Raw genomic sequence first — 72,089 nt, forward strand, 5'->3', positions numbered from 1 at the left:
ATACCTGTTACATATAAGATATGCAGCTGTTTCCTGAAATAATGAAGTGCTATCTTGATTTTGTCGATCACCAAAACTTTTGGGTAATAATAATTTCTTAACATAAAGTGATCACTAAGAGTTTCAAAACAGGCAGTGTGATAAGTCATAATTGGAGTGGGTTGTTGCAAAGAAATTTGTAAAACCAAAGTCTTTTAGCAGAATCCTTTCTGCAGAAGAAGAAGGGGTGACGTAGAAGTGTTTTCTCTGAACATCCATAAAAAACTCTGTGCCTTTACTTTTCGCAAGCTCTTACATTTCTAACTATATATTGTTGATTAGAGTGTCAACCGGTTGAAACTATCAATAGAAATATTGAACCATTTTTTGCACTATTCAAGTGGTTTATATTTCTAACTGTTTGAGAAAACTTTCAACCGCCTAACAACGGTTGAAAACAAATTTAAAAAGTAAATAGTTTCAAAGAGTTTATTCACATCTCATCTAAACTCTTTCCCGATCCCAACACAGCTGAATTGATTCATCGACCAGCTTGACTCCTGATCAGTTAGCCATGTCATCCGTTAAAATATCAGCCGACAGACTGACAGTTCGCACCAAATAAGAACAAATGAAACAGAACAGAACTGTCAGATACTTCGTACTACTGTCAGATAAAGTAATCTGCATGGACTAAACAATGTTTCAACAGATATTAGTCATTAAATGCATTCATTGTGACCGTTGGAATCAGAGGCAATATATAGTTGTCGATTCAATTGAAGAGGGTTGGCGAAACATATTGAACGAACTACTTACGATCATCACTCAGTTGTGATACACTCTCAAACATTTATCAGATTATAAATCGCACACTCAAACTTTTATTTCATCGTATTTATTCGTAGCATTGAGGCTACTCTTTAGATAGATTTAGTAATTTACTATAAGGTGTTGAAAACTCAGAGTTTCAGATGAAAAAGAAAACAAGGAATTCACAACTTTATCCACTACCACAAAAATATTATATATGGGAAGTTACCAATGAGATTGACAAATGCACCTCAAATATTTTAAAAAATATGGATAATCTATTTAAAATTTATCTCGATTTTATTTTTGTATATATTGATTATATTTTAATATTATTTAAAAAAATGGATAAACATGCTAAATATTTAGCGATTTTCTCTAAAATTTGTTAAAAAAAAAAAAGAAGGATTTGTCTTATCTGAAAAAAGAAAATCATCGTAACAAGGAAAATTAAATTTCTTGGAGTAGAAATGGATGTGTCATGAATAGTTATGCAATAACACATTGTAAAAAATATTCAGAATCTTGTAAAATAATTTTATAGAAAATCTCGAAGATATGATACAACTCCAAAGTTTCTTAGAGTTGTTAACTTTGTTAAATTTTTTTAATAAAAAATATAGCAAAAAACAGAAAAGTGTACAGTTCGTTACTAAAAAAAGATTCAAAATTCATATGTACAGAAGAACACACTAATGGAATTAGCCAACTGAAAGAGATTTGCAAAATGTAAACATATGTCACTGATCATTGATAAGCAACATTTATTACGAATATCACACCACAAGGAGAACAACCATATAGATATTTTTGTTGACAATCCTCAGATGCAGAGACCATATGATGACACATAAACAAAAATGAATTTTATGTAGCAAGCAAGGATTTTGAAAAATGACCATTATTTTTACTTGCTAAGATATTTATCATGAAATTAGATAATACATAGTATAAATCTTTCTTGAAAAATAAAATTTAATCTAAACCTTAGAAAGCTAGATTATTAAGATAATACAGAAGTTGCAGATAAGGTATAACAAGTTGATAATAGCATTGTATCTAATCGTCTTACAGGATGTTTAGACAAGTTGCGGGTAGGCGAATAATGACTATTTGTCCAGATAAGATATTCTGGAGTTATATTACTTTACTTCAGCTATGTAATTAGCTGAAAAAAGCTCACACAAGGCTTAAGCTCAAAAGGCCAGACATGAATGCCCAAAAATTCATCAATGATCCTCCAAATAAATGAAACAACTCTTGTTGTTTTACTTACTGAAGAACTATTTGAAAAGAAAAAAAATCTTTTATGGAACAACAAGCTACTGGTTACAAAGAGACTCACTATAAATTATGTGATATGCTTCATATTTGAAGATGGTCAGAAGAGATCTACCCATAATTTCTAAACCAGAAGAGCAAGACTTCAAGAAGGGTTTTCAAACAATAACTAAGCGAAAGGATCTTGCAGAGCAAGTCCGTGTGATGAGGGACCACACAAAAAGCAATTTCCTCGGGACCTCAAAAGAAAAAGATTCCCAGACAGAATGTGACTCAATCACCATAAACAGACAAAAACACTAACTAGTGGAAGTCATTACCACTAAATACAAGATGTTGTCAGCAACAAATGTCAATAAATAATGCAAAAAGGTATCCACAAGTCTAAAATCCAAATTTCAAATACGAAAGATGCTTATACAAATACTAAGACAGAAAGAAGTTGAGAGCATCGATTATTCTCTTCAATATTATTTCAAATAAATATTTATTTGAGAGCATATATATCATCTTCAATAATAATAATAAATAAGTTATCTCTTCATCGAAATAAGATTACTAATGTAATAATATCTAGTATGTCTAAATAAAACCACCAGACATTTGACCCTATCATGTTATGCATATTTCAAATTAAATCTATTACCACATTCCTTGAGTTAGGAAATAAAACAAGGTTGTACTATGCACTGTTAAAGGAATCTGTGATAGGAAACATTGGCTGCAATTATGCATTTAGGCTGTGAGGAGTAGTCTGTAAAATTTGACAGACACGACCTTAAGACATTTTGGTCAAAAGATGTGAGGTTTGAAGAGGCAACACAATAGTGGGTAAACGATAAAAACGAGCCAAAGTAGACTATCTAACACTAGCACTTCCGCTCAATAATACTACCAATGGGAATACTATCAAATGAATAACCTTAGATACAAATGTTACAATTTTCACCGCCCAATAATCAATTTGGTCTCAAGGTGAGGAATAACCATTTACACCAAAAGATATGTCAGTATTTCCTTTACAACACTTGTAACAGAAGTTAATTCGCGATGTTTCTTAAATAAATCTGTGTCATACACACTAAAAACATTGAGAATCATCATTAGGACCATCATACTTGCTATTTATTTTACATAAGCATAATAATATTTTTTAAAAAATTAAATAAAAATACAAAACAAGGGTAAAATCAGAATTTTACTAAAAGAGGTCAAACACTGAAATTAGAAGGACTATTTCGGGACAATTAAAAGATAACGAAACTAAATAAAGAATTGAATGAAAAGTAGAAGACCAAATCAGGTATTATCCCCTTTTTATTTATAAATAAATTTAAAGCATTTAAGTCAAAATGTTTTGTTAAAGGCTTCATACATTATTAAATATAGTAACAAAATTAATTAATTATTAAAACATGACAATATTATAATTTATATTATTATTTATTCAATATTTCACATCTTATTTTATTCAATATTTCACATCTTATTTAAAAAATTTAATAATTATAATATTATTTATTTATATCATCCTCGTCCAGACTTAAATAAAAGTGACACTTGGATTGTATTTAGGCGCCACTACCTTCGTAGCTGTACTGTCATTTAAGTTGCATTAATTCATACATTTCCAAACGTAATAAAATATGTTTCATACATGTATATGTATGTATACATACCGTATAAATAATATTTACATCATGTAGCATAATCTACACAAGATATTTGTCATAAAAAAAATTGCAGTCATTAAGTTCAAAATTGAAGGCCAATTTAATACATTATGTAAAAAATATATAATAAATTAAAATAAATATTTGTCCTTATTTTTTTTAGTTGGCGAGTTTGCTAAAATTGTATTAATCCGAAACCTCGTCTCAAGTCTGTGAACATGGGTTTCAGATGAACTATAAAATAATTGTCCGCAAATTTACCCATAAACAAAATACATTTTGTTTTTATTTTCATGCAAAAAAATAAGGAAATTTTTTTGCTCTAAAAGTTTAGTTTATAATATTCCACGTTACGAGCAGGGAAGAGGGACGCCAAAACATGGGTGGTTAGACGCGACTCATTGTCATCCCTAATATATTATATTCACAAAGTTCATTTCTCTAAATGTTGGAAATAAATAATATAATTTAATATTTATTGAACAAAACAGTTATGAATGTGAATCAAATTACTAGATTATGTAAGTAAATACAAGTTTTTATGAATTTAAATTTAACTTCGTCTGAATTTTAAATTATTATGGTTATATACAGTCGAACTCATTTATTTTATTTTAATTTAATATATATGACTAAATTAATTGATTTTTACAGAAATTTATCCTGTAAAGATTTGTCATTTATGTATTTTCAAAAAATACATAATTTTTATTATATTTAGATTGTTTAAAATTAAGTTGGTCAAGAGCAGTTAGGATAAAAAAAATTCACTTTTGACACACTAGTGTTTTTTTTAACAAGAAAATGGCTTCCATTTGTTAAAGAGTGGGTCTCTTGTGAGACAATCTTACAAATTTTTATTTGTGAGACGGGTCAATCCTACCGATATTCACAATAAAAAATAATAATCTTAGCATAAAAAGAAATAATTTTTCATAGATGACCCAAATAAGAGATCTGTCTCACAAAATACAACTCGTGAGATCGTCTAACACAAGTTTTTATCTTTGCTAAAATAAGCATTGTTCTATTATTGTACTGTATTTAATCAAATCTACGGACAGGTGATAGGTTTTAGTCTCCATATATACATTAAATTATTTGACATAAAATAATTTTTATATAAAGAATCTAAAAGATTTATATTAACTTGAAATCTTTATAAATTATTTTATATAAATTTTCGATAATTAACTAGAATAATCATTTAAATATGATAACATTTTATTATTTTAAGTTTTTCATATTAGGAATGATATGATCATTTAAAAATTCAAGTGTACGTAAATATAATAAATATTTTATTGGGGTATGGTAAATATAAATAACATAAAAAAATCTATATAAAAAATATGTTCTTATCATAGGATTTATAAATGAAAATGGAGCAATTTTTCGGTATATAAAAAATTACTTCACGATCCCTGATGCTGGGTATTAACTATTTATTATTTAGGGTCTTAATTTCTCAATTTTTTATTTTGTTAAAATATAAATTACTTTAATAATAATAATAATAATAATAATAATAATAATATAATAATAATAATAATAATAATAATAATAATAATAATAAAGTTAGACATCGAAAAATACCAATATATTTTAAAAAATATATGAATTTATAAATTATTTAAATACATATATATGGATCTTGTAGGTTGTAGCTGTGGAATTAACCATACGTCATTATTCGGTAAAGTACCATTTTACTTGACCAATTGAATGGTTGGGGCTCCATGAATCATTTCGAATTAAACAGGTAAAATGTCTAATTTATTATATAAAATCATGATGTATTATTAAAAAAAAAATTAATTCATGGACAGATTCGATAGCTACAATAACGTCACGTACCGAAAAAGGATGAATTCAAGGATGATTTTGAAAAAAAATCAAGACTAAAGCTTGTGTGAGACGGTCTCATATGTCATATATTGTGAGAAAGATCTCTTATGTGGATCATTTATGAAAAAGTATCAGTTGTTATTGTGAATATCGGTACGGTTGACCCCTTTCACGGATAAAGATTCGTGAGACCGTCTCGTCAGAGACGGTATCATATAAATATATTAGAAACTTGAATTAAGTTTGATAGACGAGAGAGTAAACTCTAAATGAAACAGAGTTTAAAGATTTATTTGAAATTTGCAATCGATTAACCATAGGTCATATTCAGTAGACCAATTGAATGGTTGGGGTTCCACGAATTCATTTGTAATTTATGATACTTACATGCATGGCCCTCCCTCCACTTTATTAATTCTATGCCAACTTGTACGCAATTATCACGTGCTTAATGGAGCCATTAATACCAGAGCTAGAGGCTTCGATTCTTTAATAATGGTGCATTTCAATTTTCTTCTTCTTTGTGGAAACCCATGAATTCTGTATTTGCATCAAGTGAGCAATCTTAGTAGCGGGTTCTTTTGTGTAAGAATATAATGTTGAAGGCAAGGCAAGATTCTGATGGGCGTGGGCCGGAAAAGGCGCCTGAGCAGTCCAATTTTGTGCAGACGTGCAATCTTTTGAGTCAGTTTGTGAAGAGGAAAGGGAGTCTCAGAGATTTGAATCTTGAAATTGGTGGAAAGATTGAGAGCCTGGAAGCAATTGGTACACTTTTATCTTTTTCGTGTTTTTGATTCCTTGCTCTGGTTTGGCTATGATTTGATCTCTGTTCTGTCAAGAGAAGTTTAATCTTCACCATTCAGCTCTAAATTAGAGTGAGATAAATTTGTGTGATTTCAGTGAAATCCAGATCGTGTCACGCTGCTTCAGCTCCACCAGCATTGAATTCACCAACAAACAAGGAAAAATCAGCTCAGCCCCGAACAGAGCAACGGCCATCAAATGAACACTTTCGCCGATTGGCCTCGATGGAATCCTTCATTGATGCAGATTACACCTCGAAAAGCCCGAGGTAATTTTTTCAATCTCAATAACCCATTTCATGTTTACAACGTTGATTTAGAAACTTTTGAGGGGCGTTGGACTGAAGTCGCCGTAATCCGACTAATTTCAGCGAAGAAACAGCAACCGCGAAGCGCAAGATTGCTCAGCTGACCATGTTCTACGGGGGCAGAGTGTTCATATTCGATGATTATCCAGAAGACAGGGCCAAAGAGCTTGTGGCCCTGGCAAAAAAGGGAAGCTCACAAATGTCATATGGCATTTTCTCGAGCAATTTTCCACAAGAAAAAAGGGGTGCCGGCGCGAGAGTGGGGCTTCCGCCTCGGCCGCAAGCTACTGGTGCTCATAACCACATTGTCATTTCGTCGAACAGTTGTAAGGAGAAAACGGAGGCCGACGCGGATAAGGACGTGGAGTCGAGCTCCAAAGGCAAAGAACCTGGTTCACCACTGAATGAGGCCACTGATTCCGGTAATTCTTTTTTAAAATGCGTAATTTAATTTAATAGAACAAAACGACGGCTTCTATCATTTTCCAAAGTTACTGAAATTCAAAACTAATTATTTTTTCTTTCCTTTACGATATCATAGATATGCCAATCGCAAGAAGATCCTCACTCCATCGATTTCTTGAGAAGAGAAAAGACAGGTAATTGATGATTCCGGCTAAATTGAGTTATTAGGGTGGGCAATTTACCAGGTCAGATTGTGTTTCTTTCCTAAGATTGCTGAGAACTAGGCAGAAAGATTCCGAGCTGAGTATTCTGCACATTTGTAAGGTAAAGAAAGTTAGTGGGGGCATCAGAAGGTTTTTGATGTAGTTATTCCGACGCTCAAGTCAGTCGAATATCCGCACAAATGATAGAGAATATATAGTGGGTTGTGGAAATGTTAAGCGAATCTTTTAATGATCAATCAAAACCGAGTATTTATAGGGGAAAAAGTAATGATGACATTGTTTTCAATGCTCGGACACTCCTCATTATCAGACAATTGCCCACGCCCTGCTCTCTGACACTGTTACGACTGACAACTCATACTACTTCTAGTCTTATCATATCGGCTCCATATTCGAGGCATGTCGATCTGTACTTGTGGGCCCAGAGTCGATGCATGTCTCGAGAGGCTCGGGTAGTTGTCGTGATGTAAGGGCACAGACAGGGTCCATAATCCATTATAATAGGCTGGGAGCCCATGCTTGTATGAGTATGTGCTGGTCTAATCAGCTTATCTAGTTGTTGCATACCCAGAAATGGTTTATAGATCAATCTCTTTACCAAGGCTGGTTCTCCCTCAGTAGCTCCATGCTCTCGATCTCTTACTATGTCCGAGCCCGAGGACCACTCCCTTCTTAAATATTCGGGCTAGAGTCCTCCTCCATGTCCCGAAGGGTAAGTGATATGCTTGGTTGAAGTTTTTAGAAGGGATGGTTGAATAAACATTTCCTAAAATTTCTTTGTTAAAAAATAATTCAGTCTGATTAGAAACTGAACTTGGTATTTTCGATTGTTAATGTTAGTTAGTTAACAAAATATGTGCGGAAAAAATCCAAACTGAAAAATTAGAACAATACAAATAATGGTTTGACTGAGTAAACTGGATGGAAAATTGAATGTAAAATGTACGCAAGTTTGTTTCTGATTGTTCGGAGAACTCAAGCTCCTACGGTCACCCGTTTTCTTTTTGGGAATGTGGTCCAGACTAGGACCACATTTGAGAACCAAGTAAGGAACTGTACTTCTCGTATGTGTCTAGCCTTAAGAAATTCTTGCACTTGCTCAGCTATTACTCTGTCCTTCTCGGGTACAAAATGTCTTTTCTTCTGCATAATAGGTCGTAACCCAAGATAATGCTTAATTTGTCCTCAGCAACATAGACCGAGATCCCGACTAGCTCCGAGGGAGAACATGCAAAGATGTTTGCATTCCACTGTAAACAAGCCAACAACTTGGTCTGGGTAAAGGATTCAAGATATCGGGCCATTTTTGTAGTTTTCCTGGGATATAAGAAAACCAGATCCACTTCTTCCTGCTATTCCTCCATCACGACATGAACCTCGTCCTTACTTGTTCTCTTCTTCTCACCCAGACTATCTCAGCATAGCATATTCGAAAGGATGATTGATCTCCCCGAACTTCTCCCACTCGGTTCCCCACGAGAAATTTGATTTTTTGATGGTAAGTTGAGGTCGTGACCATGAGGGAATCCATGGTCTGCCTTACCAGAATTATGTTATATGAGGAGGAAGCACTTACCACTGTGAAAGCTGTCATGATTGACTTTCTTAGGTCCTCAGTTCCGACTATCATGTGAAGCACTCTCTCTCCTTGCGAGTATAGAGTAAGATCAACAAATAAAAAAAACAGTCACGACTTGTTCCAACTTGTAGCCCTTTAAAACCATCTGGTCACGAGCTTCTTGAAATATGACTTTAACTGAATTGCCTGAATCCACAAACACTCGCCTTACATCATAGTTGGGAATCTTAGCCTGAATGACCAAGGCATCATTAAGAGGTAAGTTGATGCCTTGCAAATCTTGGGGGCCAAAACAGATCATCGGCCCCAACTCCCCCGCTTCCATTAGCCACTCCCAAACTTTCTTGTCGGCTCCAGGCCTTCCGAGCTCGGTTAGAGACAACTTTTGTAAATCCTCCCGTAATCATTTTGATCACTCCCAAAGTAGAGGATTTTCCACAGTTTTGGTCAACTCAGACCCTATCTCCTTGAGAGGGCTTATCATGATTTCTCGGTCTTGATTGGAAACCTTCGGTGTTGGCAAGGATGACGAGACCTGGTTTTCTGGGTACCCATGGAACTCTCAAAGTTTTCTTCATTGACGGACCGACTTCGACAGAATGGACCTTTTTTAACTGCATGCACTCACTGGTATCATTGCTTCATCCTGGTGAAATGTGCAAAATTTCATTGTTACTCGCGAGTCTTAAGAGGACCGTAAGGGCTTTTAGACAGTCTTATCTTCATCACAGAGATTTACTACCCGATCTTTTCAAATCTTTAAGGGCGTCTATTAAGAAAAGTAGAGTGTTTCCTCTTTGTATCCGATCCTCTGATTTTCCTACTCGGTCCCTTATTTCTTTCTTCATGGCTTCCATCTTTCTGTGGCCATCTTCTATATTGATGTACTTTTCTACCCGAAATAGTAGATCTTCAAAATCTCGAGGCAGCTTCTTTACCATGGACCGGAAGAAATCTCCTTCTGGAGTCCCTGCGTAAAAGCTGTGATTTTTGTTTTAGGAGCACGTGATGGTACTTCCAAGGTTTTTTTGTTAAACTTGTGGATATACACCTACAATGACTTGTCCTCATTCCACTTCACCTCGAACAAGCTAAAAGCAGTCTCCTTATATTTCTTGTTGCTACTAAAGTAATGTAAGAAAATGCTCTGGAAATCCTCAAAAGAGTTGATACACTGTAAATCAAGTTTGTCAAACCATTGTTGGGCTGAGTTCACCAACATGTTCAAGAAAGCTTTACAGTTGATATTTTCATCGTAGCAATGCAGCATGAACATGTTCTCGAATCAGAATAAATGTTCCTCTAGATTAGTTTCTGTCATACGCCTGATTTTGCCTGACTTGTAGTGGACATGCAAAAGGGTTCATCCATTATTTGTATGGAGAATGGATAGCCTTTTCATTGGACCAAGGGAGCTCGAGAAGACCCGGTTTGTCCTTCTACCTTATTCACATTTTCCTTATATCTTTCAATTCTACGGGAATGTGTTAAGAGCTTTGGAACCTTCCCGAGAGCTTTCTTCCTTTATTGACTTGTCCCGAAGATTAGATTCATCCTCAGATCCTTCTTCCCGATGAATGTGGCAGCTGTTGGGGAGGCAACTTATCTGTTATGGCTTTTTGGACGCCGCTGCTATCCACTGGGTCAGCTGCTCTGGATTGATAGTTAAAGTTTGCTGAGGGGGATGATTTATTAGGAGAACCCTGAGTCCTTGGTCTCCCTTCCAGAATCATCCATCCGAACTCATTTTGGAGTAGAAATCACATCTTTGCCTATATATCTGACTTCCCACAGATGCACTAATGATGATACCCGACTAAATTGGGTGAGTTGGATGGGCAATTTACTTTGTCGGGTAATGTTTCTTTTTTGGGAGTGTAGGGAACCAACAGAAGGATCTCGGGTTGAGTGATTTGCAAAGTTGGAAAGGAAAGAATGTTAGTGGGACGCCGAGAGGATTTTCGACATAGTCGTTTCGATGCTCAAGTCAGTCGAGTATTCGTGCAAAGGAAAGTTCTATATAGAGAATATATAGTGGGTACTTGTGGAAAGACTAAGTGAATCTCCTTAATGATCGAGCAAACCGAAATAATTTAGAAGAAAAACTAATGATGACCTTGTTTTCAGTCTACGGCCGCTCCTCATGACCATATAGTTTCCATGCCCTGCCCTCTGACACTATTACGAATGACAACTCATATTGTTTCTAGTCTTATCAAATCGTCCCCATATGTGTTGATTGATATACTAATGATTCCGAGGGATGACAATCCATACTTGTGGACCCAGAGTCAATGTCTGTCCCGAGATGCTCGAGCAGTGGTCCTGAAGCGAGGGTATAGACAGGGTCCCTGATCTATTATCATAACCTTCTTACACAACCTGGAGTAGGCTGATAGCTCATACTTGTACGAGTATGTGCTGGTCTAATCAGCTTCTCTAGTTGTTGTATACATAATGATAGTTTATATAAGAGCACTCTCTTTAACCGGACTGGTTCTCCCCTCGGTAACCCTGATTCCCGATCTCTTGCTCTGCCCGATTTTGAGGATGATCTGGACTCTTTCTGGGGCATCACCAGTAATCATCAATTATCTTTCACTTTTTTCCTTTATTTAATTTTTATTTGAGAAATTGTACGTACGATTCAGATTATATATTATTTTTTAAGGATTTTCTTTGTCATTCTTTCATCAAACATTCAACTCTTTTTACAATAAATTATCCAGATATTTTAAGGGAAAATTGTAAATAAATCCCTAACACCCAACTCAAAATTATTCAAACTCCCTATACCTAAAAACCTTTGTTTAAACTCCCTATAAGTTTAAAAAAGACAAAAATACCCCTTATTCTCTATTGATTTTAATTGATCCTCCGCGCTTTAGAAAATGGCTATGGCAATATGCTATACTTTGTACATCAAAGGGTTGAGAAAATCCTTGAAACCCAGGAAGAAATTCTTGGGATATTAAAGGATATTCAAACAAGAATTCAAAAACTAGAACAACAACCAAGTTCTAGTAAAAGAACTTCAGGAGGATGGTTACCTACCATCATTTGGTACCGAACCTTTGTTACATCAACAAGGAAAGGCCAGAGTGGTGTCAAAACCTTAAACTGAAGAAGAAAAGATGATCAATCTAATTAAGTCTGTCTCATAAAAGAAATTAATCTGATGACAACCTTAGAAAGGATTGGTTTGGAAGATCTACAAGAGCTTGCGGAATCTTTCGCAAATCTCAAAGTAGTAGATCTAAATATGAGCACAGCAGTAGGTGAAACACCACGTGCTATAAGTTGGTCATCTTCTCAAGAACCACTAAGGGAAAGTATGGGATCTCATAATATAAATATAAGAGAATCTCAAACTGATTTCCATACTGGTGGAGGATCACACCCAGCGGGAACAAGGGCGAGGAGAAATCAAATTCCTTTACACCAAACACCCTATGAAAAAACTGTTTTGGATCCTATACATCCTTACGGAGTTATGCTTAACCTTGATGTATTAGACTTCAAAAACAGAGAAGATCTCATAGACGATTGACATCTGCTATGAGAATTGCAGGAGGAACACTTGATCTCAACAAAGAAGGATTCATTAAACTGTTAGAAATGTGTCTTATGAGATCAGTGAAAATTGCTTGGGACATGACTTCATTAGACATAAAGGAGTCGGTTCTAGCTGGTGAATCTCCTAGTGAGATCGCTGGAAAAATGGCCACCCTATTTAAAGCATACTTTATATGGGTAGACTATTTCAATAGTCAAGATACAGAGAAGAAGAAGAAATACACTCAAGCTCTGTATAGTCTTCAATTACATGACATATGTTTGGTGAATGAATACATTATGTTATTCACTAAATATAGATGGAATTCAGGAGTAGAAGAAGATATAGCTATGCAGCTTTTCTTCGCAAAAATGTCAAGCCCTTGGAGAGAAATGCTCATAAGGGAATACATACTTGGTAATCCAGATACGTTGGCAAGAAGAACCTCTTTCCTTAAAGGAAAATTGGCAGAATGGTGTCACATGACAGCATTACAAAAGAATTACAAACGATTAAGAGGTATCAACAAAAGAACTCCTTTGTGTTGTAAGGAAAATGATCTTCCAACAATTATTAGAAGTAAACCACAGAAGCATAAGAGGAAAAGTTTTAGGACTCATCCTTATGCACGAAGTGGAAGAAGTTCTTGGAAACTAAGAACTGTATGGTCTAGACAGAAAGCCAGATCTTATAAATCTGGACAAAGAAGCGGACCATCGAGGAGTAGGATATCATCCCAAGCATCGAGTACATCTCGAAGCACATGAAAAACACCTACGAAGAAAACTTTCAGAAGAGCTCATACTCGAGCCAATGAAAGTTTCAAGGATTGCAATTGCTGGACATGTGGATCAAGAGGTCATATCTCGACCAACTGTCCAGAAAATGAAAAAAGAGGTATTAAACGTTTCAATCCTACCCCATATATTGAAGAAGAAGTTTATTACCAAGATCTTATTCAAGTATACCGATTTGAGGACATTGCCTCAGATGATAGTATATATGAAGAAGAAGAAGTTCTAAGTCAAGGAGAATCTGATGGAACTCAAGCGGAATCTGACTGAGGACGAGGTGTTTCGACACGAAACACATGAAGATTTATCTGGGTTTTTTAGCCAGACAACAATCTCTAATAATATGGTCCAAAGGATCATGAGAGAAAATCCTAGCTTACAGAGATATCAAGGATTCTCTGTAGGATAGATAGAAAAGTTCTTAGGAAGTCTTGGCCTAAGAAACAGAAAGCTTCATCTCATCTATAAAGTTTCCAGAAGGAAAATGGCAATCCCAATGGAACTTACGGGAAATAGAATGGAGATGCAGTTAATTCCTTCTGAAGAAATTAAGGAGGAATTACAAAAACTCAAGATAGAAGTAGCAAGGACTATGTCTTGGATTCATATTGGAGCAATCCAAATTATGATAAAGGCTACTTTCAAAGAAGGAATAGATTCGCCTATTGATATTGCTATATGCGATAAAAGAATGGGGAATCTTCAAGATTCAGTACTGGGAACTATCTGAGGAAACATTTGTGCAGGAAAGATTGTAGGAGTAATATATCCAATGATAGCCTACAACCTGGCAGATCGAGATTTCAGCAGAGCCTTGACATTACATCAAAATTTCAAAGAAAAAAGGTTGATGAAAGAAGGGAATAGACCATACTCTATTACTTATCAGATTTCATATGCTCTATCTAATTCACATCATTCTGAGTTGTTTATTAGAAACGAGTTTATTGAAATACTGAAATATTCGAAAAAGTTGCTTAGGCAATTTATCCGAAAAGAGTTGAGTTTCCTTTAATACATGAAATAGATATCCAAATACAAGACAAACCGATTCTACAAAGGAATCAAAGTCTTAGATTGGAGTCAAGAAGACTATCTTTTCAAGGAGATAGAATTACGAGTTACAGGTGGGGAAAAACACCTGTTATAGAAACCCAACCGGAGCCGAAAAGTTTTTCTACAATGGGAAAACTTAGATGCCCAGAAGGGTGGAGAGAAGTTGAAATAGTATTTGATATTACAAAGCAAAGGAATCAATTTCCTTGTAATTCAATATACTATTTAGAACAACCAATGATAGGAACTTACCAAGGACTGATTAATATCGGAGAATTGGAAGTTCATATTCAAGGGATTTCAGGGAAAGAATCAGATCGACTGATTCTTGGACTAGAGTTTCTTGAGGAACATAAACCTTTGAAACGTCTAGAGTATGGAATGGAGTTTATGGCAGAGGATAAAATGTGGAAAATCCAATGACCACAAGTCCATTCTCCATATACATTCCAGTAGAGATGTTATATGAACAATATAAGGCAGAATATTTTGCTTCTTATATTGATTCAGGAGCTGGAATTTGCACAGCAAAACGAGGAGTTTTTCCAAATAATTTGGAAGAAGAACTACCAAAGATTGATGGGAGAGATTTTTCCAGAAGAATTTTAATTTTATGTAAAGGGATTAAGATAAATGAAATTATGATTGGAGGTGCTGGACTAACACCTTGGTATAAGGTAAAGACACCACCAATTTATTTTCATAATACAAGAGCTGACATATTGTTAGAAAATAATTTCCTACAAATGTTTAAGTCATATACTAAAAAAATGAGACTAGACGATTAGTGTTCACAACACCCTGTGATCACAAAATCATAGTCCAGAGACTACGAGAGGCATTTTACAGAAAATTGCCAATCCAGTTTCGCAGCAAGCGTGGTGATTCAGGAAAACTTCTGAACCCAAAAATGAAGGATTCAAGACGGTTTGGAGAAACAATGCTCCAGTTGAGAGCTGATAAAAAACTCCAACCAGAAGATATAGAATGTCCTTAAAATAACTCTACAAACAAATGAAGTAGAGTTTGAAGCTAAGGTATCATTGGAAGATGTCAAGAAGAGGATCAGAGAAAATTATAATGAAGATCCCTTGGCATGGTGGGACATAAATCAACTCAAGGCTTGCCTTAAGAACAAGGAAGGCAAAGAGTATGAATTTGTCCGTTGTAAACCAATCCCAATGAACATCATTGATCAAAGGGATATGCAGATTATAACCAAGGAACATTTGGACCTTGGTTTAATCAAAGCAGGTATGTCACCATATAGCAGTCCAGGTTTTCTCGTAAGAAATCATGGTGAAATTAAACGAGGAAAACCCAGATTGGTTATTAATTATCAAGAAATTAATAAAATTCTGGGGTTTGATGGGTATTTTATACCTAGCAGAGAACACTTGATTAGTTGCATTCGCAATGCCAAGATATTCTCTAAATTTGATTGCAAGTCCGAATTCTATCAGATTCAGATGCAGGAAGAAAGCAAGAAATTCACAGCTTTCTCTACACCTCAAGGACATTATATCTGGGAAGTATTACCAATGGGATTGGCTAATTCACCACAGATATTTCAAAGAAAGATGGATAATCTTTTTAAAGATTATTTTAAGTTTATGTTTGTTTATATTGATGATGTTTTAATAGCATCTAAAGATATGAATGAACATGTTAAACATTTGGAGATTTTCTCTAATGTTTGCAAGAAAGAAGGACTGATTTTATCTGAAAAGAAAGCAGTCATTGCTACAAGGAAGATTGAATTCCTTGGAATTGAAATCGATGAGTCAGGAATAATTCTGCAAGAACACATAGTGGAAAAGGTGCAGAATTTTCCAGAAAATCTCAAAGACAAGAAACAACTTCAAAGTTTTTTAGGAGTTGTTATTTTGCTGGGATGTTTATCAAAAACTAACAAAACACAGAAAAGTGTTCAGTCCATTATCGAAAAACGATGCAAGATTTATATAGACAAAAGAATACACAGAAGGACTTATCCATCTAAAGAAGGTTTGTAAAAATCTTCCAAAAATGGCTATTCCTCAAGACGAAGATGATCTGGTATTGTATACCGATGCCAGTGATCATTGGTGGGCAGCAGTTCTTACTAAGCTCACCCCAGATGGAGAACAACCATGCAGATACTACAGTGGATTATTCTCAGAGGCAGACCATTAGATGGCATATCGATGAAAAGGAATTTTATGCAGTAAAAACGGCTTTTGAAAAATGGTCATTATTTTTACTTGCAAAGAAATTTACTTTAAAAGTTGATAACACACAGGTAAAAGCTTTCTTAAGAAATAGGATTGAGTCTAAACCTGAGAAAGCCAGATTATTAAGATGGCAAGCACTATGTCAGAATTATATTTTTGATATTGTGATAATAAAATCTCATGAAAATATTCTTGCAGATTTTTTAACAAGAGATGGACAGCATTGACATTGATGCTATTATCAAGATGCAGAGGCATTTGAGGGAACACCTTGAAATCCTTCAAACCGAGTTCAACAAGTTGGCCGTTAACGCAGAAGTTGCGGAAAGGCTACAACAAGCTGATAAGAGAATTGTCTCTGATCGAATTACAGGTTGTTTACAGTCATATACTCAGTTATGGTCTGTAATGTAAAGGCCTATCCTCCAAGGCATTGAGAAGCCATTGGTTTCCCAGATGGAGAGTTTTCGAGTACATGACTCTATACCTATAGCGGGGGATTTAAATACCCATTGCACGAGTGTTAAGTCGGGATCATCACCAGATGAGTCGGCTGAAACAAAAATTGAGACTCCTGATCCTTATCTTGAGTCTTCAAGTCAACCCTTCACCTCGGGGATTGAAGAGGGAGAGATCAACCTTAGGCTTCGTACTGACAAAGGCAAATCTAAGGTTGGTACTAATGAATTTGCTATTTCTCCGTTTCAGGTTTACCAACAGAATTGGGAGAAATTTAAAACAAGAATTGACATTAACCCAGCTACCAATAGGGTTGATGTTTCAGGGAAATATCCAAGGGTATGGATGAAACCAAATTCATATCCAAAGGAGGTTAAAGCATGGTATTAATTCGGGGCTCTTGCCTCAGTTTATACTATATCACCAAGCTTTCCGGAAATCTCAGGGCTACCAAAGTAGATCCAGGAATCTGTTCACGAGACTTGGGCGAATAATGATTACTTGTCCAGAGGAGATGTTTTGGAGCTATACTTATTTAGTGCAGCAGCAGAACCAGCAGGAAAAGGCTCCCATGAAGCCTTTCATTTCATTAAGTTAAGGAGGCCGGATACAAATGTTCAAAGATTTATCAAGGACCCTCCAACAAAAGAAACACCCCTGGTTACTTCAATTTCTGAAGATGATATGTCTACCAGAAGAGCTTGGGGTCTATGGGTCTGTCTCACTGAGATGGACAAAGTCAAGTTCCCGCTCAAATTTTATAATCATTCAGTGAACGGATCGTTCCTGTTAAACACCATGATAGGAAAAACCACAAGTTTTGCAGAAGATTTATTCGAGAAAAAGAGAAATCTTTTGTGGAACAGCAAGCTGCCGACTAGTAAAGAGACTCGCCGAAAATTTTGTAATATGGCACATATAGGAAGATGGTCAGAAAACATCTGCCTTGAATGCCAAAACCAGAAGGAACCTGAATTGGGTAAAGGATTCAAACCTAGATCTGATCGAAAACACTTTACCGACACAAGCACAAGTGGGGATGGACCACAATCACGTTTTCCTCGAGGAAAACGAAAGACAAAGATTCCTCGACAAAATTAAAGGTGTACATGTGATCAGCCCACTAGCAAAAAAGAAAACCTACCATGTGAGTGGAAGGACAAGGACCACCAATAATAGGTGGTAGATGACACAGAAAACTACTAATAATGAGTGGTAAAAGCCGAAAGAAAATTGGATACTTTAAAAAGGAATCCAATAAAGAAAACAAGTAAACTGGACCCAAACTTTACACTATAAATAAGGGTAAATTGAACCAGTTAAACACACCGAAATCAAAACTTAAAAATGTACCGTGTATATCTGAAAGTTTTGAAAAGAAGAATTAATTACAAGAGAAAGCAGGCGGATGCTCTTGAATGGCTAGTCCAACATTTCCAGGAAAAAGGAGGCGAGATTACCGTATACATCTTATATACTCATCGTCAATGGTATCTCAGAGAAATAAAAGAAGACGAGAAGTTAATTTCTAGATTAATAATCTAGAAAAAGACAGGTCAAGAAGGGACCACTCAACCACTATATGGTCCCCAAGCAAGCTGTAAAGGCTTATGAAGATTTGAAGTCCGAGTTTCAAATCCGAAGGAGTCTTCTATAAATAAAGAAGCAGAAGGAAGATGAAGGCATCGATCAACCTCTTCAATTTTCTTCAAACTATTTGTAATAATTTTCTTTCAAATATGTGTGTAGTGAGTTCAGCTACTATTAGTAGCTAAGCAAGTTTCTCCTCCTCTACAGGAGGTTACTATGTAATAAATATATATTTGTGTTTAAATAAAGAGATCTTTGCTCTTAGCCCCTCTCATGTATTATTTTCAAAATTTTATCTTTTACTATACACTCTAAGGTAGGAAACGAATTAGAGTTGTGCCAAGTGCTGCTGAAGGAATCTGTGTATGTAACCATCGGTTGCGACCGCGTGGTTGGGCTATGAGGAGCAGTCTGTAAAATACGGTGGATATAATCCGGTGGTACTCCGGTCAAAGAGGTAAAAGATTTAATTTATTTTACGGAAGCATGATGGGTCATTAATTTAAAAAGAAAAATAAATTACTAAAACAATGGTATAAGGGTATTATTGGAAATTTTAAAATATTAGGGAGCTGAAACAAAGAATTGAAAGGATAGGGAGTAAAGATAAAGTTGAGAAGGGATGTAAGGAGTTATTGAAAGTTTACCCTAAATAATTTATAATATCCTCATACTAAATAGTTTTTATTATCTCATCTTATGTGCTCCCTTTCAAGTAATAACCCGACTCATTAATATAACATTCGATTTTAAATTGGTCACATCCACCACGATGTTTAGCTCTTCGACATCTCTATCGCGATTATTTTTATATAAATATAAACAAATTTAAATTTACTAAAATTTGTATTCGTTATTGTTGTAGGGCTGCTGGAAGAGGGCCTTACCAAATTCAAGAGCCAGCTGCTTCTTCTTCATGGAAGGTTGATGAACAGCTGGAGCTCAAATTGTAGTGGTAAATATAATTATATTAATATATTCAGAAAATAATTAAATAACCTTTTGAGATTACGTTTATACCCCCCTCATTGAGTTTGGGGAGCAGCCGATTGTCAATTTATCCTTTATTTGGAATGTGTTGCGATTTTTAATTTAATTATCATTAAAATATACAAATAATATATATATGTCCTAGCTAGAGTTTTATGATTCAAAAAACTCCGGTAAATTGTGTGAGACGAATATTCTATTTGAGTCATCAATTAAAAATCATTACTTTTTATTGTAAATATGAGCATGATTGACCGTCTCACGAATAAAATTTCACGAGACAGTCTTAAAACAAACATAATCTTCATTATTTGATTAGTTTCCAGGGTGGGCCCATTAATTTTGGCTGGGGAAGTTGAATGCGAACATGCATAGACATATACATACATATATATATGTACGTATTGTATGTATAGATAGAGAGTTGGTATTTGAAAGTTCTCAGAAAGAATGTATGCAGAAATATATGTATCTCACAAGTGACACAAGTAACTTAGGGCAACCGTACAAGTGATCACAATCCTCAAGAATTCCATTGATGTTGTCTCATTTTCATTTGAAATAATTTTTCTTGCTTCAAACTTCATACCCTTTTTCGGTTCAAATTACTTGTGCAAATACTTACACCTATCACCAAAATAGCACCTTCCTTGAGGATAATATCGACACGTTTGCTTTTGTTCATGAACTAGAGGATTCCCAACTGCAGTAGAGCTCACCTGATTATGATATGCATGATTTTGCTGGGAATAGCTTGGAGGATTGCGGATCGTATGAGATTGGGCATGAAATGGACTTGTATGATTGCTTGGCCTCCAAATTTCTTCACAATATTGCCTTGGAGTTGGAAATGGCCCTAGGATGTGACAATTTGCAGAACTGTAGTCCTTATGCTGTTGGTTTCGACTCTCCTCATGCTTCCCCTTTTGCTTGAGTTCCTGATTTCTGTTCTGGTTTTCCTTTCCTACTTCCCTAATATAAAAGAGAAGTTCACAAGTTATTGAGAAATAATTTTCTAGTGTTGCAGGTTTAAAAGAATGCGGTATGACCACCCGATTCTAGAAATGTTTATACTTTTATTCCAAACACATTTGTTTAGAAACTACTATGTGGACCATCAATAACTTTATTTGCATATATACCATACCTATTCAATTTCTGTGTTTTGTGCATTTCTTTCTTTTGTATTCGTGCTTCCCTACTCAAGCGGGCAGCACCCCCTCTAGTATGCTTTTCCAACAATATTTTATGCCTTTCCCCTTCGTCTACCCATTTCTGAAGTGCCACAAAAGCAAAAGGTAGCACGCATATTACACAATACGATGACAAATGAATAGAAGAAACATTTCGACTCGACACAAACCTGTCTCAAGGTTTTCAACCTGTAAAGGTTCCTGCCTTTAATGAGAAGGGGATGAAGTGGAGGCAGTGGTTTCTCTCCTTTGCTCCACAACACTTCGATCTGCTCAAAACCCAAACTTTAAGTTCAATTTCATCGAATTGGAAAAGAAAGAAATATACATAAAAGTGATGCATAATCTATAGTCGGAATCCCAATGAATCCAGTCATAATATATTTAAGCTTCTTGAATGAATATGTGGGAGTTTGTCAATTGTATTGGCAAAAACGAGGAAGTGTCATTGTAGGAGCTTATTATGCATAGTTTTATAACCTACCGTAAATGTGTGTTGCTGTTTGGCAGCACCGTAGCCTTCCTTAACAATCCGACCCGCGACTACCCGTGTACCACAAGGGGTGCCATTCCCACCTCGAGATGCAATATTGAATCTGAGCCATGAAAGATAAATAAGAAACGAACCATCCATGGGCAATTTTTTAAACTCCTTGATTTTTAGTTCAAATTTTCCAAATCAATTGTTTCAATGTTTTGGAAAAAAATATCATTGTTGTCCCTCGACTGGAGATTCCTAAGACTGCGGGTAAAGAAGAAAATGCATCAATTTTAGTGTCTTTATCAGATGCAATTGTGCTATCTCTGGAAAAAGATACCACAGGCTCTGTAGAGGTAAATAGCTTCACTAGGCGTGGGTCGAAATACTTACAGTTCATACACATTCTGTTCAAACATAACCACATCTCCCATGCATGCATCACCTGCAGAATTTGGACTTAATATTTGATTGAAAAAGGTAAAACCGAAGACGGAAAGCATATGAGCGAAGACAGACTCAGTAGAGGGAGAGTAACGCAATCACAATTCCCAAACAATTTGTATCTTTTCTTTGAAATTTAAATTTCATGCACGTTGATTCGGCCCTAATTAAATTGGTATCATTTATCACGAGTTCTTGAATCACAAACTATTAGGCATAAAACTCTCAGTTCAAAAAGCATACAAAGAAATACCTTTGCAATTGAGAAGAAAACTAGATGCTGGATAAATACTTTCTCCACCACCGTTGATGATACTGAGATGTGTGCACAAGCAATGAAATGATTGAATCCGAATGAACAAGAACCTTTTATATTAAAGTTGAACAACCAGAAAAGTATATTACTCGATATGCTCTTTAATCCTCTGAATTAGTGTGTCTTTATTGCCGCTTAATCTTAATCCATGTTTCCTTAGATAAATCTTGCACTGATCCACTTTCAGTTTCTGCATCTCACCCCCTGAAAGAATAACAAAAACAGCAGTAAACTACAAAATACAGCCTTCGCCATACAAGAACTGTAGGTTGTGATGCGAAATTTTACTTAGTCTAACTAGGAAGATCGTACATATGCACATAATGACATAAAGAATGAAAACTATCATATTATGTGTAATTTCTCACGAAAATGCAACTTTCATCTCCAAAATACAAGAAGTCACTTCCGTTCATCCAAAATCTTGAATCTGGCCATGTGTAAACCACACAACTAAAGAAAACAATCGATCTTATTAGATTTCGGATCAAACCTTCAATATTTATCTGAACAGTTTCATAAGTTTTGTAGTCTTGCTCAGAAAGATCGGGTCCAACCTTTGTTATCAAGTCAGGGTCTTCCCCGTTCTTTTCATTCGCTCCCTTCAAGCTGCTACGAAAACAAGGCATGCCCGCATAAACATTCTTGCAGGAAAATGATGTCAAGGTCTAAAAAATAAATATTTTAAGAAGCATACACCTCAAAATTAATAAAACGTCATTTCCCACATAACAATTCAGCAAAAAATATTCTGAGATTGAAAATCAGCCCTCGTTTCAGAACGGGTGTGTGTGTGTCACACGCATCTAATCAGAATCCACATAAAGAAACAAAATTCACTGGTGGGTTTCCACAAAATAACTCTTTTGCTTACTGGGCTTTCATCTTTTTCTTGATGGAGAAATTTGAGAAGGTTAATCGAGTCTCCTCGAGAACATCGAAACTCGGGTCGTCCTGTGTATCGTCAGAATCGTATCCATCACTATCGGATTCATAGTGCATTTGCTGCTCAGAAACTTCCATTGTTTTCTATGAATTCTGAGACAGCTTCAAAGGTTGTTTTATTTGCGAGATTTTGGGGTTTCACCTTTCAGTTTCTTGTTTTTTTTTTTGAATCGGTCTCTGTATTTGAAAAGGTATCCGTTGGCAGACGGAATTAAGAACAAAATTTGGGCCTTTAATTGGCCTCGGGTGAATGAGAGCATTGGTGCGAATCGGAATATTTAGAAATATAACATACATTGACTCTCACTTATATCTATGACTTTATTTTTTTATTGTTACTTCTTTACTTTTTTTTACATAAATCCAATAATAAAATCATTTTGACATAAATCTAATAAGAAAAGAATGCTTATGTTTCAAAATTGAAAAAAATTACAAATGTCAACAGATATGTTTTGAAAAAAAACGAACTAGAATCACAAATGATGTTTTGTTGTTTGTTTACGACATACCAGACAAAACATATAAAATGAATTTTCATTTTCAAGTTTTCATTTTAAATTGAGAAATAAAGAAATAAAATTGGATGCAATGAAGTATTTGGTTGGTTTATTTAATAATGAGATGCCAAAAATACTAAAAAAATTAGAAAAATAATAAATAGAAATGGTCTGTTTATTATTTTAGTTTTGCTATTTATTAAAAATTACTTAAAGTTTAATCTTATGGAACTGTGAGAAAATCGAAAACAATACAAATGCTAACACATGTATTCTTTCTCATTAGCTCAAATGTCCAAAGAACAACATATCTTTGAAATAGATGAAAAACAAGAACTCATAAGTTCCAAAATCTCAACTTAACAAGAATTAGAAAAATTTAAAAGAATAACAAATTCCAGCATGCATGTTCTTCCCCCATTAGCTCAAATGTCAAAGGAACATGTCATTGAAACAGAGGAAAAATATGAACATGTAAGTTCAAAAATACCAACTTAACAATATTTAAAAAAATTAAATACATATATTAAACTATTGATTTCTTCTTTCTGCCTTTAAATTCACCGTTAGAAGGAATCCTCATTTTCTGTGTTCTCCTTTTGTTAACTCTAATCTTAGAAGGTAGTACAATCAGATAATCAATGCCAGCAGGTATGTCCCATTCTTTAGAGGGGGAATATGATAAATAGTTTCCGTGTATGCCAAAGCTCATACATTTGTAGTATAATAATGTGAGCACAATTCATATATGTCTATACCATGGTGACCAGCAGCAGCAATAACACGTGCACAAGGAAGTTTATCAATATCGAAAACTCGATAACGACATGTTCTTCTATTTAACTCTACGATTGCATCATGACCAACTCCAATGACGTGGTATTCAAAAGTATTCATCTGAACAACTTCCATTTTCTGTGACTCAATAAACCTTGATCGCAAGGTTGTCTCAGCCCATGGAGTAAGATGATGTGTTGAAGCAACGACAGCTTTGCGGTGCTTATTAAACCACGATGAGATAAGACTTTGAATCGCATCCAACAAAGCAATAATTGGTAGCTCTCGTGCAAACACCAAATTTGCATTGATTGATTCTGATCCATTTGTTGTTATAACATTATTCCGAGAACCAGGAAAGTATGCTCTTGCCAATTTTTCTCTATCAATATTGTCCTCGAGATATTTTGTGATACGTGGATAGCTGTTTTTCATCTCTTCATACAATTCATCAAACTCAACATGTTTATAAGATTTAGCAGCTCGCACAAACAACGCAATTCCACCTACCTTGGACTTTAGCCATAACTTGATGTTTTGTCCAAGATGCCACATGCAATGCCCATGTCGTGCTTGCTTGTATACAGAGGAAAGATCGTTGATGATTCCTTTATGTCTGTCAGAAATAAAAACTCACTCAACATCATCAGATATCAAGTCATGCAACTTTTCAAAAAACCTAGTCCAAGATTCTTCGCATTCTGAATCAACAACTGCCCAAGCAATAGGATACTGGTGGTGGTTTCCATCTTGTGTTGTGGCTATCAGTAAAACACCTTATATTTTCCTGCCAAATACGTACCATCAACTGATATCACCTTCCTCATTTATCTAAATCCTGCAATACAGACACGGTAGGCCAAAAGCATATATTTGAAGCTACCATCTTCATTTACCTTCAAATGTGTTGTTGACCTTAGATTCACTTGTTCAATCATGTACAAATATGCAGGAAGTAATTTAAAAATTTTGACAGGATCTCCCCTCAGTTGATTTATGGCAAGTTGCTTCCCCGTCCAAGCTTTAAAGTAGCTAATCTTGACGCCCTTATTTTGCATTGTTTGTATTGATTTCAAGACAGGCATTTTTTGTTGTCCTCTGAAATTTTCCACCAACATATCTGATACTATAGCTACACTTGCTTGTCGGTGCCTCTTTTTTCAATCAGTCAGATCACAAGTATGCTTATTTCAATAAGTTCGAACCGATCACCGTTATGATCCCTTTTTTTGTGCTACACGCACCCTCCAACTACAATTATCATCCACACCTTACTGAATACAGAGTCGTGGTGGATTTTAAAACTCACATCTCAAATGAAGCTTTCACCGCAATATTATACAGTTCTCTTTGAACATCTATTTTGTTGTCGAACTCTTTACCAACTGACAAATCAGACTCATCGGTAAAACTATATACATGCTCACTACAAGAACCAAGAAATATAAATGTTTGGCTATCGTTGGCCACTTGTTCACCATTGTCAGACTCCAATTCAACACGTTGTTCTACTCTACAATTCACATTCTCGTTCATATTTTCCACATCATTATATTTTTTATGTTCACTTCCACCATTACTTACTATAAAGACGCCATCAAAGTGTTCATCTCTATAAAGTTCACCATTAGCGTAATCACCGAGATCATCACAAATATTACCGCCATTATCATTATCTCGACGTATACTGAATTCAAAATCAACAAAATCATCCCGACCATTTTTATCGATGTGTATATGAAATTTAGAACCACCAGAATCATCATAACCATGTGAACCAAATTCATTATCAACACTATTGTCACAAATAACTTGAACTTTCTTCTCAATTTCCAAGTGAAGTAAAGGCCTATGATGTGTATGACCAAGTAATTGATAGGTCAACAGACATTTTTCACTTCTTAAATATATCAGACTAAGAATGTGATCACAAATATGTGTTGAGTAACTGAATTTTAATTCAAGATCACTTTTGTTCAAGCCACAATTTACGTATACCTGATCTTTCAGCATTGACATGGTTACTTCAGCGTCATCAAAATTTATGGCTCCATATCCACCATTCAACCCCGAGCACCATTCAGGTTCTTCTCGCTCGTTATTTTTCCATTTTCCATCATATTAGATCAAAATAATGGCATGCGTCATTTTCTTGTAGAAAAAAGAAAGAAGTACACTATTAAGTTAAAAAAAATGCATCACTCAAAATAAAAAAAATAAAAAACAAAACAAAATTAAAATTATCTATGCATTTCATGTATGAACCTTTTTTCTAAAAAAAAAAAAACTAATACAAAAATTATTTTATTCTTTGATAATTCTGAAGAAAATATCAATTTTTCTAAAAAAAACACTAATACAAAATTTATCTTATTCTTTGGTGATTTTGACGAAATATATAAAAACAACAGAAATATATGTGAAAAATAAATATATGTGAAATCAATTCACATTCTTCTACTTTTTTTTTTCGTTTTTTCACATACTTTGCAGACAAATGAACAGAAATAACATAAATGATCAAAAAACAAATAACAAAAATTATACATACAATCATTACCTGAGATAAGCAACTGATATCAAACTGTTTTTTTTTTTTTTTTTGGTTATGAAAGATATGTAGAAGAAAGCATAAGAAAGAAAATAATCTAGAATTTGGATAGAAAATTGGAGGGAAGACGTCTAAAAAGAGATATGCATATGAAAAAAAAATTAATATTTTAGATTAGAGTTAATGAGTAATTAGGTTAGAATAATTATGTTTGAGCATGTAAGGGTAATTTTGACCAAATTCATATAAAAACTTTAAATGAAGGTTAGTTTACAAATTAAAATAATTAGAAGGTCAAAAATCTAAAAAATTATCCTATGGATGTTATATTTCAAATTATCCCGTGAGAATCTAGGTGCAATTGAGGCGAGAGATCGAATATCATACTTGGGAGTACAATCGAGTCGGGAGCTCGACTAAAAAATAATTTAGTATATTTGTCAAGACTCGATTCGAGAGCGTATCGAGATATTCGAGTTCAAAAGTTCAATTTAAGTTATATTTTCATTCTAAATAAATATGTATGTAAAATTGAGTATCTCGCATATGTAAAAATCGAGATCGATTAGATTAAAGATTCGAGCAAACTCTTGCTCGAGTCAAGTTTTGACTGAACTACTCACGAGCTACTCACGAATAATTTGACTTATTACACTCCTATGTGAGAAAGGAGTGTCAATTGGGTCAACCTGACCCCAATTATTTTTTTTCGGGTCAGATTTCGCGATACAAAAAAATTTACAAATAACGACGGAATTTTCTGTCGCTATTGTGTTACTGAAAGTATTTAGCGACATAATAGCGACGGAATATCGATCGTCAAAGAATTTAGCGTCGCGGACTTGTATAACGACCGAAAGGGCAATTTTGTCGTTATTTACGACAGAATATTTATGTTTGTCGTTAAATAATAACGACGGAAATTTAAATTTTGTCGCAATATTTATGTTTGTCGATCCAATTTGACTCGAACCCGAAAACTCTCAACCTTAACCTAGTTTTTTTTTGTCGACTTAGGTCGAGTTGGCAAGTCGAGTTTATTTTTGACACCCTAAGGAGATATGCATATATTTACCATATAGCCCTGATCTTTGAAACAAGTACAAATATTGATGTTTTGAAAAAAAAAAATTGTTAAAAATTATAAAATGTCAAGAAGACAAGTGTCAAATACATCAAGTACACGTGAGTTGAATATAAAAAAACCCAAAAAATATTCATGATTGGAAAATTTAAGTATTGATTTCTGTCCCGACCTTCCGCTCGAATTTAATTACCGATTTCTTTAAAATCCAAATTTAAGTTTCCATATCTTAGAAATTTCAAAAATTTAACACTACAACTTCAAAATTCGGGATCGCAAAAACTTATGTGAGAAGGTCTCACGGGTATTATTTGTGAGACGGATCTCTTATTTGGGTCACCCATAAAAAAATATTATTTTTTATGCTAAGAGTATTACTTTTTATTGTGATTATGAGTATTGTTGACCCGTTTCACAGATTATGATCTGTGAGACGGTCTCACATGAGACTCACTCCATAATGCAATAACGCAGAAAGAATGAAGAACGATGAACAAATTAGAAATTGAATATGAGAATCTATTTGGTCATTAAGAGTTAATAATACTCGCAATATGTTCGTACAAGTTATTTTCTTGTCTGACTTATGAAATAACCCATTTTTCCTAACGTTAAAACATGTGTATGCTTGTATTCTCTCACCCTGAGGAATCATTTGCTCCACTTTGTGTTTTAAATTAAATATTATTACATGTTACTCAAACAAACCTCGTTTTACTTAAATATCAAAAATAAAATGCACTAAACATGATGTATAAACAAAATACAATAAATCACACACAAAAATTAGATTCATCTATTTTTTAATAATAAAAAAATCAATAATAAATTATTTTAATCGTTTATCGTTCTTGAGAGTAGTGTTTTAAAAAAAAAAGATGAATCAAAATTTTTTATATGATTTATTGTATTTTGTTTATACATCATATTTTATACGTTTAACTTGTAATAATTCTTGCAAGCAAGCGGGGGTGCTGTGGTACTAGGCTGTGTGCTTCCTCCAAGGGTGGTGGCTGAAAATTTCAAATGAGGGAGATGGAAGATCTTATTGTAACCACCATTATTTTTTTAATTTAGTGAATTAAATAATTTTAGACTCTTCTAAGATATTTCATGAGAATCTTATACTTAGTAGTCAATACTACTAATATATTATTTAATTAGCATATTCTAAATTTTAAATTCACTAAATAAATAATTCGAATTCATTATAACACCAATTGAAGATCAGACAACGTCGATATATCGATAGTACAAATCTCATTCAAATAATGAAACAACGAAAATGTCGAATATCAAAATTTTCTACTGATCCAATTTTGAAAGCGGCCAGTTTTGTAAACTCCTTCAATAAAACATAAAGTTCCACTCTTCTCAGTTAATTAATAGTTAAGCTAACTTCCACAATTTCTAATATTATAATATAATCATAAATTTTCTATAAGCAATATGTAGATTGATTTCCATCAAACCGTAATCTCCTAATTCAACTCCTTAAATTTGATTATCTCAACAGAAACACATAATCCAATACATGTGTGACCCTCAATAGTTTAGGGATACAACTAACCATTGTTCATAAGTTCATGTGATTCAGAACAACATTTTTTACTATTTAGATTTACGATAATCAGCAGCATTCTTTTCATCAACCACTTGATCAAAAACGTCATAACTCAAGTCTACTTGCATGTGGTAAAAGTTTCTAGTAACATCATCCATGGTCACCTAAGTATCCCCGATACAGTGTACAAGAACTAGTACGTTATAATTAGCATACAGATTGATCTCTTCAACTCGTATTTCCTGAGAATCTGAAATCATTGGTATATCGAGAGTTGCAAATGAATTCGACAATGATATGATGTATCGTTGAGTAATAATAGTAAAATCGTATGTGCATGTAAGAAAACACATTTCTTTAAAGTACATGTCATGCTCTGGTCAGAGACTCCTTGTACTATTGACTCATAAGATCATATATGATATCTTCATATGTAGTCGAGCGGTGAATCCTTGACTGTAGTACGTTGGCTCCTTTGTATTTCGAAACTACACACGACGTTGCCACTTGATGACCCTCAATGGAGTCGCGATAAATAGATCAAAGTGTATGCTAGTACGCAGAGCCTCCGTGTTGTCCGGATCAAATGATTAATAGTTTACAACCATAACCATAGACTTATCCACTCGATAAGTGATAACTACTTAAAAAGTCTGATGGATGATTGTTTAGTGCATCATCAAAGATCATTCATACGTATGAATGGATATCCTCATTTCTTAATTAATGAAACATGGCGTTTTCATAATAGATGATAGTCTCAAACTCGTGCGACATTTATCCTTGTTTTATGTGGCTGAATCGACTAACAACATATTTAGTATATGCAGTACACTTCTTAATGAATTTCATGATCTATTAGATTTGCGGAACTTATGATAATTAAAATTCAAATTACAAATTGACTCGTTGGACATTTATTTTAACAAAAATGATTTCATTTTCTTTAATAAACTTTGATATAGAAAATACAATTTTTTCGTGCTTTTCAACCATTTTGACTTCACTGTCGACGCTTCCACCGAGACAAAAGCATATTCTAGCAAATTTTGTGGTTTGTTTAATTTTATTAGTGATCAAATGCGAAAATTCGAGAAAATATTAATGGTGTTTAGTGTCATATTCCAAGCTTTTCAGGAATATACCATTGAATGTCTTTTTCATACCAAGAGACATTCATAATTAGAATTTGTTTAATTTATTGGCTCTCATTAAACTCACACACTGTTAAAAACCCGTAATTCGTTGTGAGTTTTTCGCTCTGTCTGTTGCGTAACAATCTACCGATTAAAATATTTCTTCCTGCCGAGCTTCTGCTAAAACAACTGAATTTAAGGGATTCATATTTGTGTGAGTTTCAGTTTTTTAATGTGTAAAATTTGTTCTGATATTGATTTATTGTAAACTATATTCTGGATTAAATTTCTTCAACTGAAAGGTAAGTTCTATCCATCCGGGCCTTTTCATTTTCACTAAAGATTGAATCTTTTTTCCGTTTTCACGCAGCTGAATTTATCAGATGGTGATGACTGCCTCTTTTGCATCTCCACTCTGTACATGGCTGGTAGCAACAACATGCATGAATGAACCAAGCGAAAAGGAGCGTATTCCCAAGTCGGCAGAATTTGCACGGAACTCAAAGAAGTTAAGTAACACAGCTAGAAGGAGAAATTTTGAGAGCAAAAATGATGGGAGCTCGTTGTCTTCTTTCTGTGGTTATAAGATACAAAGTTTGATGAGTTTCTGTCCTTTTAAGCCCTGTGAAGAGTATAATAACTCGCCGGGGATTTCTTCTTCTTTTTCTTTGTTTGGATCCAAGGCTGTGCCAATTAGTCACAAGCAGAGGAGGTTGAGTAAATCTTCTCGTTCTGGTAATAACTTGTTTGTGACTTGATTTTTCCTGATTGTTGCATTGAGAATTGTATTTATGAATGTTCCAGTTATTTTAATTGTTTGCGTGGATTCCTGAAGAAGTTTGAAGTGACTTAAAAGCCAGTTCCCCACCATAAGTGTTTTTGTTTGGATAAGTTCTGAGAATCCTCGAGTCAATCCTCTCCTGTTAAGATAAAGGAGATTTGTTTGATCCATCACTTGTAATTGATACTGTGAAATTCCATGAGCTGAGAAGAATTTATTTTTTTTATTTTTGAAAATAGTTAGTCCGTGAATGCTAAGATTTCTAGATTACAATCATTAATCAAATTTTCCCATATGTACCTGTTATACAATTTTGTAATGTGGTGAACTCTGAATGGATACATTTCTACACTAGGCAAAACCATGGCAGCTGCTGTACAACCGGTGAAGCAAGTTGCAACAGATAAGTTAGTCCTTGAGAAGAAAAGGAGGGTGGTTGTCACAGGACTCGGCGTCGTATCTTCACTTGGACAAGACGTGGATGAATTTTATAATAATCTTCTTGAAGGTATTAGTGGGATTAGCCAGATCGAGGCATTTGATTGTTCAGAATTCCCCACGGTATGATCTTAACTGTTCTTATTGCAAACATTGTCTTTCCAAAGGGCTATAGGTACGAACCTTGACATCTTCTTCACAACAGCGGATTGCGGGAGAAATAAAGAATTTCTCATCCAATGGATGGGTCTCCCAAAAGCTTTCAAAGAGGGCTGATAATTATATGCTCTACTTGATCAAGGCTGGGAAAAAAGCTTTGGCAGATGGTGGCATTACGGAAGAGGTCATGACTGAGCTAGACAAGGCTAAATGCGGTGTCATAATTGGGTCCGCTCTTGGGGGCCTAAAGGTATTTATGATATGAACTCTGTAGACTCATGAACTTTTTCAGTACTTTTATTACGTCTTCTAAAGTGACAAGAATGAAACTTTCTGAACTTTCCTATATCTAGAGATTCAATTTTTATATAAGTTGTTGATGTTGTCACTTCTTTAACGTTTTGGCTATGTTTCGAACAGGTTTTTACGGATGGTGTAGAAGCTTTACAGGTGTCACACAAGAAGATGAACCCTTTTAGTATACCTTTCGCTACAACTAATATGGGTTCTGCCCTTCTTGCAATGGATTTGGTAAGTTCGATTCAGTTTTGTCATGGATAAATCACAAGTCATTCGTCCAAAGTTCGAGCAACAGCCTTAATGCTTAAATATAGGGCTGGATGGGTCCAAATTACTCCATATCTACAGCTTGTGCCACGAGCAACTTTTGTATACTAAGTGCGGCAAATCATATTGTAAGAGGTGAAACAGTAAGTGACTGCCCATATTTGGCACAACTAAGCTTTCTTCTATATTTCGTTTTTTTCCCAATGTTATATATTTATGTTTGAACCCATGCTTTGGTTTAATCCAAGAACACTGCATCTTGAAGGATATGATGCTTTGTGGAGGCTCTGATGCAGCAATTATTCCCATAGGTTAGATTCAATCTAAATAACATTCAATATTTTCTTATGTTCCCCATACAACATGCATTGATTGTCCTGAAATTATGACTAAATTGCAGGATTAGGAGGATTTATAGCTTGTGGATCACTGTCTCAGAGGAATGAAGATCCAACAAAAGCTTCTCGTCCCTGGGATATGGTATTCAGTCAGTTTTATCTTCTTAAAATGTGTTGCAGTGAATTCACCAAAACTCAGATCCTTAGTTCAACTCTGATATGAAGTTTCATGTTGTAATGGAGGAAGCAACGTGATGGATTTGTAATGGGAGAAGGGGCTGGAGTGCTGCTCCTCGAAGAACTAGAGCATGCCAAGGTATGCTTCTTCGAAATTAAATAGCCCCAGATACCCAAATGGAATTGGACTCCAACAACAAGAAATTGTTTTTATTGTAGCGGAGAGATGCAACTATCTATGCAGAGTTTCTGGGTGGAGGCTTCACTTGTGATGCATATCATGCAACTGAGCCTCATCCTGATGGTGGACATTTGTCTTCCTTGAGTTCAATAATTTCTGGATTTGATGTTTTGCACGGTTATAACGATTATTGACTGAAAACATGCCAGGTTATTAATTGAGACAAAAGGCACATTTGAGCCCTTGAGAATAGGTTATTTGAAGAAGGAAACAAGATTATGAATAGTTAGAAACTTGAAATTTTGAGCATACGTGCTTGCTGGTTTCATGATATGTGCTGCTAATATCCTTCTCCCTTAACCTGAGTATTAAGTTCTTATGTTGTTTATATTATAAAAACATCCCGCTTTGAAAATAAGCAAGCCTACTGGATTTAATTTTGTTATCCAATATTCTGTGAACTTGTGAGCATGATTCCATAGCTGTTTTTGGTTGAATGAAAGACAATCTTGTTCTTGATAATTGAAGGGACGGGAATTGTTCTTTGCATGGAGAAGGCCTTGGCGCAGTCGGGGGTAGCTAGAGAAGACATCAACTATATAAATGCTCATGCTACCTCGACACCATCAGCCGACTTGAAAGAATATCAAGCTATCCTCCGATGTTTTGGACAAAATACTGAGGTCAACTCAGAAGATCCGAATCTGGTCAATTATTAAAGTATGTTGATAATGCTTTAAAATCTGAAATTTTCAGCTGCGGATAAACTCCACAAAATGTATGATTGGTCACCTATTGGGGGCTGCTGGTGCTGTGGAAGCCTGTGGCGACAGTTAAGGTAGTTTGGCAATGAACAAACTTGTTAGGGGAGCGTGTTTTATCCTATAAAGTTTGTCTTTTTACTGGCCGAACAATCAGGTCGTATGACCGATGTCATTCTTGTGATGCATACAGGCAATACAGACTGGGTGGATCCATCCAAATATCAACCTTGAATACCCAGATGAGGGTGTGGTATGGATTCGTTTTTTCGCCCAATCCCCACAACTTTTCTCTGATGTGATACACTAATGAAATGCTGCTCCTTCCTCAGGATGCAAACGTACTCGTTGGCAGCGAAGAGGGAACGGATAGACGTAAAAGTAGCTCTCTCTAATTCACTTGGCTTTGGAGGTCACAACTCCTCTATTTTATTTTGCCCCTACAAGAAGTTTGGTTACTGATACCACTGCAACAAATCCTAGTCGATGAACTCCTCAAATTTTTATTTTAAAATAGTTATTTTTGTTTTATCATATTTTGTTTTTATTTCTAGTTTTCAAATCAGGTGGGGTTTGATTCTTATCTTTTTATATTTTATATCATGTCTTATTTTTTTAACTTGAAAAAGCTTAATTTTTAAAATTACTCACAATATATAGTAAAGAAATAATGGATACCAACTACAGAATTTATTTATTTTTTTCCAAATTTATTGTTAACAGTATGTTATTAAAAATATTTTTCAAAATAGAAACACAAAATATACGTGTATATATATAAAGTGAATAAAGTTCAAAATAATATTTTTACTTTACACTTATCATAAAGTTCATTTATACGTTTATATTTGTAAATAGTATAAATTAACATAAAAATCTTGCCTAACATACTTCAAATTTTATCACAAAGTTAAACAAAAATTGTGCTCTCAATATTTGTACGTACATTGCAAATAATAACAAAAATTTTGTATCTCCAACTAAAACTTGGATATGGATAATCTATAAATATTGAAATTTGAAATGAATATCAGATTCTTTTGACATTATATGATATATTTATTTATATAAAAATCACTGACCACTTTTTTAAAGGAGTAGGTTTTTTGTGAGACGATCTCATAAATCTTTATCTGTGAAACGGATAACCTTACCAATATTCACAATAAAAAGTAATATTCTTAACATAAAAAATAATATTTTTTCATGGATGACCCAAATAAGAGACTCATCTCAAAAAATACGATCAATAAAATTGCCTTACGTAAGTTTTTGTCTTTCTGAAAAAACATGACAATTTCAGTTGCTGAAACTCAAAATTATCGCATATGAATTTTGGGGGGTCGAAGCAAAATTTGTCATAGAAGTCAAGTAGTGAACGGGTAATTTTATATAAAATTAAAAGATAAAAGTACAATGTTATTAGAATAGGTCTCATGTAAGAGAGTGAGACCGGTCGATTATATCGATATTCACAATAAAAAATAATACTTTTAGCATAAAAAATAATAATTTTTCATAGATGACCCAAATAAGAAATTCGTCTCACAAAATACGACCCGTGAGACCGTCTATCTAACACAAGTTCTATCGTGTTATTAATATCTTTTGAAGTGTAAACAGCGCTTCCTATGGCAAAATCTAAAAATACACAATATAAATTCGGTTTCTTAAAGCAGCAATGCTAAAGACTTGAGGAAAGAAGGAACACCAAAATACACGATTAACAAATTGATGTATTAGATGAAATGTGTACTCATCCATGATTGAACAAAGTAGACGTTACTATTTGTCTCTTAACCATATTCCTACATTCCATTATGGATTTCATTCATCACAAATTCAAAAAAGACAGGTCACTGTAAAGATCTTGCCGACTGACTGAATGTCTTCATCTGTTGCAAAATGAATGCAGCAATCACCATAACTTGTTCTTGACCCAGAAGAGGAGGAAAACAACTCCAAGAACAATAGCCACTGGGGCCCATTTCCGAATCAGAGCCTATAGAAGAAAGAAGATCAATGAATCACTTCTAAAAGTCCAGTAGAGTGAAACTCACACAATTTTAAATGCCGTGGCAAAATTTCAACACTGTTGCATTACGGATGAATTTGTCATCTGAACATATAGGTTAATTCTTGAAGCAGAATAACATGAACGAATCAATTCTTTAGCATGCGTGTGAAAGGATCTCCATTGAATACTTTTATTACCAGTAAAAAAAATGCATTTACACAAATTGAAAATTGTAATATTCCATTTATCGAACCGGAAATCAGATTCTTTGGCAACAGAAAAACAATGGATATCTAACCTGGCGATTCAAATCTTTTGCCTTGTCCGCATATATGCGGGACTCAGATGTCAAGCGACTGGACATCTGACTGACCTCTGAAAATTGATAATAAAAGAATAGTGTAAGCCAATCATCTAAATTCTTTCGAAATGTAGATCTTAGGGATGAGAACATAGAAGATAAAATTGCTTACGGTCCAACTTTTCACCAACACCAAGAACTTCTTGTACATTGCGAGTCATAATTTGGTGAACTTCATAGAGTTCGTCATTTAACTTTGAAATGTTCCGCTGAGTTCTTGTATCCTGGTATAATTTCTTTGTCTTGAGAATAAATGTATCTAGCAAATGCAAAAGCATCCAATACATGATCAGAACACAGCACATCATATTTTGAGTATACCAGAAGAAACAAAAATAACTACTAAAATACAAAAAAAGAGGAGATATATAAACTCACCAAACTTGATAAAGGCATATGGTCTAGCAGCAGTTTCAATCTGATTTCCATATACACGCTCAAATTCATTCTTGAGGTCTTCCAGATATTGAAAGGAGAGTTTCTTAGGATAAGCACGGTCACACATTGTCAAATAGCAAACACGCCCTTCAATAATATAACTGGAAACTGAATTTAAGGTCAAAACTGTCCAGAGGGATAAGTTGAAAGCTTTAAACATACGTCGCACAAGAAAAAACAAGATAATGAATCTCAGATGCTCATGGAATTCATATAATCACCACTTAAGAGCAAGTTATTTTCTAATAAGCAAACAAAGGGGACAAAATTGGCAGCAGAGAGCTTCTTTCTATATGTAATGGGTTGAAATTAATTGATGCAGCTTCTGATTTTTCAATGTGAAACCAAAGGGCAAAACCCAACAATTGCTTTGATATGGACAATAAGATAACCAAATGATGGATGGAATATACAGAAATTATCAATTTCCATCCATACACAAAACCCATGGGTCACTGGCAAAGTCTCTAAACATATATAGAAGAATATGGGAAATGATCATCCTATTTGGCTCCACACAAAGATTCTATAATGCACTGACATAAAGTTAATGTAAGCAGGGCATGGTTGAAACTTATATTGTTTCGTGATGATGCAACAAATTAAAACCTAGATATGCACCATTTTGGCGGGTAAGAAGTAGAGAGAAAATCATAAAATAACCAAAATGTCCAAAAGGATACTGAAAGACATATGGTCCTGTCTCAATCGACATTCTTGAAGGCTCATTCTGGCCCCTTGAGAGGTTTTTGAACAAAGACTTAACTTGCTGTTTATAATAATCAGCATCTGGAACATCACGACCATCATCCAATCCCTCTGCTAGAGGAAGGCCATCGGTAACTCGAGCAATCATGGTCAATTTTACCATCTTTATTTTTCAAGAGATCACGCCTATAAGATATTTAATAGATCAATCAGTCATGTGAAAAGGACCTAATTCACCTTTCTTTCACTTTCTTCAGTAAATCTTGAACACAAATGGTGCATAAATAAAAAAGACAAACCTAATCAACCGCAACAGCAGAACTAACCCCAATACTTCCCATCTCACAGACAGAAATTCGGATCCAATTCCGAACACAAAGAACAACACATTCATATCAAATAGGCGGCAGACCCACTCATATGTCTAAAAACTAAATCCGCCCGATTTCCCAAAGTACTAAACTAATCGATCAAAACAAGTACAACGAAAGGCACATACAGATCAAGGAAAACAAGAAATCCAAACATAATCCCAAAATGCCCTTTCAAAAAAAATGGCAAACATTCCCCAAAATGGAATACATAATACCTATCGCATGCGTATGTGAGACCTCGACCTATGCAAATCGGGATCTCCGATCTTGAATCCAACCCCAATGATTGGATGATTCGTGAATTTGAAATGGATCCTCAGCCTGAAAATTCAAACGATTTGTACTGATAATCGGAAATTTGACTCGGGAGAAATGTAACATTTGAATCGAAATAGGGTTTCAGAGAATTAAATAAAGAACATAAAATATAATTTTATTTATTGATAATTACGATAATTTTTTAATGCCTACATTTAAATGCAGGAGTTTCATTTTATTATATTTTAAATTTCATATTAAATTTTTTTAAAAAAAAAACAAAAACAAAAACAATTGAGGTAGAAATCTTTCAATAATTTCTGAAAAATCATTTTTGCACTAGGCTTCAACTAGACATAGTCGGGTCTGATTCGATCCCAACCCTTAACTCGACAGGTCTAGGTTAACCGTCGAATACTCGAATTCAAGTCAACCTTTATGTACTTGTGTATCTTGCAATCAATATTACAATATATCGAAAATGTCATCATCTTCATCACTAAATCAAAAATAGTGGTAAAATAATTCTCAAGTTTATGTTTAGAACTTGAGGATTCTCATAGAAGTTTCATCTGATCTCTTAAAAAAAAGTTGTATTTTAGCAAGTTTAGATGTGAAATTACTAGTGGTAGTGGATTGTGGTTCATGTGAAACAATTTATCTATCATATTTGGTGTTATATTCATTATAACACATATATAAATAAGTTCTAATATTAAACAAAATCAATGAAGTAGATGTAACTGTTTTCGTAGTAGTATGGTCTAAAAAATCATGATATAACGTTAATATTTCTTGTAAATAATATAATTTAAGTATAGGTTCTAAAATAAAAACATATAAAAATATTTCAAGAAAAATGTTTTTCCCATTTTGCTTTCATTGCATAATTACATTGAATTAAAGAATCATCACTAGATTTAATATATTCATTAAAAATATATACAATTTTACAATATTGTGTTAAAACTAAATAAAAATTAGGATAATAAACACATGATAATTGGCACTAGCTTCATTAAACACTTTTAGAATTTCACAAATATTAGCTCTTATGTTTCATTAATTTGCAAACAAATAAATATCAAGAGGTTGAACATATTGATGGAAAAATGAACATAATAAATCTTTATGTTGAAAATACAATAACAACAATTTATATGTGGAATTCCAATGTGTTGGATTGTCTCGTGCAAACTATTTATGCCTCATACCATTGATTTTTGTAAATTTTTCCACTGTTTCATAACTTGAGGATGTGTCAATAAATAATAAATAGCGGTCCAAATTGGTTTAATATGTGATTCTAAATTTTTTTAGTTATCTTAAACAGACAAATTTAAAATATCACAAGTGCACCTATGAAAAAAATTGTCACCTAGTAATGGTTTATATATTTTAGTAAGCTCTACTCACACTAAAACTATTTGTACCAGAATTATCAAAAGAATTTGAACAAACTTGATAAGTTAAATCATATTATTATAAAATAACAAATATAAGTTAAAAAATATTGGTATTGCATGTGTTTCATTAAAACATCTTTATGTAAGCTTACTAACATTCGGGAGAGCATTCTTGGGAAGATCCAAACACTTATGTTACGTTTGGTAGACATGATGGGAGTAATAATATGTAGACAATACAAGTGGATTATAAGGTGGTGTTGCATGGTATATAATACCTTGCATAAAAAATGAATTTTGTTTGCTTCCATTGTTAACCTTGTGATTAATTGAGATGGCAAAATATGATTTCCCGTTTTAGCCCTGTTCACTATATTCTTTACACGTTACCTTCATCTACACAACACATCTCTTCACTTAGATCTACAAGCCCAGACGTATGGATTACCCCATAGCTGTCCCTCGATGGTTTAAATTTCTTCCATCTCAAATCTGAAGCGAATCCCCCAGAAATTTGTGGCAAACGATCTGGTAATGTAAAAATTTCTATTTTGGAGATTTTTTTCTTTTATACCTGTAATCTATCTTGGATTGACGTCGTTACCAATCGGTTTTGTGGCCATCTCCTTCTCCTAGTTGCTACCGAAAATTATTTTGCAGGTTTGTGGGTGATTTTACCGTAGACAACCCACAACTTTCCTTTGAAACATAAATCGAAGGGCACAACCAGCTACATCTCCGAAATTTATACGATGGTGATTTCTTGTGTTGTTTCAGTAATTACAGTTTTGTGCAACTATATTCGTGCGTTTGTTTTCTTCAGAGTTTTATGATGCGCCAAAATTGAAAAAAACATTGCCACCTTCTCTTGCACTCGGACATATCGAGAATCTGTTAGTCCTCTTACATTCATTAGAAGATAGCACAACCTTCCGAAGGCATTGCGATTCATTCTAAGATACACCACACGCTGAACATCCCCAGCATCAATGATCATATTCAAATGGCTTACTTGAGCATTGATTCTTTGTGTCATTGTGTACGATACCGGTGTTCGACGACGGACACGACCTCGCTGCCCAACCATTTTTGTATGTTGTCGAATTAGAAGAGACAACATCAATAAATTTCGAAACAACAGTTGTTGTACCACAAGAACCAGTAGCATGTTTCTACGTTTCATGTCCATCTTCTCCAGAACACTCAACAAATGAGAACACATTCACATTTAGTGGCAAAATTAAGACTACAAACAAAACATTGATACAACATTTATTGCAAAAATTGTTTTCGGCACTTGTGGACTTATATGGAAGTTAGAAAGAAAGCCATCACACTACAATGTAAACCTGTTCCCGTGATTTGTTCTTATTGAAAATGAAGGCAGCAGCAAAAACCTAAAGAGTATGTGTCATCAATGAGTATTTGTCTTTCTCACAAATAATGAATAAAAAACGTATTACATATTAGCAGTTAATAATTTTATTCACTGTATTTCAACTTAAACATGTAAGGTAATATGAAGAGAACACGTGATATACCAATATAATTGAAGGAGCTATTCACTGGTCCACCCAACAGCGAAGGATCGAATATGGAGTTGAATGTGGCTAATGCTCTTCAAGTTGAACAGAAAATGCATGTACTGCAACTCTCTTCCCCTGATTTCAATAGGGCTGAGAAAGTATATTAGTTCAGATGAAGGTGAAAGAAAAAATCAAATTGACGACAAACAGGGTCAGAAGCTGAAGTTTGTAACAATTTCTTTAAACTGCCAATCACTCACCATCCCGTAACCTTTGTTTTGCTTTCTCTTCAAAATTCCGTCAGATTCGTCACCTTCAAAATTGAGGAAGCCATAGCGGTGGCCTCTGATACAACGAGTGAATAACTCACCTTGTTCTTATTCGTAGCTTAAGTCTTAAGTAGGGCAAAGGGCATTTATGGAAAAAAAAAAGGCGTTGGCTTCGGCACTGTACAAAATGGGATTCCTAATACCTCAAAGAAAATGGGATAGGTGTCATCCGTTTTCACATGTGAACAGTGGCCTAATCACGGGAATGGGGTTATCCGTCATGCATTTATCAGCGAGTCAAACGCTTGATTGGTATCCCTATCCTACGTTAATCCTATCTACCAAACACTGTGTTAGGGAACAAAAGGAACAATTTATGCACCTACATAACCAATAATGTGAGCTGGTTTACGCACATTCAGGAGCTTCAGAACATTGTTGAACTCCTCAGCCACTAGAATGTTGTTATGCACAATCAATTTGAACACCTACAAATTGTTATGGAGAAGAGGAACTGGAGAAGACCCTGGAGAAGACCTCGAAAAGGATCTCCATGGAGTTAGGATTGGGAGAAGTTAAAGACTAGTTTGTTAGTAATTGACTGTAATAGGATATTCAATCCATTTTCTTTTAGCATTGATTGTAGACCTTTTTGATTGAAATCAATAAATGTTTATTTGATATATTGTTTCATTGATTGATCTCGTATACGAGCCATTGTTATTTCATAAATCTTAGTTTGTCTTGCAAACATCTTATAAACTCTTATAGTTGTAAGAAATGGATGGAAGAACTGTTCAAAACAACTGAATATGTGATATGGAAATCGTAATCACAATCGCAACGATGAGGATGCATAACCATCAACACTAGAATTTGGTCTTAGCCAGGCAGACTTAATGGCCTTAGTCATTGTAATGGCAACCACACTCCTAGGTTTTTGAACACTAATACTAATCAGCTAACACCGCCACCTCTTGCACAGAATGGGACCAAACACCACTATGAGTCCATAAGTCGTGCCATAATCCAAAACTTTATTCAGAACACTGATCCTGAAGTTAGACATAACTGGCTGAAAGAGATCGAGAACCATCTTCGATTACTTGAGGTTTCACAAGACATTAGGGTGGATGTTTTTACACGTTTCTTTCTGGACAAAGTTGCTAAGTGATGGGAAGGAGTTTCACTATCTATGCTAGAAGCGGGACCTATCACTTGGCAGAGGTTCTGTGATGCATTTTTAAAGCGGTAATTTCCGATAGCCTTTCGAGTTCAAAAGTTGTTTGAGTTTGAAAGTTTGATGCAAGGTTCAGACGTGTCTGTGGTGTAGTATTCATCCAAATTCCACTCATGAGGAACTTACTCCCCAACTATCATGGTAGATAAAGCCTTGAAGATGCATCTCTTCTAAAAAAAAAGATTGGACAGTCGAATCTAGCCTGCTCTCGCTTTTATCGAACCTAACAGCTTTGATGAATTGACGAGACTGCCATCAGTGCAAAAAATGACGTCAAGAGGCGTGAAGGTGAGAACAAGCTCAAACATCCTCAATCTAGCTTGTACCAAGAACCAAGCCAACAATTAAAGAAGCCCAAGTTTTTGGGTAATCAACATATTAGTGTTCAAGCCAAAGGAACCACCTTCTTCTCTCAATCCAATGAAGAGGGAGTCAAGTGTCAAGCTTGTGGTTTATAGCCAATATATTTGCTAAGAATTAGGAGTGAAACATGATAACTTAAAAGAACCGTATAGAATATCAACTCCAGCAAATCGAATATTAAAAACCATTCTCATAGGAAATCAGAGTTTCAAGGCAAACTTAATCCAACTACATATGGTAGACTTCGATGTTATTCTATTGATGGATTGATTAGCAAAGAATCATATTTTAATATAATGAAGTGGAAAAACAGTGACTCTCAAAGCTCCAAGCCAAGAGAAACTCTTATTCTATAGTAAGACCAAATAGCGTAAGACTCTTCTTTCTGCTTCTCAAATTGGAAAGTCATGAAAGAGGTGAAAATTTTTACCTTGCAATGATAAGTAAGGTTAAGGAAGGAGCCAAGGTTAGAATAGAAGACATTACAGTCATTAGATGAAGATGTTTTTCTTGAAGAATTTCCTAGAGCAACCCATGACCGAGAAATTGAATTCGAAATTAACTTGCCACTCGGGAAAACACCTATTTCGAAGACACCATACCGGATGACGCCAACGGAACTCAGAGAATAAATACAAGAGTTGTTACATTGGAAATAAATATGACCAAATGAAGCACCTTGGGGAGCACGTGTCTTATTCGTCATGAATAAGGATGGGAACATGAGATTGTGCATCAATTACCGAGATTTGAAAAAATTTACAATCAAGAACAAGTATCCACTCCCAAAAATCAATGATCTCTTCCACCAGCTAAAAATAGTTAAAGTATTTTCCAGACTTGACTTGTGGTTAGGTTACTACCAACTGAAGATTAAGGTTGCAGATGTTCATAAAGCTGACTTTCAAACAAGATATGAGCATTATGAATTCGTGGTAGTCTTTATTGACGACATCTTTGTCTACTCTCCAAGCAAGGAAGATCAGGAAGAGCACCTTCTAATTACTCTCAAAACTGTTAGAAAGAGAATTTTATGTCAAGTTCAAGAAATACGAATTTTGGTTAGAAAATGTGACATTTTTGGGTCACATAATATCTGTTGAGGGTGTACCAGTTGTCCCTGCAAAAGTAGAAACAATCATGGAGTGATCTAGGCCGAAGAATGTAATTCGGATTTGAAGTTTCTGGGCTTGCAGGCTACTATCAAACGTTCTTTGAAGGATTTTCCTCAATAATAGTACCATTGAAAAAGCTCACTCAAAAGAACTCCAAATTCAATTAGAGTGACAAGTGTGAGAAGGGCTTTGGAATATTGAAGAAGAAGTTAGCTTATACTCCAGTTCTTATAATGCCCATGAACGACAAGGATTTCACCATCTATAGCGAAGTATCGAAACAAGGACAAAGATGTGTACTCATTCAAGAATGAAGTGTGATTGCATAGATATCAAGAAAATCGAATCCATATAAACATAATTACCCTACACACGATTTTGATTTAGTTGCAGTGGTGTTAGCCCTGAAAATTTGGAGGCATTAGCTGTACAAGACTAGATGTGAAGTCTTCATTGACCACTAGAGTCTCAAATATCTTTTCACGAAAAATGAATTGAATATGAGACAATGAAATAAGATAGAAATTTTGAAATTTTTTTCCTACAACAAGATCTTGGGAATGGAACCTTACGAAGATTTTTATGGGCGAAAGTGTCGGTCACCTTTATATTGAGATAAAGTGAGAGAGAAAATCATCACCAGACCTGAATTAATTCAAGCCACCATGTACTTGAGTTGGGAGCTCTAGTGGTCCAAGATTATCTAAAAGAAGATTTACAGTACGGAGAAGTTCTAATACGCATAGTTGACACCATGGATCAAGTTTGAGACGAAGATCTATATTATACGTCAAAGTCCATGGGTCTAACCAAACAGAACATGAAGCTACAAGTGAACTAAAAGAATACATGCGCAAGCGATACCTTTATCTCTTCAAACCTCTAGAAGAATCAAGTTTCGATGACGACATTCTCATAAGGAGGAGGGATATGAGAATCCTTATCCCAGTAGCTAGAAATTCCAGCATAACTACTGAAATCAGCAGAAAGTTTTAGCATGGTCAAGTTTAGCAGTCAAGATTCAACAGCTGGAATTCAGCACCCAAAGTTCAGTAACTAGAATTTAGCAGTCAATGTTCAACGTTGGAATTCAGCAGCCGAGGAATTCAGCAGTGTGAGATTCCAACAGACCACTCAACAGTCAATTATTGATTCTGATCCAAACTTATAACGAAGCATTAAACTCAAAATCACGACCGATAATGACCATCAATTGAGAGGCTAACGATCAAATTTTTACCTATAAATGTCATATGAATATATGAGTTGGTGTTATGAAAAACTATGAATCTTATCACTTCAAATCTGAGTAAGGAACAACTGTATTTTCAAGCAGAAATTAGTAGCGATGAAAGATTATTTTTCATATTTCGACTGAAACTTTGTTAGCAATGTACTGTAAGTGGACTTTCTGTTTTAACTTGTTATTTCTGAATTAAAACCACCAATATGGATATTATGTGTTTAAAGTCCGATTCTTGAAAAATGTATATTTGAAACAATGAAATTATGAACAGGTTGTGGGAATATATATTCTAAATATTACTGATATTTGATTATCGATCACTGCATCACCCCTTATATGGTTAAAATATAGGGAACTAATATCAGTTAGCCATGAAATTCATAATATGTTCAGTGCATGAAATGAATACCGTATTTCTGAAATTTATGTTCTGAATACTGTCTGTATTGTGAGTTTTATTTAAAATTATTTAAAGGCTGGGATGATTAATCCTTTTACTGAGTGATGACTATATCATTCACCTACTCAAAACCTTCTCAAATAATAATTTTGAAAAAATCGAGGAAGATGAATAGATCCATTTATGGGGCTGGAAAAGACAATCTGGACATTTCATTAGTCCAGCTTTTTATGTTAGACATTCCATTGTTTCTGATATAGACTTTGTTTTGCATTTCCTCCACTGTAAAATAATATTTGAATATGTATCAAACAATGTTATTTCGAATTTTATGAATAAAAGAATGGTTTCCGATCCGTAACTTCTGAGGTTTGTTGTATTCAAATGTAATATTTGAATGTAACACCGATGTCAGCAATGTCTCGGTTCTAGGGCGTGATAAATTGAACCGATCATTTTTATATTAAATAAATTGAAGTAATTACAAAAATAAATGAATAATTGACAATAATCGACAATTGATATTTTGATAACGGAAAAATAAAACTTGAATTGAGAATTATAGATTGAGAATTGTGTAAAACAAAAAAAGAAAGAGGTGGGGAAGGGGTTTTTATAGGGTTTAATTCGGAGATTTTTTAAAAAAATTCAACGATCGACCAGGTTGTCAGGGTCCGGGTCAACCGTTGCACAATTGTCACGTCAACAAAATTGGGCCGATCTTTTTTATTTTTTTAAAAAAATTTAAGTAAGGGCGAACCCAGCAGTTCAAACCCACCAGGTCGATTCGTCGGGTTGATCAACGACCAGTTGATCATGGTCAATGATCTCCAACGGACAATTGATATGTTTATCATGGTCATTCAATTTAAAAAAAATTAATTAAATATTTAGGAACTCGGCTGATCGATGAGTTTAAAACCTAAAACATTAACCGAACCGCATTTGATCGGTTATGGTCACAGTTACAGGCCAAAACCGTTGACCGTCTTAACCGGACCATGGATTGGGCCCAACCCGGCCGTCTAGCTTCAACCGTTAAGTAGTTTTCTTATATTAATTCGGTACCAATTTGATTATTTTGAAAATATATCATTAATTGATGTATTAGAGATATTTGGAAAACGCATGAAAATAAAAATTATATAATAAGTACTAATCATTTTAAATTTGTTTTAATTTTCTTAGGTATCATTTTCTATTTTTTTTTTTTTTTTACATTCCATTTAATTATTTGTCTTTTATTTCTAGGCATCTCAAAAGTTCGACTGGAAAATTTTGATGGAAATGTGGGTTATCTACACAATCATGTGATGGAAACAAAATAGTAGACATTGTTAATATATAATCTGAGAATACAAAATGATAGTTGGAGCATACGCATTGTTTGTGTCCAACTTCAACGGTATAGTAAAAATCTATTTATCTAAAATATAAAATAATCAGACTTAAGAACTACTTTCACAGTTCTTTAAACTAAGATCTGCAAAAGCTACCAAGATTGGAACTATTATTATTCTTATTACAATGGCGGGGCGAAAGGTTTTGTTTTAATAAGATCGAACTCATGTCTCTCCCCTGTCGGGAAAAATTATGTCACTGTACCGCTTGAAAACTAAGATCGTTTAGGCCAAACGAGACTGACAAAATTTCTTGTTCCAGTTAAGTAAATGCCATTGCTTCTGTTTCTGCTCAAGTTAAGAGTGTTACCATACATGTCAAAGTCTGTAATTGCTTTACTTCCTTTTAAATTAAATATGTCAAACACATACAGATGAGTGTATATCTCAGATTTACAAAATCAAGATAATTTCAAGAACAAAGCAAGAAAATAACAACATATGAGACACATTGCCACCAATAAAAAAGGGTGGTTTGGTTTCATCCAACAATGGCATGAATCCAAGGACGGTGACTATAAATCTAACTGCTCCCTTTTCAAAATTGATCTGCTATTATATGAGCTGAGTCTATAGGCATGTGGCTGACCTGCGATTGCGAAATCCCGTTTGCCTGCAGATCCTGAAAGTTTTATCTTCATCTCAGATCTGTTCCTCTCGAGGCTATCTTGCATAGACTTCAACCTGGCTTCTTTCTCGGCTCGGTTGGAGCTCCACTCTTCCCTCAGTTTAGCATTCCTTTTTTGTGTGTATCTATCGTAAAACTTCCCACGAGAACCCTCTGAAATGCTAAGCATCGGAAAATCATTACTTGTAGTATCGCCATAGGTGTGGCTCGTGTTCCTGGAAATACTGGAAGGTTCAATATGCTGGTGATTGTCATAAAATTTTGGGGAGAAGACAGCAATGTGTTGCATGCCATTTGTTTCTGGCTCAACTTTACGGCTACAAATGAATTGATCACCAGGGGTTCGGAGCTTATGCTGTGCAAAGAGCTTTTCAAGCTCGTTTGCTTTCATCCTCAACTCATCATTAAGCTCGTGATTGATCCCTTTTGAGTGCCTTGCTCTTCGAGTTTGTTCAGTAGGTGGTGTTGAAAAAGAGTCAATGCCTTCACGAGCCTCTGCCACTAATTTTTCCAAAAATGGTGTCTTGATATTTCCACCAATAGAACTGCTTTCATTTCTTCGAAATTGCGCTTTCTTGATATTTTCAGAAGCCATGCCTTGCCTATCGAACATCAATCTCTGAGGTCCAGAATCTTCAACTGTGGATACAGAACTGTTAGATACTTTATCAGATGAGCGTGATTCTCTCTTTTTTACTTTAGTTTCCTCGATAGATCCTACATCTTGCTGAGTAGACAAAGATTCACCCTCATTCCTTTTATCGGGAATAGCAAATGGCTCGTGAAATTTAAAACCACCCTCAAACATGACAGATTCTCTGAAAGTCTTCTGGCTAGTATTTTCATATCTTTGCTCAACAGACTGATCATTGGATTCAGAATCTTCTCTTTGACCTGAAATTTCAACAGGCCCACCAGATTTGCTACTAAAAGGCATAACCCGAGTCAGTGAACACCGATCCTTCACTCCAGTAATCTGTTTCTGCCCAACAATGAGTTCTTCGCAGCCCTCAGAACCCTTTAAATTCAACCACATGGCATCCTCATTTTTACTGCTGGGGGTAGTTTTGAACTTTAATTCCCAATTTTCTGTGCTACCAACCCTGCTTGTAAGTGACCACTGAGTCCTCCCAGGCACTTGGTTTTTCATTCCATCACTTTCACCAGAACCCTGGTTAGAATTTGATTGGATGGATCCAGAAGACGCTTCAATGTTGCTAGAAGAAGCATTTTTCAATCCACCACCGCCAACCTGACTCAAACTAGAAATAATATTAATTTCAGGTACTACATAAGAACAGGTTGCTGCATCATTTTTCTTCTCAGAGGATTTGATCTGGGAAACTGCTGCAGTTGATGGTGTGCACAGGGGGCTTTCATTATCCTTTCGATCTATGCTCAAGTCGATGCTCATGTCACTAGCACCACTCCACCTCCTCAGCATTGCCTTCTCCATCAACGTCGTACCCAACGTCGGCACATCAGAGGACAACCTCCGCAGCTGGGTGGGCTTGGCCATGACTGCTTTCTCTTCAGGATTATCCTTCTGCTTCGTCTCAAACATGCTGATCCGGTCTTGCACACTGAGTCGCCTCGATGGCTGACTTGACTGAATAGACCGACTCTGGTCTGGGGTTGAGGTTTCCTCTTGCCTTTCTTCTAGAGGGACAGGGTCACTTGGCTGGTCCCCATTGTCCCTGTTGATGCTAGACTTTCTGCTGAATGGGAAGGTGAACATCGATGAGCTGGGCAGCTGACATGTGACATATTCTTGTTGACGTTGATAGGGTACTGGGGGGGAGGTTGGGTCATCATCTATGGACATATCAGACCCGTATGAAGAACGAATGGCCCCATCATCAGATTCAGTTTTCCTCGGGCTTATCAAATCAGATCGTCTCTCGCACACCGATATGAAGCTGCAGCAGGCTTCACTGAATAGAAATATAGAGAGAATAAAGTTTAAGTCAAATTAAATCAAGTATCCAGATGATGTATATGTATTTCATAAATTCTACAGAGTCATTCTTAATTTGCATAACTAGGCTCACTAAGTCACTGTAGCGTAGTAATTTTGGAGAGTCTTTCTCGGACGAGGGCAATTGGTGTATTACAACTAGTATGTGTTATGTTATTTCTAACTTAACATTTGAACGAGTCAGAGACACACAACACAATGGACATTTTCCCTAGCCCAACTTAGAACGACCGGAGTATTTAGATCATGTTTTTGAAGGAACTAAAGAATTTCTGAGTTCTTACTTGAGGCGGTGAGCACCAAACTTATCAGCAAACATCTGAAGTTCAGACACTGAATCAATATTAAAACCTGCAGCATTTGCACGAGCACATGCTGTAGATAAGTCCTGCTGAACAGCAACAAGTCTTACATCAATAGCTCTCAAAAGCTCCTTCCTGTATTGATTTGAAAGCGAAAGGATAAGATAGAGAGAAATGGGCAAAGTTAAATTAAAGCATAATGAGACTCCAGGTTTAAGAGCTCAACATAAGTTTAACTATATTTTCAGGTCACCTATCAAACTGTAACTTAAACTCTCGTATTATGGACTCGATAAGAGCTCAAGTTTCCCACCTATTTCCATCAAAAGCATCTTTTGGATCCATGTTCTTAACTAGATAGCTATAAATGAGATCATTTCAACTCACCATCTGAGTAGCTTCAAAGTTTTAATAATAAAGTACACACTTAAGTCAGAACTATCCTGAAAGAATAGGCAGCTTATACTACTGTTACCAGAAGAGAATGAGAAAATCTTTATAGGAACAATAAACATCATGACCAATACACACAATCATTTCAAGAAATAATAATTTTATACAAGGTGATGAGGTAGTACTTTGTGGCATCTTCTGCAGCTGCCAACCCAGATCCACCTCCACCTAAAGAAAAATGTGAATTCTAGTAAATGTTGGGAGCAACATTAATCATTAGTAATTTTCAGCCAGAAAAAGGAGAGAAATAGCAGTCAACCCCGACATTTATATCTAAGATTCAGATGCCAGTTAAACCATGAACAAAAGTGATGGTAAAAGTGTAGAGCAGTGGCTAGAAACATAGTTAGCATACCTTAAAAGCAATCTAATTTTGATGTCCTAGCAGAAAGGTTATACTAAAGCAGCACAACAAGCAACATCGACCCTATCTTTTGTTTCTTTAGTTATTTTATGTTTTAAAAATAGCATGTAAAGTTTCAATAAGGCATCCATTAAAATGAAAAATAAAAAATCCATCTTGCTAAAAGCATGCCACCATTTAAATGCAAAATTAAACAATAAAAACCTGGTGCAGGCCATGATCCTGAAGAAACTTCATTTCTTGTGCTTTTTTAGGTTTTTTTCTTCTGGCCAATTTTCATTAAAAAATCGGGAAAAGGCCTAACATTGTTAGACCATTTATGGAACAGTTTAGTGTCAAGAATGGCTTGCTCGCTTCATCAATAAGACAAGGAATCAAAAGATTGTAGAATAGTGAAGTCACCGATTAGGCCCATTCACGTACACCTCATCCCATTGGGGTCAGCTACAGATTCAACTCTATTATTCCACAATCAGGAGCTGATTTCACAGCTAAAGCACATCCAGAAGAAATTCAAAAATATCTCACAAAATATATAATGTAACAGGCAACTAAAATCCGAATTTTGCATATTACTTCACTATTGTTTAATCTTGAGGTTTGCATGATTTCGGATGAAATAACCACTAAAACTTTGATGATGGAAGAATGTTGAGTCTGAATCATGAGTAAAACTTAGATAATGAAAGGAAATAAGTAACGGAAAGCATACCAGAGAGTTGATTCCCTGTTCCCTGAAACTGATAGTGAAAATAATTTAGACATGCTCTAGTCTTGGAACTACCAATTCAGCCATAATATGAACAAAAGTAAATACCTGTGAATATATTCTTTGAGCAGCTTCCAACTGTGACATCTCAGCGTCACACGTATTGACAAACTCCAAAACCTCAGGTGTACTTACAAATCGAACAAATCTAAACAAAAATGAAATTAAATATACATGTCATGTGTATAAAGAAAATTCCTCCATAATTAACAGATGAAATTACCTCTCAAGTGTTCCCTTGGTGAACCATGATGTATTTTTACGTCGCCTGACTTCAAGCTTAACTGATCGTGCAGCAGATGCAATTTGCTCCTCTGCAAACTTTAAATGGGCAACAAACGGTTTGAGCAACCCCGAAGCAATTTTATCTGTGCTCCCATCACTGGAAACAAACAACTCGCATCTGTTCGAAAGTTACTTATTATCAGTAAACAAGAATAGACACCATCTAGACAATAACAATGACAATAAAATCGAACATAAGAAATCACAGTCCGCACCTTGAGCGTTTCGGTGATAGATGAAATACAGCATAGTCAAGGGGAGTTTCACTCTTCAACCTTTCCATGCTAGAGGAAGACTACGCCCTGTTCCTCTTCTATCATAAGTACACCATCATTGCTTTGTACCAACGTTTAACTAAGTGTATGGGACCTGGTATTGGTTCCATACATATCCTGCAACACCACACATTCCATTCCATGTATGGAATTCAGTTTCCAAATGCAAATATATAACCTAAAATTCCAACTGATAAAAAAATCATAGGTAGATACACCAGATCTCAACTAATAGTCTCGTCGATTTAAAAAAAAATGCACCTGCATTTAAAATACATCAATAAACAAAATCAATCAGAATTCCATTCAATAAGATCTAATTACGACATCTCCAAGCTCCAGATGAACACAGTATCGATCAATTAAAAGCAATGTAGCAACATAATTAACTCAAAATTCCAACTGAACCCGATACAAGCCAAACGCTACGAAAAGCGAAACAATCGAGCAAATCTGTTAACTGACCTCAACAATGCCAATGCGAAGATCTCCGATCCCGGGATCCGATCTTCAGACTCGAGTTCAAAAAAGATATCAACTTTCTCAAAAAAAAATTGATCAGAATTCAAAATGAATTTCTGGGTTCTCGTCAATTAATCTCTTAAAAAACGGACCCAACCCCACAATTGGAGAACTTGGATTCCACTCTTCACCCGCCCTTGGTAAAAGTGCAGACTGTGCATTCTGTATAATTGTATGTATATGCCATCCCTCTAAAAGCTAAAGGTGCCCGTCCGATATAAAGATAAAAGAAAACTGTATGCAGGGAAAATTCAAAACTACGTAATTGTTCGTAGTTTTCAAATTTTTTCCTTTTCAATCTTTTTTACCAAAAACGGATTAACTCGAGTTTAAACCAAACTATATTTTATTGATTTTGCTAAATAGCAAAATGCAAATCAAATAAAATCATTCATAATTAAAAATCAAACAAACCTTAAATTTTTTGTTTTGGTTTGGATTGGTTTTGATGATGGATTTTATCATTATTTTTTTCAAATTAAATATTTTGATACAATAAGTAGACGGTCTCACGAATTTTTATCTGTGAACCATACCGATATTCATAATAAAAAGTAATACTCTTACTATAAAAAATAGAATAGATCTTTTGTGAGACGGTCTCACGAATCTTTATCTGTGACACGGGTCAACCCTACTGATATTCACAATAAAAATAATACTCTCAACATAAAAAATAATATTTTTATGGATGACTCAAATAAGATATCCGTCTCACAAAATTCGACCCGTGAAACCGTCTCACGCAATTTTTTCCTAAAAAGTAAAATTTTTTCATGGATGACTCAAATAAGAAATATGTCTCACAAAATACGACCCGTGAGACAGTCTCACATAAATTTTTGTCATTTTGATATTTTGTTCAAACTAACTATTATTGTTTGCACCAAAAAATTATTTGGATTTAATTAATTGTACTCAAGCTCAACAAGAAAGAAGCCAACTAGAAGATCAAAGAAGCTATTAGTTCAAAGTGTTTGAATAAATCAAATAAAGTGCAGATAGGAAGAGATAGTGAGAAGATCACAGGCTAAATAATGAGAGTTGGGAAACCGCTCAAAATAGGAAGAAAAAGAAGACAGTGGGAAAAAGAACACAACAACATATATCGCACAACTCTTGCAAAATTTCTTAATCTTAGTTCAAACATATTTCTTTGAGATTTTAGCTCATTTCAGCTTAAGTTTATTATATTTTTCATGTTTTGTAATTTTCAACTGATTTGTATATATATAATCATGTTGAGATTTTATTTCTACAAGTTTATTGTTGGTTTTTTTATTTTTGGCGTTGTGTTTGTTTAGTAAATTATGATTGTAAGGATTAATTTGTCCGACAGATATAAAAGAATAATAAGAATATCAGAATAGGATGTAAAACAGAGAATTCGTGTTTTATCAGAATTAAATGTTGTGTCAGATGTTACAACATCTAAAACAACATGCAGCGGAAAATTAAAGTTTGTAACACAAATTCGCTTAAAATAAATAAATAGACGAGATTAAATATGCACAAGTATAAATACTTGTGCGGTGCCTTATGACAAAAATTAATCACTAGAAAATCAAACCGATTACAAAAACATATCACTAGTGATTATTACAAAAAATCAATTTCCTCAACAAGTTGAGAAAATAAAGCTTTCTAAAACAACCAACAATATTAAAACGTGAACAAGAAAGCAAAACTTGATCCTGAAAAACACGGTCAATTAGATGTAATCTTCAGTCAACATCGTTACGGATGTTGTCTGTAGATGTTGGCAACATTTAGAGCAACACGGGGTCAACACTCTTCAAAACACAGCACGTCTCTTGAATAGGATTTTCTCTGAAATTCTGAATGTGCAAAAGTGCATCAGTTATGCATTCATGAAAACCTCCAAGCGAAGAGTGAAAAACAAAACAGACTACTCCTCTTCAAAACAGCAACGCCTTTGTAGGATGTTTTTCTATGAGAACCATGACGTACACAGTGCGTGTATATTGATTGAGAAGAAAGAGCCGCCGCATCAATGTCCTTTATCTCTTATATATAGACATAGACTTTATCTTCACAAGGAAACCTATTTCACAAGGAAAGTGAGAGTTTAATAAGAAATAAACTTTTTTTAAACATTGATATCATATCTCCAAGATCTTTATCATAAATATAATATATAGAAAATCTTTATCATAAAAATAATATCTAGAAAGGTAAAACTCAATATTCCACATAATATTATATCACGATAAAATCTTAACATAATTGTCTAGAAAGGCAAAACCATAATTAAATATTATACACAATCAAATCAACAAGGAAAAGATAATATTAGAGAAATTATTTAAGATAAGAAATTATATCAATTAAATAAAGAAAATATATTTTCCTTCAATCTCCCTCTTTTTGTTTTTATGGCCAAAATCAAATCAAACTCAATTTCTCAGTTGAACTCCAGTTAGCTCTTGTAAGGCTCGAGAATTATCAGTTGTCATTGATGTGAGATTCACAGACATGAGAATGTATGTCATATTATAAGAAGTGTTAGGTGAAAAAGATAGAATTTTACAATGTAAGGCCGAAGCCAGACCGCACCCGCACTCAGAAGTGGACCGCACCCGTGGCAGATGGGCAGTAGGCTGGGAAGTTTTGAGCGAAGCAAGGCCGCACCCGCGGTACAGGAAGGACCGCACCCGCGGTGGGCGACCGCACCCGCGGTAAGAACAAGACCGCACCCGCGGTCGACGATTTCTGGAAAATGAAAATGCTGCCGAGAGCATAGCGCACCCGCGGTCGTGCGTGTCAAGTGAAAAATAATGCTATGTGTCTTAGGCCATGCATACTTAATGTGTTGTCTTCATTTCAGCTAACATTCAGAAAAAAGAACCGAGAGATGCCCCATGGAAATCCCTTCAAGATTTTAGACTAGCAACAAAGATTATGCAACAACTAGCCATCCGATTTTAATTCCAAGTCCAGATTTGTGATCCTTGCAACAAGAGCTATCTAAGGATGTAAGTATTATTCATTTTCAGCATGTTTCAAAATAATTATGTTGGGGAAATTTAGATTTGAGTGAGAATATGTGTTCTTGGTATATTGAGCATGATATATTCGTTACCGGATCGAAATTTGGAGACCGTAGGCTATTGTTCGAAATTTCCAGCCTATATGAGTTAGGATACTTGCAGATTTCAGAATATATATATTGATGTGGGATGAGATTTTGAATTGATAGTATGTCCTACATTGATAATGTTGTATTGAGATTATCGGTATCGAAGAATTACGCCGTTATGCCGCCAAATTGTATTGAAACTGATTTCAGCTTTGTACCTTGAGTTGCTTGAAATGTATATTGATAGAGTGCACATCGACTATGCCATTTCAGATTTGTACTGGCTATTGTGAACTCAAGACTTCGACTACGACACCGACTATTCGACAAGAAAGGTATAATTCATGTGGTCACGGGATTGCATAACTCGATTCAGATTTGATACGAGTTTCCCTAAATCACATACTAGATTGTTATTACATTTGATTATGTAATGTCTTGTTTATTGATTTATATTCAAGTCCTGAGATAGGAGATATTGGCAGATCGGCCAAAACTAGACGTTTCGGTGTATCGACGTATAGTAGTAGATTTTCTCTATGTGTAGACCCTCGATACAGAGTTGACCGAAGTCTAGGAATAAGACGTACCGTCACCCCGAGTGGTTGGGTAGGTGATAGACCGTCTTATTCACACCGGGATCCCTAGATTAGAAATGAATCGAGTCAAGAACTAAATGTTGAATACAGATTTGTATTCCTTTATATGTTTAGATTTTAATTCATGATAATTGATATGTGCTATGCTTTCATACTTGATTTAGTTACATTGCATGCATCCATGTTTTATACTGGGATTTGTTCTCACCGGAGTTATCCGGATGTTGTCGTGTCTGTATGTGTGCATGGCAACAGGTGGGTCAGGATCTGGGTCTCGAGCTAGATGAGAGATTGATGATAGCGTGGAGATCTCGAGCGTTGAAGATTATTAGTGTTGTCCTACTAGACTTGTACAACTTATGTTTGTAGTTGGTATTTGAATACTAGTGAATGTTTGTACTAAACAGATTCGTATGTACATTATGTTGTTTAATTATTATAGAGACAGATTATATTTTAATTATACATTTGAAATGTTAAAAGCAAAATTTTGACCCACATTTTCGAGCAAAGATCCAATAAATCCCAAAGGAATTGAGTTAGAGCCCGGGTCCCCACAGCTCTCCCTTAATATGAGAATTTTTCTCCCCCTGAATAAAATCAAGTTAGTACGGGTGTTGTTCGTTGTGTTGGCAACACCTGAGACAAAACCTGCAAAAATCATTAAAGGTTTATTAAAATAGAAATACATCAGAGAAGCAAAACCTTTAACAGAAAAGAACATCAACAAAGAAATCAAGCAAATGTATCAGATAGATGGTATAATGTGATCCTTTCAATACACAGTCCCTTGAGTTTGAGTCGCATCTTCTCCCCCTTTTTGTCCAGAATGGACATCTACCTTCATAGCCAGACCATAGTCAGAAACTAAATTCTCATAGGAGACAAGATCAGCTTTAGCCCGTAATAACTATCCAAAATTACTGAGATAATTGCGTCAAAAATCATTTAAAAAAAATTTCCAGAATTGAAACCGACATCGAATTAACACCACTGAACCATCAAAAATCACAAATATTGGATTTCTAGCAAAATTCGGATTTTCATCGAATTTTCTCAATTGAAATACGCATACCCTTTTGACCAACAATATTCACAATGTTATGTTTATGCAGGACCTATTTATGCCTAATAACAGAATGCAACAGAAATTGAAAAATGAAAACAAATATGAGATATGTTCACAAATGAAGTGTTTTCACAAATATTGGCAACATCTTCTGACAACACGTACAATTCCAAAAAACAATTTTGATTTTTCTTCACACTTGATTACTTAACAGCTTTCTGATCATAGAAGTGGTAGCTCCCACACTAGAAGAACGGTCTTCTTTAGGACTCCTCTAGGTAGTTTTTTCCAATTTCTTCTATTTTACCTTCTGTATGAAATTCAGAAGAGGTAGCTCCCACACTAAAAGCACAGTCTTCATTGGACTCTTTTAGGTAGCTTTTTCCCATCTTTTCTTCTGATACAGAGCATATGCATAATTGATTTTTCTTTTTACTCAATCTTTTCAAGTCACTTTTCGTATGGGACAATGTCATGGTATACATGATAATCCTTCAACTACTTTGTGATTTAATCAGATTATTAATCATATCCAAGTGTGTTAAGTTTAGATAGAAATGTAAGTGCACCAGAAGATTATGCAACACTGTGATAACACATCATATAACAGTATGAATGCAAATGCAGTATATCTAAGTCCTAGAAATTCACATGCATGTTAGGTGTTGTCCGAGATGTTGTAACATCTGAGACAACATCTATGAATGATCATGCAGAACACATGCTGAGAGATTTCCTAAGGTTGGAGAACCTCTCAAAGTCTAATGCTTTTGTGAATATGTCAGCCTGTTGGTTATTTGTACCAACAAATTCAATTCGAATCAATCTTTTTTCTACTAAATCTCGAATAAAGTGGTGTCGAATGTCAATGTGTTTTATTCGAGAGTGTTGTACTGGATTTTTTGAAATGTCAATTGCACTACAATTATCACATAACACAACAAAGGTTTCCCAAAAAACTTATCCAAGAAAATCGTGAAAAGCCATCTACACACAAAAAAGAATACCTCTTACCTCCAAAACTTTTGACTTCCATAGGACCCATAAGATCCATGTGAAGTAACTCCAGACAGCGTATTGTCCCAGATGATGGCAACACTGGGTGTGACGCGCGAGTCTGCTTATCTTTTTGACAATCTCCGCACACAAATGGTATACCAAATGAAAGATTAGGCATACCTCGTACTGCATCGTACTTACTCAAGTTCTTTAAAGTTTTGAAGCTTGCATGTCCGAGTTTTTTATGCCAAATGTCAAGTTCGGTGATTTGCACATGTTTGCATGAAAGATCTTCACCTATTTGGTAGAAATTATCCGAAGACCTTGTACCTGTCATAATGCACATATTAGTTTCATCAAAAACTTCACAAGTATGTCTATCAAACTTAACAAGCAAATTATCATCACACAATTGGCTTATGCTTATCAAATTCGAATTTAATCCTTCAACATGAAGCACATTGTGGAGCTTTGGTAGTCCTTCCACATTCAAAGTTCCCTTTCGCACAATCTTTCCTTTAGCTCCCCCTCCATACGTTACTCTACCACAATTTTGTTCAACATAACCGATGAGATGTTCTCTTGAACATGTCATGTGGCGTGAGCTTCCACTATCAAAGTACCAATGACCTGCAGTGTTAGTTCTCAATGAAGTATAGACAGCATTACAGTGAGTTTTTACCTTTGGTACCCAAATTTGTCTTAATGTAGGTCGATGGTGGGAGGTGTTGCAGGAAATGTTGGACAACATTCGGGGCAACATCCGACTCGACTTTTGATTCAAGCAGTCATCGCGGAGTTTAAAGCAGTAGGGCCTGATATGACCAGGCTTAAAGCAGTAATGACATGCGTACCTTCGTTTTCTTCTCTTAGGGACATGTGTAGTATGTTGTCTTTTTGGTGGAGAGCTTTTGATTGGAGATGTAGTTTGTGAAGGTGTGAATGTTTCAGTTTTTCCTTTCACAAAAACAGTCGACTTGGAAGATTCACCAATCTCGAACACACTGTCTTTGAAGCTTATCCCTTTTTTGTCATCTCTTCCCATCAAAAGTATGGAGTCAAGCTTGGATGTGCTTGAGTTAAACTTGGACAAAGTTTCAGTTGCCTTTTGAAGTTCTTCTTTGGTCTTACCAAGTTCCAAAAATTTTTTGCTCAAAGTTACCTCAAGTTTGGCAACTACGGCTTTTAGATTGGTGTTTTCTTTCATAAGAGTTGAGTTAAGCTTATTTCTTTTGGTCCAATCCTCAAACAATTCTTCATACCGTTTTTGAACACTCTCAAGAGTCATCTCTTCATCATCAGCTTCTGATTCATCATCTCCACTCAAATTTCCAGAAGTTTTAGATTTCAAACAAACTGTATTTTTGCAGATGTAGCGGCCAGATGTGGCAACACCTAGGGCAACATCTAAAGGATTCACCTGCAACCAGCGTTTTTCTTCATTCTTTGGTCGAAACTGTTGTTGGACAGGAGGTTTAGGAGCTGGTGGTCGAAGTGCTCCGTTTGTGATAAGTGCAAGAATTGCACTTAATATATATGTTGAACTCAATTGAATTATGTTAGTTTCGAACAGAATTATGCTTTGTTTTTGTTGTTTTTGTTGTGTGCAGGGGATAACAACTATTGGTTGTTTTGGAGCTAATTAGAGGAAGTTTGGAGCGAGAAAGGGCGAAAAGAAGAGAGCCGCAGCGCCAGAAATCAGCGCCGCAGCGCCAGAATTGCCGAGACATCAGCGCCTAGGCGCTAAAAGACGAGCGCCGCGGCGCTACTGCAAAGAATTGACGGGCGCCTAGGCGCTACATAACTAGCGCCGCGGCGCTAGCGGCGGCGAGAAGAAACATCATGGGCCTCGACTTGAGGCCCGGTGGCGGACATAAAAGAACTAGAAGAGGTCAGTCTAGGGGATCGCCGTTTTGGTAGAGAAAACACCTCGGAGAGCTGGAGAAATCAAGAGACGAAGATCCGGAACGCGAAGATCGATCGCAGATACGAAGAACGACGGATCTGGACACAGAGACGACACTTCGGATTTGTCTTTTATCTTTCGTTTTTATATTTTCGTGTAACTCAATGTCTGAATCTTCAAACATGCATTGTGTTTATTTATATTTCGTCATGAACTAATCTTCCAGTCTAGAGAATGACGTAGCTTTGTGGATACGATAATTTGAATCGGTGTTTTTACATAATTGAATTCTTTCTCGTTTATTTGTGTTTCTTCGTGTTTATTATACTGCAATTTACTGGCCATAAATTGTGTGTGATTAGATTAATTCTACAACTCGGGAGAGGGAATAGGATTATAGATCATTAGAAACACATCGTTAAATCATATCTAAGTCCTAGAAATTCACATGCATGTTAGGTGTTGTCCGAGATGTTGTAACATCTGAGACAACATCTATGAATGATCATGCAGAACACATGCTGAGAGATTTCCTAAGGTTGGAGAACCTCTCAAAGTCTAATGCTTTTGTGAATATATCAGCCTGTTGGTTATTTGTACCAACAAATTCAATTCGAATCAATCTTTTTTCTACTAAATCTCGAATAAAGTGGTGTCGAATGTCAATGTGTTTTATTCGAGAGTGTTGTACTGGATTTTTTGAAATGTCAATTGCACTACAATTATCACAGAACACAACAAAGGTTTCCCAAAAAAACTTATCCAAGAAAATCGTGAAAAGCCATCTACACACAAAAAAGAATACCTCTTACCTCCAAAACTTTTGACTTCCATAGGACCCATAAGATCCATGTGAAGTAACTCCAGACAGCGTATTGTCCCAGATGATGGCAACACTGGGTGTGACGCGCGAGTCTGCTTATCTTTTTGACAATCTCCGCACACAAATGGTATACCAAATGAAAGATTAGGCATACCTCGTACTGCATCGTACTTACTCAAGTTCTTTAAAGTTTTGAAGCTTGCATGTCCGAGTTTTTTATGCCAAATGTCAAGTTCGGTGATTTGCACATGTTTGCATGAAAGATCTTCACCTATTTGGTAGAAATTATCCGAAGACCTTGTACCTGTCATAATGCACATATTAGTTTCATCAAAAACTTCACAAGTATGTCTATCAAACTTAACAAGCAAATTATCATCACACAATTGGCTTATGCTTATCAAATTCGAATTTAATCCTTCAACATGAAGCACATTGTGGAGCTTTGGTAGTCCTTCCACATTCAAAGTTCCCTTTCGCACAATCTTTCCTTTAGCTCCCCCTCCATACGTTACTCTACCACAATTTTGTTCAACATAACCGATGAGATGTTCTCTTGAACATGTCATGTGGCGTGAGCTTCCACTATCAAAGTACCAATGACCTGCAGTGTTAGTTCTCAATGAAGTATAGACAGCATTACAGTGAGTTTTTACCTTTGGTACCCAAATTTGTCTTAATGTAGGTCGATGGTGGGAGGTGTTGCAGGAAATGTTGGACAACATTCGGGGCAACATCCGACTCGACTTTTGATTCAAGCAGTCATCGCGGAGTTTAAAGCAGTAGGGCCTGATATGACCAGGCTTAAAGCAGTAATGACATGCGTACCTTCGTTTTCTTCTCTTAGGGACATGTGTAGTATGTTGTCTTTTTGGTGGAGAGCTTTTGATTGGAGATGTAGTTTGTGAAGGTGTGAATGTTTCAGTTTTTCCTTTCACAAAAACAGTCGACTTGGAAGATTCACCAATCTCGAACACACTGTCTTTGAAGCCTATCCCTTTTTTGTCATCTCTTCCCATCAAAAGTATGGAGTCAAGCTTGGATGTGCTTGAGTTAAACTTGGACAAAGTTTCAGTTGCCTTTTGAAGTTCTTCTTTGGTCTTACCAAGTTCCAAAAATTTTTTGCTCAAAGTTACCTCAAGTTTGGCAACTACGGCTTTTAGATTGGTGTTTTCTTTCATAAGAGTTGAGTTAAGCTTATTTCTTTTGGTCCAATCCTCAAACAATTCTTCATACCGTTTTTGAACACTCTCAAGAGTCATCTCTTCATCATCAGCTTCTGATTCATCATCTCCACTCAAATTTCCAGAAGTTTTAGATTTCAAACAAACTGTATTTTTGCAGATGTAGCGGCCAGATGTGGCAACACCTAGGGCAACATCTAAAGGATTCACCTGCAACCAGCGTTTTTCTTCATTCTTTGGTCGAAACTGTTGTTGGACAGGAGGTTTAGGAGCTGGTGGTCGAAGTGCTCCGTTTGTGATAAGTGCAAGAATTGCACTTAATATATATGTTGAACTCAATTGAATTATGTTAGTTTCGAACAGAATTATGCTTTGTTTTTGTTGTTTTTGTTGTGTGCAGGGGATAACAACTATTGGTTGTTTTGGAGCTAATTAGAGGAAGTTTGGAGCGAGAAAGGGCGAAAAGAAGAGAGCCGCAGCGCCAGAAATCAGCGCCGCAGCGCCAGAATTGCCGAGACATCAGCGCCTAGGCGCTAAAAGACGAGCGCCGCGGCGCTACTGCAAAGAATTGACGGGCGCCTAGGCGCTACATAACTAGCGCCGCGGCGCTAGCGGCGGCGAGAAGAAACATCATGGGCCTCGACTTGAGGCCCGGTGGCGGACATAAAAGAACTAGAAGAGGTCAGTCTAGGGGATCGCCGTTTTGGTAGAGAAAACACCTCGGAGAGCTGGAGAAATCAAGAGACGAAGATCCGGAACGCGAAGATCGATCGCAGATACGAAGAACGACGGATCTGGACACAGAGACGACACTTCGGATTTGTCTTTTATCTTTCGTTTTTATATTTTCGTGTAACTCAATGTCTGAATCTTCAAACATGCATTGTGTTTATTTATATTTCGTCATGAACTAATCTTCCAGTCTAGAGAATGACGTAGCTTTGTGGATACGATAATTTGAATCGGTGTTTTTACATAATTGAATTCTTTCTCGTTTATTTGTGTTTCTTCGTGTTTATTATACTGCAATTTACTGGCCATAAATTGTGTGTGATTAGATTAATTCTACAATTCGGGAGAGGGAATAGGATTATAGATCATTAGAAACACATCGTTAAATGTTTATAGCGTTCGGAAGGCGTATAACTTTAGCGAGGCTTAGGTAAGAACATTGTTTGCATCTACCTATTAAACTTAGATTCTGATTAGGAATAATAAAATCGAAGTTTGATCGGTACATTTTATTCGTCACTTGAGAAAGGAGGAATGGAACAATTAAGTGTTCTTGGCCATTAAATAATTGGAATTCGAAATTGTAATTGCATCCGAGAATTATTATCGTTGATACTCAGTGAAATCATTTCTCTAGATACTCTCTCTCAGTATATTTTCTCATTCGGTGTTTAATTTAATTGGGTAATCGTAATTGAGTTGTTAGACAATACACAAAACTCATATTTATTTTCTAAATAAAGTTTAGACTATTTTAATTACAAGAATTGATATAAATTTAGTATACACTCCTCGTGGGATCGACACTCGTACTTAAAAATACATTTTACTATAACTTGACGTCGTGCGCTTGCGAGCAATCAATAAAACACGCACCAAGTTTTTGGCGCCGTTGCCGGGGAGAGTAAAATTTGAATTTATATTAGTATTGTTACCAATTAGTCTAGATGTTAATTTAGAGCTTTTATTTTTATTATTTCTATTGATTGAGTTTTTCATTTTTTCTGCTTGACAGTGTATGCTAAGATCGCACAGCCCTGATTTGCTTATTTTTGATCCGGAAATCGAAAGAACTGCACGGAGGCTAAGAAAAGCTAGAAGGGAAGAAATCTTAGCGATGGCTGAGAACAGAGAAAATGACGGACATATGCCGCCAGAGGCTATACCGATCAGAGATCACTTCAGACCAGTGATCAATGCACATTATTCTGGCATTGCTCGGGGGACCATAAATGCCAACAATTTCGAGCTGAAGCCTGCCTTGATCAATATGGTTCAACAAAACCAGTTCGCTGGGATTGCTACTTCAGATCCTCATCTACATCTCAGAACATTTTTGGAGATTACGGACACGGTAAAAATAAATGGTGTTTCTGATGATATTATTAGATTGCGCTTGTTTCCATTTTCTCTCAGGGACCAGGCGAGAGGATGGCTCCAATCACTGCCGTTAGGGAGCATCACGACATGGCAAGAGCTGGCGACGAAGTTCCTTTCTAAATATTTTCCGCCTGCGAAGTCTGCACAATTAAAGATTGAGATCAGCACTTTTAGACAGACAGACTTCGAGCAGTTGTATGAAGCTTGGGAGCGGTATAAGGAGTTGTTGCGGAGGTGCCCGAATCATGGTTTCGAAGACTGGGTGCAAATTGAGTTGTTTTATAATGGATTGAATGGCCAGACACGGACAACAGTGGATGCAGCGGCAGGTGGCACGATCTTTGCCAAGTCCCCTGCTCAAGCCTATGACTTGCTTGAGCAGATGACTATTAATAGCTACCAATGGCCGTCTGAGAGGTCAGGAATAAAGAAGACTGCTGGAGTTTATGCCGTGGATCCAATCACATCACTTACTGCACAGGTTTCGGCATTAACCACACAGATTGCAGCAATGAACAAAGCGGGCCAATCTACGTCTGTGTAGCACTGGTGACTGCCGAAGAAGAGCCAGTTGTGGAGGAAGCCCAGTACATCAACAATCGTGGCTTTGGAGGTTATCGAGGTAACCCTCCCCCTAATACTTATCATCCAAGTTTGAGGAATCACGAGAATTTCTCCTATGCAAACAATAAGAATGTGTTGAATCCTCTACCGGGGTTCAACACATCAAATGGGGAAGGGAAGCCATCATTTGAGGATTTGGTTGGAACTTTCGTTGTTGAATCTGGCAAGAGAATGGCTAGGACCGAGTCTAGGCTCGACAACCTAGAGACACACATGGCGAATATTGGGGCCTCCTTGAAAATCCTGGAGTCACAAGTTGGGCAGATAACAAAGTAACTCGCGTCTCAGCCATCCGGTGCAGTACAAAGGACTGCAGACCCAAATCTAAGAGAGGTGAATGCTGTTTTTATACAACATGAGGAGATTGGAGTGGTAAGCAAAGAAGAGAAAAAGGTTAAACCCACTTTTGTCCAGGATGAAAAGCCAACTCCAACCAAAAGAGTCCGAAGTAAGAAAGGTATGAGTTCTGATTTTGAACAATGCATCGATATTTCTTTACTTCCCTATCCCCAAAGATTTTTACAATTAAAGGCTGAATTTCAAAAGAAAAAAGGTCTTGAAGATCTCAAGACCTTACACACTAACATTCAGTCTGCAGAGCAGGAAGAGGTGGTGGCGTGCCCAAGAAATTTTCCGAAGAAGATGCAAGACCCCGGAGAATTTATCGTACCATGTGAAATAGGGGGTAAATCAGTGGAAAAAGCTATCTGTGACTCAGGAGCGAGCATAAATATAATGCCAAGTTCTCTCTACGAGAAACTTGGACTGAGCATGATGAAACCCACAGAACTGAGCTTACAGATGGCAGATAGATCGATCAAGACACCGTTGGGGATTGTGGAAGATGTTGAGGCTTCTAGCAGATTTTGTGATACTTGACATGGGGAACAGTCAGAATGTTCGTACCATTTTAGGACGACCAGTCTTAGCTACTGCTGGGGCCATCATCGACTTGAAGCAACGTATATTGACAATGGATGTTGAAGGTCAAAGGGTTGAGATCAAAGCATCCAAAAATTTTCACGACCCACCTTGAATAAACTGTTGACAGTCGGGCTGACGACGTTAAACCAAGCGCTTGTTGGGAGGCAACCCAACCAGTATCTCTTTATTGCTTTCATTTTATTTTATTTTATTTTTATTTTCAGTGTTATTTTTGCTTTTACGTTTTCTGATTTTATTTAATTTGGTATGTGAAGATGTGACATTGATTTATGTGTTTTGATGTAGGTACAATTTGAAATGCGGCAAGGCAAGGACTCAATTTGGACAGAATTTGCGCAAGAAAAGCGCTTAGGCGCTATATTACAAGCGCCACAGCTCTGAGTTGCCGAGAAGAAAGCGCCTAGGCTCTAGGAATTAAGCGCCGCGGCGCAAGCCTTTCGAATTTATTAGCGCCTAGGCGATCTACAGACAGCGCTGCAGCGCTGAAGGGCCGTGGGTCTAGCGCCGCGGCGCTAGTTCGATCTATATGAAAAAAAAAAAGGGGGCGAGATTTCAATTTTCAGAAAAAAAAAAGGGCGCTAGTTGGGGATTGTGGAAGATGTTGAGCTTCGATCGATAAATTGAGGCTTCTAGCAGATTTTGTGATACTTGACATGGGGAACAGTCAGAATGTTCGTACCATTTTAGGACGACCAGTCTTAGCTACTGCTGGGGCCATCATCGACTTGAAGCAACGTATATTGACAATGGATGTTGAAGGTCAAAGGGTTGAGATCAAAGCATCCAAAAATTTTCACGACCCACCTTGAATAAACGGTTGACAGTCGAGCTGACGACGTTAAACCAAGCGCTTGTTGGGAGGCAACCCAACCAGTATCTCTTTATTGCTTTCATTTTATTTTATTTTATTTTTATTTTCAGTGTTATTTTTGCTTTTACGTTTTCTGATTTTATTTAATTTGGTATGTGAAGATGTGACATTGATTTATGTGTTTTGATGTAGGTACAATTTGAAATGCGGCAAGGCAAGGACTCAATTTGGACAGAATTTGCGCAAGAAAAGCGCCTAGGCGCTATATTATAAGCGCCACAGCTCTGAGTTGCCGAGAAGAAAGCGCCTAGGCGCTAGGAATTAAGCGTCGCGGCGCAAGCCTTTCGAATTTATTAGCGCCTAGGCGCTCTACAGACAGCGCTGCAGCGCTGAAGGGCCGTGGGTCTAGCGCCGCGGCGCTAGTTCGATCTATATGAAAAAAAAAAGGGGGCGAGATTTCAATTTTCAGAAAAATAAGAACAAAAGCGCTGTGGCCCCTATTCCCTCCACCACCGAAAAAACCGTCTCCCACCCTAAATCTCCCACAAATTCAACCTCTAAACACTACATTACACCACACAACTCAACCTCAATTCACACCCATCTCCAAGTTCTCACTCCTAAACCTAGTTGGCTCAACATTCTTCAAGACAATTTTTCATTGAGCCGAAACCCAGGCGGATTGAAGCATATTTTGAAGCAACACATCATCAGGCAACAGTCTTTGGGATAAGAATTCTTGATTTTAATGCTTGAAATTTGAAAGGATTGAGTTTTGAGTTACGTACGTAAGGTGTTCGATCAATTGTCTCAGTGAGTTTGTTGTTAGGGATTGTTTGATTCGGAGAATTGCTTGTTGGACGGAATCATTAATTGATTGTTTTGTGTTAAGTTTGGGGGTATTGAAGTGTTGACTACTATTGTAAAGTGAGTTGATATTGAATTGAAATATGGCACCAAAGAAAAAGAGCAAGCGTGGTGAATCTGGCGAGGGCGAGTCGTCGTCCGCTGTTACTTTTGATAGACGACGATTTTGGCATGCAAAGGCCGCCGAGAATTATATGAAGTTGTTAGAGAAAAGCATGCAGAGAGAGAGGGGAATGGAGCAGTCCCACCCAGATATTATTACATTGGTTCGTGCCCGAGAAATGAATTGGGGTGAATTTGTTAAGCCCCCGGCTGATGCTGTGATGTCCCTTGTGAGGGAATTTTATGCAAATCTTAAAGTTAAACATGAGGAGTTACACGTGAAGATTCGAGGGCGGATGGTTGCCTTCGACAGCATGACGATCAATTCGATATATGGGATGTCAGATTATGAGACTGACGGATACACTTTATTCATGCGAGAGCCTTATCCCTATGAGACGATCATTGACACACTATGTGAGTCGGGCACGGTCTGGAAACTCAATAATCAACGAGCCCCGGTCACATTTCCTGCGACGTCATTGAAAAGGGAGCCACATAACTGGTATCACTTTGTGGCTTCGCGTTTGATGCCATCTGGGCATGTGTCTGATGTGACCAAGAAGAAGGCAGCTTTGGTCTACTGTATTATCACCGGCAGGACAGTCGACGCAGGCCGAGTGATCATGACATCGATTTTGCAGGCGGCTAGGGGTACCTCTACTGTTAGCATGCCCCACTCAGCGACTATCACAGATCTCTGCCGTTTAGCAGGTGTTACTTGGGACGACAGTGAGACGTTACTACATCCAAAAGGCGATATAGCACTGTCTGGAGCCCTCCCGAGTGATAGGAGAAGACTAATGGCTAGTCCTGGTCCAGGAGAGGCGTCAGGGAGTGGTGCGCAGCCTCGTTCACGTGCACGTCAGGCGGAGACCGGCGGTACTCAGACCAACAGCCAGCGTCTCGGAGCTATTGAGCGCATGATGCAGCAACAGTGCCGGATTTCCCGTCAGCAGAGGCAGATTGAGCGCGAGCATTGGCGGATGACACGCGAGCACATGGACTACATGCATGATTTTACTCGTGTACTCGCACAGCGCTTCCCTACGACAGATGCCTACGACCAGCCATATCCACAGCCGCCGGCGTTTTCCCACACACCCATTGAGGATGAGTATGGGCAGGATGATGATGAGGAGGAGCCTGAGCTGTCAAGCGAGGACAGCGAGTCCTGATGCTCGCTGTACGAGGTGCGTGGTTCCCTGTTTTTTTCTTGCATTATTACTGTACATTGGGGACAATGCACGTACTTAAATTTGGGGGGTTGTACTTGACATTTACTCTGATGCGTTAATTGTTTTATTGTTTTGATTTTGATTTGAAGTCTCTCGTGTTTTTCTTTGGATTGCATGATTAGTTATTACCTGCACAGTAGCGTCTCGTTTTCTCGTAAAAAAAAATAAAAATAAAAAAAATTAGGTTAAGTCATGGTGAAGCTATCGTGAGGCCAATGATGAAAATGAATCATTTCATGATTACTTGGAAGTCGCATTGTTTATGCACTGTCATGTTATTGATATCATCGATGTTTAGAGTAAATTTGCATGCATGTGATGCTGATTAAACGATAGAACTCTGAGTTTAGCAATTCTCGCATGAAGTTGAATGACACTTTTGCAAACACAGAAATGATCTAGGCAGTTTTTCAATGTCTTTGGGCCTTTTTTCTTTGCTCTTTATCCTTTGTTAGCCCATTGAGCCTTGAGTAGAATGAGATGCTTGACTTTTCTTCGTACACCTATATCATATATCTTTTTGACTGAAAACTGCATGTGATTGGTTTATGTGAGTTGATTAATGGATTGATGGAGTCTAGAACTTGCTTGAACACTTTTCGAGGCGAAATACGGATAATATGTGACATAGGAATGATTTAGGAGATCTTTGGAACCGTTGAGCTTTTGAGCCTACCTAATAAACATGAAATATCGCTAGTGTCCCATGTTGAGCCTACTGAAAATCAAGTGGTGTGTGTCAAAGACACACAACTAACCCCCACTTGTATCTTTTCTACATCCCACAACAACTACCAAATGAAGCTTATACACTTATTTTCCTACCTGACTTTGAGAGAAATAAATTCATTGGTGTTGTAATGATTCAAATGCTCCTTGACAAAAAAAAAATGAAAAATGAAATGTGTATAAAGGAGTTGGAAAGAAAAAGAAAAAAAAAAGATGAAAATGATGAATCAAAAGTGGTGAAAAAGAAAACATTTGGGAGATAAATGATACGAATGGGGAAAAACAATAAGGAGATGGTGAATGAAAAGTGAATGAAAATGAGTGAAAGTTATGAAAAGTCAATTATTTCTCTCAAATTTTGATATCCATACCTTTATTGAAGCCATGAGCCGTAGCCTAACGTTACAAGCTTACAAGACCTATTAACCTTGTCACATTTATCCAATATACTAGTGGAGAAAAGTTGTTCAAGTCAAGCCTATGGATCCCTGAAAAACATTATCAACGAGGATTGACTGTAATCATTTGCGTGCAAGCATCTCATTGTGTGAATTCATCGTTGGAAGATTTGAATTGAATATCTTTTGAACCAAATAATCACCTACAAAGTCCTTTTTGATCTGTGCAAGTAGAAGTGTGTTTTAATGAAGTGTAAGTTGAGCTGAATGAAAAATTCTTGAGTTTTTTAGGCGAATAGGTGTTGTGAATCAATTTGAGCATTCGATGAGGTATATAATCATTGCAATATCACACACGTAACTCTCGAGTAATTACGAATCCTATGAAAATAATCTAATTTGAGGCCATTATCACTTTGTGCTCACCCATGACTTTAGTTGTTGCTTTAAATTCCTGTTTGAGTCTGCTTTCCTATTCTTTTACTTTTATTTTGCTCGGGACTAGCAAAAGTTCAAGTTTGGGAGGTTTGATAAGTGCAAGAATTGCACTTAATATATATGTTGAACTCAATTGAATTATGTTAGTTTCGAACAGAATTATGCTTTGTTTTTGTTGTTTTTGTTGTGTGCAGGGGATAACAACTATTGGTTGTTTTGGAGCTAATTAGAGGAAGTTTGGAGCGAGAAAGGGCGAAAAGAAGAGAGCCGCAGCGCCAGAAATCAGCGCCGCAGCGCCAGAATTGCCGAGACATCAGCGCCTAGGCGCTAAAAGACGAGCGCCGCGGCGCTACTGCAAAGAATTGACGGGCGCCTAGGCGCTACATAACTAGCGCCGCGGCGCTAGCGGCGGCGAGAAGAAACATCATGGGCCTCGACTTGAGGCCCGGTGGCGGACATAAAAGAACTAGAAGAGGTCAGTCTAGGGGATCGCCGTTTTGGTAGAGAAAACACCTCGGAGAGCTGGAGAAATCAAGAGACGAAGATCCGGAACGCGAAGATCGATCGCAGATACGAAGAACGACGGATCTGGACACAGAGACGACACTTCGGATTTGTCTTTTATCTTTCGTTTTTATATTTTCGTGTAACTCAATGTCTGAATCTTCAAACATGCATTGTGTTTATTTATATTTCGTCATGAACTAATCTTCCAGTCTAGAGAATGATGTAGCTTTGTGGATACGATAATTTGAATCGGTGTTTTTACATAATTGAATTATTTCTCGTTTATTTGTGTTTCTTCGTGTTTATTATACTGCAATTTACTGGCCATAAATTGTGTGTGATTAGATTAATTCTACAACTCGGGAGAGGGAATAGGATTATAGATCATTAGAAACACATCGTTAAATGTTTATAGCGTTCGGAAGGCGTATAACTTTAGCGAGGCTTAGGTAAGAACATTGTTTGCATCTACCTATTAAACTTAGATTCTGATTAGGAATAATAAAATCGAAGTTTGATCGGTACATTTTATTCGTCACTTGAGAAAGGAGGAATGGAACAATTAAGTGTTCTTGGCCATTAAATAATTGGAATTCGAAATTGTAATTGCATCCGAGAATTATTATCGTTGATACTCAGTGAAATCATTTCTCTAGATACTCTCTCTCAGTATATTTTCTCATTCGGTGTTTAATTTAATTGGGTAATCGTAATTGAGTTGTTAGACAATACACAAAACTCATCTTTATTTTCTAAATAAAGTTTAGACTATTTTAATTACAAGAATTGATATAAATTTAGTATACACTCCTCGTGGGATCGACACTCGTACTTAAAAATACATTTTACTATAACTTGACGTCGTGCGCTTGCGAGCAATCAAGAAAACACGCAACAGTTTGTAAGTGATGTGTCCATTAAATATTTCTGTCAAAACAAAATAAAAACCAGAATCAGCACTTAGTATATCAAGAGTTGGC

At 36.0% G+C, this 72,089-nt stretch overlaps 4 protein-coding genes and 1 pseudogene across 5 annotated transcripts; 2 read left to right on the forward strand and 3 right to left on the reverse strand.

The window, feature by feature from the left end:
* The first annotated feature begins 6,122 nt into the window (after nt 1-6,122).
* Nucleotides 6,123-19,673, forward strand: LOC140840401 (jasmonate ZIM domain-containing protein 1-like). The gene is made up of 5 exons (XM_073207602.1): nt 6,123-6,359; nt 6,495-6,666; nt 6,769-7,127; nt 7,247-7,304; nt 19,447-19,673. The coding sequence occupies exons 1-5, from the start codon at nt 6,191-6,193 to the stop codon at nt 19,532-19,534; spliced, it is 846 nt and encodes a 281-aa protein (XP_073063703.1). The 5' UTR covers nt 6,123-6,190; the 3' UTR covers nt 19,535-19,673.
* Nucleotides 19,674-19,999: 326 nt separating this feature from the next.
* Nucleotides 20,000-23,212, reverse strand: LOC140840402 (zinc finger CCCH domain-containing protein 62-like). 2 transcript variants are annotated; one of them, XM_073207604.1, is made up of 9 exons: nt 22,877-23,212; nt 22,496-22,611; nt 22,092-22,206; nt 21,940-22,001; nt 21,636-21,687; nt 21,249-21,360; nt 20,935-21,033; nt 20,719-20,846; nt 20,000-20,543 (listed from the first exon to the last, which is right to left on the reverse strand). In XM_073207604.1, exons 1-9 carry the CDS (start codon nt 23,023-23,025, stop codon nt 20,177-20,179), a joined length of 1,200 nt encoding a protein of 399 aa, XP_073063705.1. In that variant the 5' UTR covers nt 23,026-23,212; the 3' UTR covers nt 20,000-20,176. The 2 variants fall into 2 exon arrangements, with proteins under 2 accessions (XP_073063705.1, XP_073063704.1); XM_073207603.1 differs by having other exon boundaries at nt 22,496-22,614.
* A 7,441-nt stretch (nt 23,213-30,653) lies between these two features.
* LOC140840403 (3-oxoacyl-[acyl-carrier-protein] synthase II, chloroplastic-like) lies at nt 30,654-34,527 on the forward strand (annotated as a pseudogene).
* A 1,135-nt stretch (nt 34,528-35,662) lies between these two features.
* On the reverse strand, nt 35,663-38,274 carry LOC140841203 (25.3 kDa vesicle transport protein SEC22-1). Its single transcript, XM_073208466.1, has 6 exons — nt 38,075-38,274; nt 37,461-37,671; nt 36,718-36,878; nt 36,452-36,598; nt 36,277-36,353; nt 35,663-35,963 (listed from the first exon to the last, which is right to left on the reverse strand). Exons 2-6 carry the CDS (start codon nt 37,646-37,648, stop codon nt 35,880-35,882), a joined length of 657 nt encoding a protein of 218 aa, XP_073064567.1. The 5' UTR covers nt 37,649-37,671; nt 38,075-38,274; the 3' UTR covers nt 35,663-35,879.
* A 9,124-nt stretch (nt 38,275-47,398) lies between these two features.
* Nucleotides 47,399-52,898, reverse strand: LOC140841204 (uncharacterized). The gene is made up of 8 exons (XM_073208467.1): nt 52,602-52,898; nt 52,077-52,253; nt 51,800-51,979; nt 51,625-51,724; nt 51,520-51,547; nt 50,569-50,611; nt 49,973-50,125; nt 47,399-49,644 (listed from the first exon to the last, which is right to left on the reverse strand). The coding sequence occupies exons 2-8, from the start codon at nt 52,142-52,144 to the stop codon at nt 47,598-47,600; spliced, it is 2,619 nt and encodes an 872-aa protein (XP_073064568.1). The 5' UTR covers nt 52,145-52,253; nt 52,602-52,898; the 3' UTR covers nt 47,399-47,597.
* Between the last annotated feature and the right edge of the window lie 19,191 nt (nt 52,899-72,089).

This window comes from Primulina eburnea, chromosome 9, assembly GCF_022965805.1.
Source record: "Primulina eburnea isolate SZY01 chromosome 9, ASM2296580v1, whole genome shotgun sequence".
In the NCBI taxonomy this organism is placed as follows: domain Eukaryota; kingdom Viridiplantae; phylum Streptophyta; class Magnoliopsida; order Lamiales; family Gesneriaceae; genus Primulina; species Primulina eburnea.

Coding starts and splice junctions, on each gene's coding strand:
- LOC140840402 (XM_073207603.1), bottom strand. CDS start 23,025: ATGGAAGTTTCTGAGCAGCAAATGCACTATGAATCCGATAGTGATGGA. Junction 22,615..22,876: donor AAGAAAAAGATGAAAGCCCA/GTAAGCAAAAGA, acceptor TTGTTTTCGTAG/CAGCTTGAAGGGAGCGAATG. Junction 21,034..21,248: donor AACAGCAACACACATTTACG/GTAGGTTATAAA, acceptor GGTTTTGAGCAG/ATCGAAGTGTTGTGGAGCAA.
- LOC140840401 (XM_073207602.1), top strand. CDS start 6,191: ATGTTGAAGGCAAGGCAAGATTCTGATGGGCGTGGGCCGGAAAAGGCG. Junction 7,128..7,246: donor GAATGAGGCCACTGATTCCG/GTAATTCTTTTT, acceptor ACGATATCATAG/ATATGCCAATCGCAAGAAGA. Junction 7,305..19,446: donor CTTGAGAAGAGAAAAGACAG/GTAATTGATGAT, acceptor TTATTGTTGTAG/GGCTGCTGGAAGAGGGCCTT.
- LOC140841204 (XM_073208467.1), bottom strand. CDS start 52,144: ATGGAAAGGTTGAAGAGTGAAACTCCCCTTGACTATGCTGTATTTCAT. Junction 51,725..51,799: donor ACCAAGGGAACACTTGAGAG/GTAATTTCATCT, acceptor ATTTTTGTTTAG/ATTTGTTCGATTTGTAAGTA. Junction 50,612..51,519: donor AACAGGGAATCAACTCTCTG/GTATGCTTTCCG, acceptor ATTTTTCTTTAG/GTGGAGGTGGATCTGGGTTG.
- LOC140841203 (XM_073208466.1), bottom strand. CDS start 37,648: ATGGTAAAATTGACCATGATTGCTCGAGTTACCGATGGCCTTCCTCTA. Junction 36,879..37,460: donor ACAGGACCATATGTCTTTCA/GTATCCTTTTGG, acceptor TTCAGTTTCCAG/TTATATTATTGAAGGGCGTG. Junction 36,354..36,451: donor TGTTGGTGAAAAGTTGGACC/GTAAGCAATTTT, acceptor ATCAATTTTCAG/AGGTCAGTCAGATGTCCAGT.